This window comes from Hetaerina americana, unplaced genomic scaffold (assembly GCF_022747635.1).
Source record: "Hetaerina americana unplaced genomic scaffold, ioHetAmer1.1.p SCAF_1, whole genome shotgun sequence".
In the NCBI taxonomy this organism is placed as follows: Eukaryota; Metazoa; Arthropoda; class Insecta; order Odonata; family Calopterygidae; genus Hetaerina; species Hetaerina americana.
Genome location: NW_027286069.1, coordinates 73,162,844 through 73,234,932, shown reverse-complemented (window position 1 = coordinate 73,234,932; position 72,089 = coordinate 73,162,844). Strand labels below are relative to the sequence as shown.

The 72,089-nt window shown below is 39.2% G+C and overlaps 1 protein-coding gene across 1 annotated transcript; it reads right to left on the bottom strand.

Annotated features, from left to right (window-relative positions):
- Positions 1-41,588: 41,588 nt before the first annotated feature.
- On the bottom strand, positions 41,589-70,177 carry LOC139686065 (innexin shaking-B-like). Its single transcript, XM_071583183.1, has 4 exons — positions 70,127-70,177; positions 63,859-64,182; positions 44,266-44,485; positions 41,589-43,033 (listed from the first exon to the last, which is right to left on the bottom strand). The coding sequence occupies exons 1-4, from the start codon at positions 70,163-70,165 to the stop codon at positions 42,525-42,527; spliced, it is 1,092 nt and encodes a 363-aa protein (XP_071439284.1). The 5' UTR covers positions 70,166-70,177; the 3' UTR covers positions 41,589-42,524.
- Positions 70,178-72,089: the final 1,912 nt, after the last annotated feature.

The window sequence follows — 72,089 nt, the reverse complement described above, 5'->3', positions numbered from 1 at the left end:
GAAGTACGGAAATGGGCTTACAGTGAATGCAGGTAGAAATTGGACATTTTTAAAACCTCACCTTACCATTTGCTTACTAATTATATTTCCAATGCTATGCCGGGCGTGAGTAAACCCTTTCTCAAAAAGTGTATGCATTGCATTATAGATATTTGCTAATTACCTCGTGTGACCTGTAGATGGATTGAGGCAGGAATAAGTAAAGTTTAACGTCTCTTTTTTTCAACTCATGGCATATCATTGTACTCTACATGAAAATGGAATGTATGGAATTGGCAAATAGTGGCACAGGTATGATCATCATCTGAGATTTCATCTATTTTGTTGTTAAACATTGGATAATTTTTGCTAAAGGGATGAGGGAGTTTGAAAATAAACTTTGTATTAGTTAACGAAAGTTTAATAATTGACTTTTACCGACGGGGTCAAAGAAGTTCACCGAATCATATCATAGGTAATTTTGTGCACTTTTTTACTTTTTATCCACTGACCTAATTGATTTGGTACTTAAAGAAGAGTGTTTAATTCTTAAGGTACCCCAAGAGTTCTTAAGATACCCAAACAAGGGCCGGGATAGCTCTTGAAAATCTACATTATCGGAGAATAGGATCCAAGCCATCATGCAAATGACTCTATGTGAAATAAGACTCGTCAGCTCACGGCTCCGATGCCCTAATAAGAATGAACTGTGAAGTGATTATATAATCTCATGTAATTTTAATAAATCAGATACCCTGGAGGGAAATTGAGAGGAAATTTTAAAGTGGTCTCTGCCATACCCATAAATGGTCCTTACTGATTCCTTTGGAGAGTGCCCCTTTAATCTGTGTAAATCATTATTTAACGGGAAATGATTTTCTTAAATCAATTATTCTTTGCTTTCTTTTACTTTAATCCGGCTACAGTTCTGTTCCATTAATTTTTGTTTTAAATTCGGATACCCGCCGCCCACTTTTGTTTTACATCACCTCCAACTTAAAAGACTACAGAGGTTATTTTACTAAGGAAGGGCTATTCCTTGCATACCCCCAGTTTTATCTATGCGTGAAAAAAATTCAGTCTCACAATTCATTGCTGGTTTTTACAAATTTGCCACCAGATGGTCTAGAACTCGATACTTGGATATTCACCAGTACAGTCCTTTACAGTCCAGTACAGTACATTTTACAGTCCTTTATTTGGTGATTATAATTCATGTGATGAGATGTGATTCCGACGTGCGTATTGCTGGTCGGCCTTCGTTTTCGCTGGGAGCTCGATTGAAATGACGAAAATATATTTTGCTACCGATATCGAAGAGACCACTCTCTGTAACGGGTAAGATGATTCCCATCGTATAAATTAATGTAGAGGCATCAGAATAGCCGGTAGTTAGCTGCCGCGTCTCATTATCGTCGTAGGAATGTGTCGCGCCCTATTTCCCACATCTGAAATGAAGGGATACGATGACCTCTTTGAGTCCCCAGCTGTCACCCTTGCTGTTAGTCGCCTATGTGAATCGACGTGTTATTGGCATTGGCTTGTGATGACCCGCGAAGGCCTTTTTCCCAAACGAAAGGCCAGATTTTCAAAAGTTATTGATTCGGTCACTATCCCTTTGAGCGATATAATTTCATGAATTTTGAGCCAACAATTGAACCGAGGAGATCTTGGTAAAATGAATGTATAAATTCAAGTGGGCAAAGTTGCCTTCTCACACCTAGTCCACTTGAAATATCTCTCCTCTGAAATATAAGTTGATGTGCGTATTAATACGACTTTCCTGCCCTCGACACGCTGAAATAATTTGCCTCCTCTGAACTTTTATTCTCGAATTACGTATGAGAACGCAGACAAAACATCCATCCAAATCCATAATTTGATTGGAATTGGTTTCAACCCTATGCTTCGGCTTATTTAAATTTGTTTCAATCTGTATGCTTTCATGTAGTTTTTCACGTTCAATGCATATAGAATACTGTGAGTTTTTCAAATAATTAATACACATAGGGCAAACGAATGTAAATTTAGACTTTTCACCGCATCTGTGTTGCCGGCTCATCGGAGGAAAAAAGCTCTCCTCCTCTTCAAAAATGGTAGTGGTGTGTTATTCACTCTATGGAGATTAGTTTTGTGAAAATTCAATATGGTTAATGCATGTAAGTAAAGATCGTAAGAAAAACCTATGCAAGCAATTATTCCAGGATGAAAATTTCATTTTGAACTGGATTAATAGTGCGCCTCTCGCATTAACATATTTTTTTTTACTATCGTTTGCAACTCATCAACTGGCATAGATGTGAAATATTATCATATTATTCAATTCTACTCTAGGGTGAAGGCTCAATATATCGTAGATATTACTGGTTTGTAATTTCGTTTTTCATAAGCGACCATGGTTTCGATTGAACGTTTTAATTGTCAATTGATTTAACTACTGGGTTATTGCTATTCTGAAACCCATCCTCCGTAAAGGGAAGTTATAAATCACCCCGTTGTTTGTTTTTTCCTGCTCAAATCTGAGCCACAGCGGGTTGAAAAGGGGCCCGTCACAACGAAATAGAGTTCCTAATTGGTTAAGCAGTGGAAATGGGTCTCCTGAACTAGTTTTCAAGCAGGTGAATCCCACAACTAGAGCGATGATGCAAGGAGGAAAAAGTGACATGGAAATGCCATTATTAATCAAATTTTGATGTACCTGCAAAGATACCTTATGGCGTTTTCATATTTTTTTATTCTTAGATAATTTCGTAGACGGGTATTCGCGCCGCATTTGATGTTAGCGCTGTGGCAATAATCGAACGATGCTCGCATCCACGAAAACCCAACATCTCCAAAACCAACGTGTCTAGGTTGGCCTCCTTCCCCGGAAGCTGTTTATAAACCCTTGATATTCAGGAAACAGGTCAGAACGCGTATAGGTTAAGGTATTGTTTTCATCGTTGTCTTCACTTCATTCATCTGTTTTGGCACAATTCCCGCTGTTTCCATCACAGCCGTCCTATACAACAGCTCATGAAAAGGGACTGCTTTCATTTTCTCGTTCAGTTTGGTGATCTGCTGTTTGGAGATTGTCGGGTTATTCTCGACGCCACCAACAATGAACACATAATGAGTTATCTGTAAGGATAGCCGTTATTCTCTTCACTGAACGTTTTTCATTTCCATTGGGCGAATTTTAGAAGTTGATTTGTGAGATAACAGGTGCTGCGTTCTTTCACGGCGATGGCTACACTTCGTTCCCGAGGTGGACTTACAGTAAAATTGGTTGCATCCAAGGGCGAACTAATAACGGAAGGCGTTCCGTCCCAAAACGGAAGGAGGAGGTAATGACGAAACTCGCGAGGTAACTTCGATCATAATTCCTCGAAAGCAACTTCTCCCCTGCATCCGGATTTCGCACTGCTTCTCGGCCAGCCAATAGATTACGCTCAGCTTCCTAAAAACCCCACGGGATGGATCCATCGTTCAAACTCCTCTCATAAGCATTGCTTTTACACTTTTCTTGGAACCTTCGCCGCGCACGTTTCAAGCCAACCTCCACGTGTTCCCCACTCTCATTTTTCACGCCTCGCTGTATTTGGTCCACCCCACAGCATCCACAAGTCTCGCTCCGTCTCCGTCCCCTCACCCCTTCTCGAGAACCCCGTACGCCCCCGTCCCTCAACCTCACCCAGCCGTCGTCGGACTTTCTTCTCGTGCTCCCTCCTCCAGCCTCCCTCTCGTCCCTCCGCCCCCTCTCCCACTACTCCCCCTTTCCTCCTCCGTTACCCTACATTCTCATTCTCTCTCCCTTCCTTCCCTCGCTCCCTTACCTAACGCACGCCCTCTCCCCTTTCCTCCACAAAAATCCACTCGCCCTCCCCCATCACCCCGAGCACTCCCTCCGTCTTCACGGGGTCCTCCGGCCCCCTCGCCCCTTTACGACCCCTCCGACTCCCACCCCTCCCCCCATAGTTCACCTTCCCAAGACTCCCAGTCCTCCCCCTCCCCACCTTCGTTTCCACCACCCTTCCACCCTGCCTCCCCCACACTTTCCCTCCTCAGCATTGCCCCAGCCCCCTCCTCGTCGACGCCCGCGCGCCGCACACACTATTCTGCTCCCGCGACTATTTATAGAAGCGCGAGCTGCTCACGTTTACCATCGTCGGCTCCCCTCTCCCTCCCTTGACCCCCTCCCCAACCCGACCCCCTCCCCAACCCGACCCCCTCTCGCCCCTAAGTTTCCTCCCTCCACCCTTCTCTTCACCCCCCCTCTCGGAAAACAAAACACCTCAGGACGGAGCCGTCGCCGCTCCCCCACCCCCCACTACTTGACTCGGATCCTTTCGCATCCTCCCGTGCGCCTCCTTTACCGAACCCCCGCCCGAAAGGCTTCTCCGCGTGCCTTCCAGGAGGGAGACAAGAAGAAAGGAGAGATGAAAAAAATTGCCCGACGGGGAATCTGCGGGGGAGGGACGGAACAAGTGCCGCAATGGAGGCGGAAAAATGAAAGGGTATTTGGGTCATCCGCCTTTTATCCTCCCCCAACGGCCATGAATGTCCCTTTCCCCCAGCCGATTCTTGGGGGAGTTGCGCGCAAGGAGCGAACTATTTTGTGCCTCGCTTTTATGCTCTCGGAACGAACTTGAAAAAATAACAACACCGTCGACAGTGTGGAGGACTGGCGGAAATGCGTGTACACTTAACTCCCTTCAAACCTAAAATTTAGCGGGGGTAAACCTGCAACTGTGCATCCATGTCAAAGCATTGTTGTTACATTTACAACTTATTGTTACAATTTATATTTTATAGTTAAATTTACATTTTACGGTTACACGCAATGTTATAGACGTAATAATAATTTCGTTTCTTTTTCTCATTTCTCCAATTTCTCCAATAGTCCAATTAGTTTTTTACTTACGAACTGCTTTGCTTTCGTATTAAATTTAGCCTCGTCTAGAAATAATTAGTCGCCAAAGGAAGGTAGATTTTATAGGTTGCAATTAAGATAAAAAGTCAATTTTTGTGTAAACCATGCTAATTATTCGATTCTTAGTGGTTCTATTTTCTTTTTAATAATCTTTAAACCATTTCGTCGCGGCGTTATGCATTTCATTGTTATAATTCAAGTGTATCAAATTGTACGAAATGTTATCCCATTCATCCACATGCCTATTATCGAGTAAATTTTTCGTTTTATCGTCGTTTGCAGCTGAATCACGAGAGCGCAAAATAAATCGCCGCCATAAAAATTCATTGAATTGTCCACCCTCTCTGGGATCCTGATTATCCCGATCGGCTTACGAGTGGACATTCGAGATAAGTGGGATGCACCGCCGTCCGCTAACGAGCTATTAATCGGCAGCACGGTTCCGTAACGAACCCATTCCCCGCACAGAGATCGATCCGTGCCCCTATCCCGGGTTCAGGTGAAGCGGAAGGGCTTGGACAGAGGCATGCGCCAGTGGGGCTGGGATGAGGATCACAAGTTGACGGGAGTTGCTCGAAAAAACAGAAGAATGCCAAGTTCGTCATCGGAAGAATTGGAGCACCTAATAGACCCGTGACGCCCACCAAAGTTGGAGACGGAATCCATCCATCCCGTCGTCGCCAGCAAGCGCCGCCGTCACCGCACCCTCCTCCCTTTTGTCTCCATCCCCACCCTCCCGCGGCACCCTTTCTCATATCCTTGGCCTTCCGCGACCCCTTTCCACGGGAGCTGCGTCTGCCCTGCCTCCCACCGCCCCACACTCGCACCTTCTCTCTCCTGGTCCTCCCCCGCACCTCCCACGCCAAACACGCAAGCGCTCGCCCGTCTCTCTCCCTCCCTCTCTCTCTCTCTCCTTTTCCCACTCCCATCTTCCCAAATCCATCCGCATCATTCTTCTTTCTCACCGTCCCAAATCTAATCTCCCTGCCATTCCCTCTCCCCCAGTTGCTCATCTCTGCAGTAATTTTCGGTATCACGCAGCAGGTAGCCACACGTTTTCATTGCCAAAAATCTAATTTTCCGAGGTGTCGCGCACGAATCGCAGGTTTTTGGGACTGCCCAAAAGCTTACTTCACAGTCGTGGAGGGCATTGTTCACTTGCCGTTCGGTCGCGTTTTACAATAGAACTCGTCAGTGTATCTCATTGCTGGCGGTCATTGTGCATCCAACTCATGAGATTAGTTTTCTTGTGATATATATCGTGGATCCGCGTAACCAATGTAATAAGTCGACATTTAGGTACGTGTGCGTGTGTATTTCAGGATAATTCTTTAGTCAGCTATACCCCCACATTCTGTACGAATAGTTATTTTTCCGTCGTATTAAGGATTTATGATTCTGTATATATATTTTTCAAATACAATTTGCTTCGCTTTTAGTGATAATTTTAAGCAGAGCTACAAAATTATCGAGACTGATTCCGACGTTAAATTAGTGGTGGAATCAACGAAATGAAGTAATTTAACATCGTCACCTAATGAATGTTTGGCTTATTGAGAGATTTGGGTATTTACTGATCGAGAGGTAATACATTGAACGTATATTATCGATTATGTGTAATATTTTTTTCCATGAGATAGGTCCTGTGATCAGTTAATCATGGACCGTCAAAGCTCATTCTAATTTTTTCCATCCGTTTGTAATGAAGAGGGTATAAAAGCGTCAGATGATAAATAAGTATCGTTTATTTTTCAAAAAATTAAAATTTGTTGACTACATCCCCTTATCAATTCATTGAGAAGAGTATGTCATCCCGTTATCTTTTATTTTTTGGTATATCTACTTATCTTAAACAGTACTATGTGATTTGCTAGAAACTTATCGAACATTTTTATGAATTCAATTAATACTATTATTTAAGTACATTTAAACGCAAGGCATGTCCTTGTTATTGCTGCTTATGTATCCAATTTAATTCAACGTGGCAATTTGAACTCAATGGCCTGATGTTTACTTTATTTCAGCACTTCCGCATCGGAAGGTTTTTTTAAACCTCTTCCGACAGCGTTCCTATTTTAGGAATTTTATGACTTTTAAAAATATTGGCAGGGAGATATATTGCTTGGCATCAACAAAACCAAAAACGATCTGGGGAAAAGTTCGATCGGTCGGTCGTAAAAGTTTACCAGGGATAACAAAGAGAAATTGCCCCGTAACAGGGCTGCTAATTGAGGGTTCGTTGAGATTGGAACTATTTCAAGGGTGTAATATAAAAATTTTTCACCGGCAGAAAAAGTAGAAAGTTGAAAGCCTTGCCCATAACATTTCTTGCCTCCTTTTGGACGTACTGGTCTGAACACGACCTATTATCTAGGTGGAAATAAATTTCGTGCATTTCTGAAGAAATCGCCATATTAAAAAAGTTAACAGTGTAAGTCAATAATATTAATGCAAATTTGCTTTTCTTTATTTTTTTAGATGTCTCCATTGGCGATGAGATTGTTTTATCAAGTAACGAAGCCCTATCAACCCTGCCATGTGATGCCAGAAAAAAGAACCAGTTAAAGTACAACGGAAGCAAGTAAGATTTTTATTTATCTTGTTGCTATTTGCCTTCATTAATGATTTTCTCAATGTTCGTCCTAACACACAGTAATAAGCTAACGGTGCTTACATGCATTATGTAAATAACCTATTTCTTTTCTGCCAAATGGATTATTATATCCAAAGCATCCAAAATTTTGAATTAAAGAGATAGGATGCGTTTCAAATGTTTTCATGAAAATTATGAAGTCGGATTGTATCCCACCGTTATAAAACCCGTAAACTCAACCGTGAATGGGGTGCCGAAACTTAAAATACGGTCTTTCGTTTTCAGTAAAGCCATAGGATAACACAAAGGCCTTAAAACAATGCAAGCGCACCAGTGGCGGTGCTTCGCGCCCAGCGACTAACTGGTCTGATGGAACGATATCCCCAGACAATAGCTTAACGTCCCCGCACACATACATGCCTGGAGAGAATGAGTATTTCATGCCGTTCCTCCGAGCGTGTTAGATTTCAAGATAGGCCACGAAATTTCTCTGATTTCGGAGAAGAAGAAACGTTGGCTTTCGAAAATATTGTTAGACTCATTCTAATATTCGTAGCATTAAAGGATAGTGATGAAATTTAGTTAAATGAGATATATTTGTTTATCTAACACTACTGTATTCAATGGCTAAAACGAACGTAAATGGAAAGGGAAGAGAAAATGTTCATAACCAGCGAATAAAATGTTGAACGCTAATCACAACCACCTTCCTTTTTCCATAAACTGCAGTATTTCCAGATTACACTAAGAAATCATTCAAGTTCGACGCTGACTCACAAAGAATAATTTTATGTTTCATTATACTGTATATGTAGGTAGGTGAGATCACGGCAAGAAGTTAGGTGAAAGAGACGGTCAAATCGATCGATATAGGAATTCTTTTCTATTATGTTTGTGTGTGTATATATATATATATATATATATATAGATATATATATATATATATATATATATATATATTTCACATGTGTGTGTGTATAATTATATATTATTTTCCATTTTTATTGGTCATTACCTCGACATTATTATGTCTTCTTTCGTTAAATACGAGAATTTTTCTTAATTATTAATATTCAATATTAATAATACCTTCTTATATTAGTTCTTCCCTTATAGACGAAACCTGATATGAATGTGTTCAGGGGGATCGAGATGGTGCGGGGGCTAACGTACTGGCTTCCCACCCTGAGGGCGCGGGTTCAAATCCCGGCGGTGTTGAATATTTTTCAGAGGTATCTCGATCCCTACTTGAGGTGCTTTGTGGAGGGCACTTTGAGTGAGTACGGCGTCCGTCGGATGGGACGTTAAGATGCGGACCCCTTGGTGCCTTTCGTAAAGAGTAGGCTAATGCCGACGCCGGGTTTCTCTCCACCCTTCATCCTTTCCTGTCCATCCCCTATGGCGCAAATGACCTTAGCTGTCGGTCGCCTCCCCTCAAAACTACTACCATGAATGTGTTCATATAACTTCAATGAGGCTTATCCGCTTCAGAATTGTTTATTATCAATTCTTTCTATTGCTATTTATATTATAAAACGTATACCTACTTATTCAAGTTTTTAATTGCAACATCTTTAAGGCTCATAGGATTAATTTGTTCTGCTAAATTATTATTTCAGTAATGTTTATTCATATTTTTTGAATGGTTTTTCGTGATTTTCAGTTTTTTCATTATTTTATCATGCTATGCGAATACTATGAACCTGGAGAGTAGTTTGGGACTGCTCTTTACGTCGTTTTCTTATTAGCTAGTTTCTTATTTTTCCTTAACTACCTACCTACACATTCCTCAATTACCGCGTAACAAATTTCATTTTTGATTACGTCTGTACTCTTCGTAATTTATATTTCTTACACCTTCTTATCGTTTCTCTGAGTTTTTAAGTCCTAAAACACAGTGGACATTTTCTTATTATATGAAAGCACTGCTGGAGAGCTGATTTCTTCGCTTACTCTTGGTTTGGTAATCATTCGTGATTTGCGCGGCTCACTTATTCTTCACCATTCCTTTGCAGCACCACATTTCCGACGTTACTTATTCATTAATGCACAACTTGTTCCGCTACTGTGACTAAAAAGCACTACTTCAGAGGGCTGTTACTTGTGGTGTTACATTTGTAGTTTCTGAAAAAAAGATTTTAGCTAGCCATACGAGTCACTGATAAATTTGCATCCGCTTCATTAGTGCTCCGCATGCATTACTTTCATCTCGCAACGCAAATTTGGAATTCAACACGTCTTTCTAAATTTTTGGTGCCTTCACCGGTGTGGGGAAATAAGAAAAACAAGATTATATCTTTCAGAAGTTCGCTTCCGAGGAATTTCTTTTTGTAAGGCAGAATTCCGTCTTTGATTGCTCCGAGATTCCGCCGTATCTGAATCCGAGGAGAGTGCTTCATGCTGCAGTCAAAATATAAATTGGCACCTCTCCAAGTACATATAAGCTCAACGATAGGACGAGGAAGCCTTCCTATGCAGTTTGAAATGGAGTGCACGGGTGACTTTGTGCGGTAAGCACTGATCTTCCTGCTCTTCTCCTTGCTAGATTCGTTTAGTTTTCCCTCGGACTGTAGAAATGACCCAATGGCATTCAACCCGGAAGAGTGCGCGTACATTCCATCCGCCTCTGCGGCCTGTTCCGTTGGACTGTTTATTACCATCATGCGGTCGTAATTGTGGGAGCTGTTCTATCGCTTAGAGTGAGATTTTCCAAATATACGTGACCTTAAGCGGGAATATGCTCGCCATTTCTATCTAAATTTTACATTTTTGTTTCTTTTTGGATGAAATTTCTATGGTTAATTTCGGGAAAAATACCATGATTTTATTTCAGAATTGGGTATTTCTTCTCGAGCTCTCGGGATTGTGTCGTGATGCCACCGTTAAAGAGTGGTATTATTTTGATCGGTGTTGCCTTAAACGTTTCACAAGATGCATGACTAAATACCGAAGTATATGGTGACAAAATTGATAATAATTCCTCACGAGACCGATATCATTAGTTCCAAATGCATTTCCAAAGGATTGCTCGATTAGCCAATCCGGGTTAAAAACTTTCTCAACTATCACGTTTTTTCCCAATAAAAGTTTTCTAATTTGAACGTTAATCACGGGTTTATTTTTCGAGTAAATCGAGATCTATCAAGCCAGTGTCCATAAGGAGGAATGGCTGCGTAGGTTTTCGCGGCGGTGGTTTTAAGGATTCTGCATTCTCGGGTTTCACCGCGTCGTTGTTTGATGCTGACAACAGTTTAGCCAGAGTGACAACTTTGGCGAAACTGTTGTCAGCATTAAAAAACGACGCGGGGTAACCCGAGAATGCAGAATCCTACGAGGAGGTATGTTTTCCAAAATATTATATCTTTCATTTGAGTGCATTCATATATATATGTCCACTGAAAATAGGAAGGGATTGCTCGAAAACAGTAAGTAATAGAGATCCAAATCTTAATAGCAGTAAGTGCTCAAAGGTGAAAACAAGATATACTAAGAATTCCTGAATTACACTCACAGTATTGGACATAACACAGGACTACAGGTATGACTGGGATGCGGCTGTTTCTCTAAGGAGTTCCCCTTGGGGGAGGGAGTTGGCGAATGAAAGGAGGTGGTGGAAGTGAAAATTGATGGCTACCACTGCTTCAAAAGGTGAAGAGGACTAGGATGGGAGAGTAGCTCTCAAAATCGAGGCAGTTTAGAAATTCTAAACAACGCTACCTGCTTTTGGCGATATCCCACTGTGCCAACCCTTGGAGGTGGCGTTCCTCAGTCTCGAATTGGATAATATTCGCGCTGCTCTGATGTTTTTCCAAGACAATTGATGATAAATGTATTCATCAAAAACTTCTTAAAGTGTAATAAGCTAAAAAATAATAACATTACCACAAAAAATAATCCTCATACTCCCTTCCTACCTTCCCAATCATAGTAGTATTTAGGGGAGGCGACCGACAGCTGAGGTCATTTGCGCCATAGGGGATGGACAGGAAAGGATGAAGGGTGGAGAGAAACCCGGCGTCGGCATTAGCCTACTCTTTACGAAAGGCGCCAAGGGGTCCACAGCTTAGCGTCCCATCCGACGGACGGAGTACTCACTCAAAGTGCCCTCCACAAAGCACCTCAATTAGGGATCGAGATACCTCTGAAAAATATTCAACACCGGCGGGATTTGAACCCGGGCCCTCTGGATGGGAAGCCAGTACGTTAGCCCCCGCACCATCTCGATCCCCCCTTCCCAATCATATGTATAATGCTTGGGTTTTCTATTATTTTAAGAGGAGGGAAGGTTATATTTACGAAAAATGTGAACAGTTAATATTAGTGGTTACTTATCAAATATTTTAACCAGATTAATTCGCTGAAGAGTGGAAAAAAACGCAAGAATTCCCAGGCAAACATTTTGAATTAATCTTTCTTTGGTGGCTATTATTTCCTGGCTGACACCAAATTAGTTGTTCCTCCCCAGAGAGTTTTTATATGTAATACTATGATGGAAAAGACTTGATATCATTTTATTGCATTCGTCGATTTGAAGGATATATTTTTTTAAATGAAATGTTGACTATCCAAAAATAATTTCGCAAATTTTTTCTGATAAACAGAAGTTACTTTCAACAGCAAAATAAAAATTTTCAAATTCTTTGATGAAATGATTGTATATGAAACAGTTTGAGTCGTTTCTTTGGGGAATTATCCGCCGCACAGACTATTTAAAGCACCGCAAATCCAAAAATTTATGTTTATTTTCCACTTCCACGACTATGATTTCACCACAGCGTAGCTTCACCAAGTAATGTCACACAATGGTGATCACCTGTTCTTACCGCCCTATGGTAAAACAATTAATTAGTCTTTGAAGTGAAATATTAAAATTAATTAGTGGCATTGCAGCGTTTTCATTTGTATGTACGATGAAGTGATGGTAGGTAATAAATGCACTCGCAGAAAGGAAGAAGAAAGAATAATAAAGGCGAACGGCAAGGGTGTAATATACGTCCATGATACTCTAAATTATATTTAGAAGGCTAGAATTAAATGGAATAAATATTAAATGTATAGTCAAATTCCAAAGAAACTGCGGGAGATGCCGCAACAGTAACTTTTAACGGAGTCATCCGCTAATGTGCATTTCAATGCAACTATTTCAGAGCGTAAAAATCATTCGCATTGACTGGGACTCGAACCAGATCCCTCAATATCCGGTTGAGTGCTTTAGCCACTTAAGCTACCGAGGCGTCACCGAGGTCGAGGCGTAACATCTAGTTCCTTTAAAAGCCCCAAAATTTCTGAGTTTAAGAGGACGCCTCGGTAGCTTAAGTGGCTAAAGCACTCGACCGGATATTGAGGGATCTGGGTTCGAGTCCCAGTCAAGGCGAATGATTTTTACGCTCTGAAATAGTTGCATTTAAATGTATAGATTCTTAAACACTAACATTCAGAGTACTACGTTTTACTGAAGACATAATATGAGGAAATAAATAAGAGATGATATGACGAGGATTTGATCTGAATGGATACCTGTTGAAATAACAATAATTTATTAGCATTTGTGTATTTTTACACTTTTATTGAAGCGTGGCACTATGTCTTCCGCTCCACTGTGCCATATTTATGCGCGCAATATTTTTAAAAATTAATCATTTATTGTAAAACTTTTTCTTAAATCAATACTTTGGTGTCAACATTCTGAAAAAAATTTAAACAAATGAAATATTTGGCTTCTTAGCGAGCAAAGGCATCAGAAATGGAGAATATACCAAAAAAAGATACTAATAGTCAACTCAGTCTTGGAAGTAAGATAGAACTTTATCAAGAGATAAAACTGGAACAACATTTTTTACAGTAGTGCGGTATGGAAATTAACAGTAGTGGAAATAATAATATTTAACTCATTGCTAATGCTGTTAACTAGAAATTGCCACGATTACGTGACCAGAGTGAATCGCTAATGATGAGGTTCTTCGAATGGCTAGGGGGAAACTACTTCCTAATTATTATTATTATGGGTAATCTATTTATGGGTAAACAGCCTGTAAAAGAAGGAGATCTTAAATCGAAAAATTTAAAGAAATTTTACAATGTAAAATGTATTGACGGAACCGTCTTACAGTAACATAAAAATCCACACCATTTTCATCCATCTTTCTTGCCTTTAGAGATGTATCTATCGCTTCGTTTGCGCATTTTTGTTCAAATCCAACTTTATGTTAATTCTAAGAAAAATAGACTGGTTTCCTTGGGTTTCATATTCATTTGGGTGGGAAAATAACTGCTACTCCAAAATGTCCTTTGCATTAGAAACAAAAAGTAAATTAGAATAACAGCAGCAGTGCAGATTCTTAACTATACTTTCACAGTAAGGTATATTTTTTGTACGGCATTCCACGAGTCATTCAGAACAGTTAGTTCAACGCTGATGTGTTTAACTCACGAAGGCGGGCAAGTGAAACCGACGCCGATCTTCCATCGTGCTGGCCCAAAATGTTAGACCACTAAATCATACCCCTTCCGAAGGACGGTGAACTTCCCAGGAAGAGTCCGCTCAAGTTCAAGTTGGACCATTTGGAATTCAACCCCATCGAACGCCACTAAGTCTCCTATAACCAATTAGAAACACATTCGGAAAGAGGAGGGGGAAAATCTGCTTATTCCAGCCTACTTTTCCCACGCTATCACTTTGTTCAGCACTTTAAGTCTCCATTTAAAATAAAAGTTATACCTTAACAGTTCTGTAAGATAGTTTATGAAATTGATGCCATTTCTTTCCTTTTATACACTTCCCAATGTTATGAGTTGAATGGAAGATGGGACCATTAGGTCTCAATTTCGCCCAAATAAAGACCTCTATCAATGTATTTGATTTGATTGATGGCTTGAAATTAAGAACATTGTCTCTTATCCTTAAACTACTAGAAGACAAATAGGATTAGCGTAATCATTTTTTTCCATTTTTTTCATGCACTATTTTGAAAAATGGCAATACTAATGCTATTAAAATACAATTTATGGAATGATTTTAAATGGTTCCATTAGATCTAGCATTGTATTTTAAGATAAACTTATGTTTTTACAAAATATTCCTGGTCTTCTGCAATATAATCGGACAAAACATGAGATTTTTTTCAGAAATTTGAAAATGATACTTTTGTCCAACCTATAATACACAAATGTGCCCCTTTTCATTAAACGCTCGATAAAATGTGACGAGTTCGTTTCCTTTGCTACTGATCAGATGGAATCGGTGATATAGCACTGGTATCGTATGGCCTATACAAGCCTTGTATTAGGTGTTTAGCTCCTCATTCGAACAGGGTGTATTTATGAAAAATGGCTTTATTCAAATAATTACTCGCAATCTGAAACAGGTTTCCAATTTTTTTTGTAATTGGGACAAATATTAATTAATTCAAGAAGGAAATCCCTTTTTTTTTAACTCCATATACATTTATATATGCTAATTTTTATTGGGTCACCAATGTAATAACTTAGTAGGAAGATAGTTTCACTCTCTTGAAATTAAACGTATTTTATGCCGAGGAAACACCAAGGGGATAAAATTAGCACATATGATTAATTACATTCCTGTAGCATAAAGCATGAGTGTGAGGAATAATTCTCAGTCCTGGATACGCTTGCGATTACTCGTGTGGTACTGCTTTAGGATTCAAGCAAATTCGACCATCACAACGGTAAGCAAAATTCCGTTCCCCTCGAAGTGAAGAATCCCAATTTTCCACGTGGTCATCTAAACTCTGGAAATTGTCGACGACTTTTGTAGCCTAAAGAGAAATTGTACCATATATATTGAAGGATTAATTGAAAGCTGACAATAATTACGAGTGAGTAATTACCAATTAGGGGCGTGGCATTCTAGTGGGTAGAGCGCGGGGCTACTGATCGGAGGATCCTGGATCTATTCTGGTCGAAGTCTCTGAGCACCCTCAGTTTCACTCAATCCGTGTGATTTTTTGGGTATTGGATCTTCCCAGGAAACCGCAGGAAGCACGGTGAAAGGAAATGCCTCCTTAATGTGTGATATTTCACATGCCTTAGGGCTTGTTATTCGGTAATCTTTTCCTTCACTACCAAGCTAAACTTCGGGTTGCGTTCTGTATTTTTTTTAAAACAGCTGATGATAATTTTACTCACCTACGTTATTTTATTCCCTTGATAGCAAAACATTCACGCAAGGTGACTCCGAAAGGTTACATATAAATAAATAATATATAAATAAATATATATATATATATATATATAATGTATACATAATTACAGCCTTGTGAACATTTCCTCATGCAAAACCAAAGTACATTTCATTTATTTGTATTGCACATTGCTTGCCTGGGCAATGCGCCGCGACCCGGATCGGTAAATGGAGGCCCCGAGATAATGGACGCGCGAAAAAAAAACCGCGCCAACCTCCTCTCTCTCCTGCCATCCTCAACCCGCCTTCCCCCCCTCCCCCGGCCACCCTTGCCTAGCACGGTCAGGATGCGGCTCATGAGTTTACGGCACCTCGTAAAGTAATCCTCCCATCCCTCCGCCACCCACACACACCCGTCCCCACCCGAAAAATGATTCGCTCAGAGCGGAGGCGACTACCTACTCGCACAACCTTGGGACCGGCCACGATCACACAAACGCCAACTCCCCAAACACGCCCCCGAGGATGATCCCGGCTGAGGGGGGAGGCAGCAGAGGCGAGAGGGAGGCAGGTTCAACGGGGTCGTCACGGGGGAGTTGGTGGTTGGATGGAGACAGTGGAGGGGCGTGGTGGAGATGGTTAAGTGCGTGTGTGCGGCGGCGGCGGCGGGGGTGGACGGCTGGGCGAGAATGGGGACGGCGGCGGGTTGTGTGGTGGCAGAAATGGGAGAGGAGAGGGATAAGATTTTTGGGGTAAATTGGGGGAATGGAATGGGAGGGGAAGAGGAGGAGTACGGGAATGGGCGAAAGCCATGAGGGAGGTTGGTGCGGCGGGAGTCAGGTGGTTGATGATGGGGAAGGGGACTTGCGGCGTTGGATGAGGTTTGAAAGGAAAGGGATGGGGGGGGAGAGGAGGTTGCGGGCGATGCTGCTCGGCTCCTCCAATGTTTTAGGGATGGCCACCTCCCGTCCGATGTGGACGGAAGGAGGAGGGAGCAGGCAGGCCGGCTTTCCCGATTAGGGACCCGCAGGAGAGAGTTCCAAATATAGGACGCACACACAGGAGGTGGTGGGAGGGGGAGGAGTTGGGGAGAATGATGGGGGAAAGGGAAGGGCTTCATGCCCCCGACCTCCCCTCCCTCTTTCCTTATGGAATGTTCACTTACGGTGATTTATAGGAACTGGCGCCTTCGAAAAAGAAAACGAAATATGCTTGTGCGTCACGGGGTGGTGCATTCCGGGAGTCGCCCGCCACCCTCCGATATCTCCTCCCCGTCCCGAAGAGCTGCCAATCCGTCAATCGCCAATCTTTGACGAAATCAAACGGGTTAGTTTACTGGGCAGCTTGACTTGGGGGTATCGCAGTGCATCGTAAATGTGAAAATCGAAAAAAGTTCGATAAATCGATATCACCGAGGTAATGGGTATGATCACATTTAATTTAGGTCTATTAGATTATCATTTTTTCCCCAATTCGTTTTCGACCCATTCAGACTCCCGCCTCTCTTCAACCCTCCATACAGAAGATACCGACATGGGATATTTATGGCATCGAAATTTCTCCGAATCCTCCGGTCTGTTGCCTCATAGTTTCCATTTCTAGGGATCGATATTTGTTAATAGAATATATCGCACCGAATATAATGTTTACACCTCAGTGCCATGCAACTCGTGCACTGTATGCAGTGTGTATTGGATGAATCGAAATATCGCGAAACCGTTGGAGGTCGACCGGACTGGATACCCAACTAGTTTACTGGCCTGCCAAGCCGCCTTTGGACCCAATCCCCTGTGGGTTACAGGATTTTGAAGTGGCATGCGGACACGTGCGCCACGGCGGCCTGAATGGCAGAACACTCGCCAGCCATCCGCTGTGGTGTTTGCATGGAGTACACCTCCGGCTGATGTCATGCGACTCACAGAGCTAAACCTAAGCTTAGTGTTCTTTTTGGGGATCGTGCCTGAGGGAAACCACTGGCGATATTGGGAAAGGAACTGGAACGCTTGTAATCAACGCATGGCTAGCGTCCCTTGAACTTCACCAAACGTGAAGCCTACCCTCACCTTTCAAATCAGCCTCTTATCTCTATTTACGCAATCTATAGATTCCATGCCTGCTCTTACTTTGGCGCTGCAAGCGCTGGCCACGTGGCGTGCGCCAGCTAACCCGTCTGTCCGACCAGCGGAGGTTAGCTTTGGGTCCTTTATTTGATGGTAGCTGATGTTAATGCTCCTCTCCTAAAATTAATATTGCGTTCTGCTTCGCGAAAGTTCTGCTGGATTAATTCCTATAATAGGCCCTTGAGTACTTTGAACATTAATTCAGTAATCAACAGTTTAAATGCTTCCTCGTATGACCTAGTATTACTGTGCTTCAATTTCGTGAGATGAGTTAACGCAAATGTGTACTCAGCAGAAATAACTGAATAATAGTGTGTCCACATTGGAGAGGAAAATTTCACGAGATTGATACACGCTCTGAATATAGAGCAGCCAGCAAGAATTATATGCGGCGAAACTAGGGAAGAGACTAAATAAAGAAATGAGTAAGGCAGGGTTGCCCATTAAATTCATTGATATTGAATACGTTAATTCATCCGACAATTAACGATATCAAGGAAAAAATAAGAGTTACATAAGAATTCAAGGGAGAAAGGATAATAATGCTGCGATTTGCGGACGACATAGCTATACTTTTAGAGAAGGAATACCTACAAAGGATACTAACCAATATAGAGAAGGTATTTAAAAAGAACAACATCAAGTTAAACAAGGTTTAAACTAAGGTAATGATCTGCAATCGAAGTAGTGAAAATAATCTACGAGTAAGACAAAGAAAAGACACTGGAACAAGTGCTTGATTTTTATATTTAGAGAGAGGGATATATAGTAAGCAGAATAGTAATGGTCAAGAAGGCTTTCTTTTAGAAGAAGTAACGACTAACGGCAAATATTAGAAGGATAGGCATGAGGAGATGATTCATTGAAAGTCATAAGTTAGATGCGGGAATGTTTAATAAAATTTCCATATAAGTGGAAAATGAACGATAAAAAGAAGAGTGGAGACGATGTAAATACATGTATGGTGCTACAGAATAATGTTAAAAATAAAGTGGATTGACCAAAGTAACAAATGAAAAAAATACTATAAAGAGTGGGTGAAGAGAAAAGTCCACATGGGATACTTTCAAGACGAGGAGGGACGTTGATTGGACATATGCCGAGGCACGATAGTTTAAAGTAGATCGTAGCTAAAGGAAATATGGAGGGAAAAAATTACAGAGGAAGGCCTAGGATGAACTATGGGTAATGATAATGTCGATGGAATGAGTTATGAGGGAATGAAGGGATTGGCAAGGAACAGGACGGTTTGGAGAGCTGCTCCAAACCAATCCTCGGATTGATAACCCATGAATACGATTCAAGAGGAAACATCATGTGGCATGAGTGGAAAAATATTTCATTTAATCGAGAATTCTTGTTTTTATATTGTTAAAAAGAAGTAATAAAAATTTTAATATTCTCAAATGTGTAGAGATTTTACGACTAAATTTCCTGAATTCGATGTAAATCTGTATGGTATACGGATTTTTTTACAAGTTCGTTCGTAAAATTTCTCAAATATTGGTAGCAATATGCTATTTTTCTTAAAAATACATTAAATTTAACCAGTTACATAATAATTTTTAAAAATTAATCCATTATGTGTTCTCTAAAAAAATAATATTTCAATCCTGAGATTGGTTTAGAGCAGCAATCCATTTTTCTCTATTTAGTCTCTATTCGCCAAACCCCTGATAGCATCTCTGTTTTATTTCCTTCTTAATTGATTTTATTTGGGGATCGAGATGGTGCGGGGGCTAACGTACTGGCTTCCCACCCTGAGGGCGCGGGTTCAAATCCCGGCGGTGTTGAATATTTTTCAGAGGTATCTCGATCCCTACTTGAGGTGCTTTGTGGAGGGCACTTTGAGTGAGTACGGCGTCCGTCGGATGGGACGTTAAGCTGCGGACCCCTTGGCGCCTTTCGTAAAGAGTAGGCTAATGCCGACGCCGGGTTTCTCTCCACCCTTCATCCTTTCCTGTCCATCCCCTATGGCGCAAATGACCTTAGCTGTCGGTCGCCTCCCCTAAAAACTACTACTTGATTCTATTTACTTGTCTCTTGGTATCATCTATTCAATTATGTTTCTTAGATTTGTGCCTTGGGGTGTGTCCAATCTATCTAGTTCCTCTTTGCCGCAGAGTTCTCCATATGGGTATTTTCTCCTCTGCCCTTCTAAATAATCCTTTTTCTGCCCATTAAATCCTCAGCATCCTCCTCCAGCACCATGTTTCAAAGACTTCTATTCTTCGCCGCTCCTCTTTTCAATGTCCCATGTCTCTGATTCGTAGAGTGCCATGCTCCATGTTGGGCATGGTGGGCGAAGAGAGAGGATTGTTCAGAGAAATCCAAAGGATGCAGGAAAGATAGATGCAGAACATTTTGATCGACAATGAGATGTTGAACACTGTGATGGGGGAGAACAGGGGGACAGGCGAGGAAGGGGAAGGAATAGGTTAGGTATGTCGGATGCAATGGAGTGGAGTATAAGGAATTCAAAAGGGACTTACTGTAATGCCGGATGTCAAATTGTGTGTATTTGTTAGGAAAGGAATCCTCATCTTCTTATCACATCAATTTCAACTGCGACCAAACCTGCACGCGTTCGTCCTGTTTTTCGGGTATGAGCAGTCTCGGAATCCGCCGTGCGCAAACACGTCTCATGTGCAATTTCTGTTACCAGCGAGTGTCACCCAATGATAATTTCAGCAATATTGATAGCTCTCGTAACGTTATTTGATGTCCTTCTCTCAAAGGCAGACACGTTGATGATGATTGGTGACTGGTGCTTCGGTTCCACTTTACTTTGCAATTGATTGCTCACCTCTTTCGACATTTTAAAACACCTTCTGTACTATAGGGAAGAAAAGACTCTCCGTAATATAACCGCCCTAACTTCCGTTAATGCATGGTGCTCAAAATAGGATTTAGGTATCAACCTTTCAATATCGTCTTTGATGACCTTTTCTTTTGAAACGCGAAATTCGCTTAACGCATTCGTACTAATTCTCATAAAACTCTATTACCTCTGGGAGATCCCTCGGCGATATAGCTGTGATTTTTAATGAGAAACTCAATTTCCACCTTCTGATAGACTAAATTATTTTTGAGGCGATGGCCGTGATTGGCCTACTTTACCGTCGCACAGACACTCAGGATCCTTTTGTTTTCCAAACGGTGTTTTTCGGTTTTGTCCTCCCCACTTCAGAATACTGTGCACCAATATGTTCGACTGCCTGCCTCTCCAACTATAGCGTTACTCGATCGTGCTGTTAATTTCTTCATCGCCGTTGCCCGCCGTCGCATCCCCTCTCTCGGAAATTCAACCCGTGGGTTTATTTTATACTCCATCGGAATTTCCCACCTCTCCTAGCTCCGTATACACTGATATGTAGTTGTTATGGGAACATAATGAACGGATCTCTCTGTTCCAACGACCATCTTACTCTCTTTTCAATCCGTGTTCATCCTCGGTCCAAATGTAACAATAGTATTCTGCACTTGCGAGAATCTCATCTTTCCTTAACCCAGCGTTCCCTTCCAAACATATCCCTGCCATATTAAACTCCCTGTCCACACTGTTGCCTTCCCTTGATCTCCTCTCTTCACCTGCAGGCTTCATCTCTCTTCTTACACGCTATTTAGGCATTGAAGCACCGAAGTAATCTACTTGTTATCATTTACCATCTTTAATTCATATTTCATAATGTAATTTACTTTCATTTGCTATTCGGTAATGTTATTTTGATTACATATTTGTTGTTTGCTGTATCGTCCGATTTAAAAAGCCTTGTACCGTTTTTGGTGCCATTTGAATACATAAACCTCCTGTAACATCACGTAGACCTAACCTAGACTGACGATTACGGCCAAGTAATGATTTCAATGCAGCGTGTTTCTCATCGTGTTTTACCTCCATCGTAGGAGTAGGGGAAATATTTTAAATTTTAATGGCTACTGCTGACGTATTACTGAAGCAAAATCAATGCAACCGTTAGCTAACATACACAAGCTAAAAGTATAGCATGGAATTCAGTTTTAAAACTATAGATTATGCAGAGGGCCACATTTATCATCGCTATTAATTGAGAAGATCTCGTATGTAGACACTTCGGAACCACGATATTTGGAGCACAGTTTTTCCCTCTAAAACATACAAAACAATAAAATGACAAGTATTAAAAATTAGAACCCATAAATCTAATCCCTGGAGAACGGCAATATTACGTAGGTTATTTGCTCACGAGAAGATAGCATTCATTTATACATAATGATTCCGGCTGGCGAACAAACGAAAAAGAAACTTTGCATTACAAATGAAATGGGAAGTCTTGATCGAGATAAGTCATGAACTAAGTTAACCAATCCTTTTGTGAAGTAAATTCATGAATATGTAATCAATGAACATACTTCCTTCAAAGAGGTTGTAAAATAATGCCATAAAAAGTCATCAACGAGAGGTATTATTTCACATAAGTTGTGCATAATTTGGAATTGAAGCAAGTTTTTGGGTGGAACGAGCAAGTAAAAATTAAAGAGGTCGATAAAATCCTTGTGAAACCATGAGAAGTACAGGGAAAGGAACTGGTCAAATTACCATGATGAGTGAATGCCACACGCCGTTGGGCTTAGTACTCGGTGAGCCCTGCCCTCGCCTATTAAACCGACCTTCGGGTTGATAACTTTGGTTTGGCATTTCATTAAATTGAAATAATATTAGATATGTCAACATTGCTGTGGTAGGAAAATGAATGTAGGCATTGAAACATGGGCACGAACAGCCCTCAAGTACAGGCTAGGGAACGAACGGCCCTCCAGTCAGAAGTAGCTCACCCGAAATTATTGCTTTAGAAATGGCACATTAAACGAATAAAGCTTGGACGGAAGAACAACTGTTTTTTAATGTCCGAAAAAAACTTATCGGAAAAATTTCCGTTTAAAATAAAAAGAATCACTTTTCTTATATTTTAAACGCAAGTGCGAACCAAATGTGCTTATAATCAAATTGCGGGACTAGTCATAAATTATAAGATATTTTGGCCTCATGCCTGCACGCATATAATTAGCTATTTGAGGCTTCGTGGCGTTCGACCGGGTCAAATTCTGATGATGATAAATGGTCTCACTTGAGCCTGTGCGAAATATTCCTGGGAAGTGCACCATCATTAGGAGGAGGTATGATTTAGTTATTTTACATGTTAGCTTTATAACAACCTAGTAGAAGCATCGCGCAGGTTTCGCTCTCCCACATTGGTGAGTGAACCACGTCAGCGAATGGGTAAATTGTGCTCAAACTAGATAATGGAACACACACAGATGTAGCTCACTTTGACGCCATAAGTAAGAAGCTAACTTGGTTGTGTTCTTCAAAATTATTTCCCCTTTTTGTGCACGAAAATTTAGAGCTGCACATCTCGAAATTCTTTACGCTTAAATGAATAAGGAATTCTCGTAATTCAAATGCCTCGGTGTTTAGGAATATAATTATCTATTATTTGCATAAATGTTACCAGAAATAATATGTATATATATATATATATATATATATATATATATATATATATATATATATATATATATATATATAATATACTTTTTCTTCTTTTATATATATATGTTCCCTTTTACGATGTTTAAATGGTTATGATAACTTCTACACTCTCGAAATTCAGTGGATTTCATTTAAACTTCTAAAATATTCTTTTAAGAAAGTTATGAGTACGTTTCGAATATCCCGTGAGGGAAATAAATGCGATGATATACGATAGCATTTTCTGCAATGATTTTTTTTTATATTTAGGCTAAATATTTGTATTAAAGCAGCGAAAAACTGAAATTATTTGACGATTATATATATTTAACATGAATGAAGGACGTACTGATCGGCAGTGGGATGTTGAAGACTATAATAGAGGGGAGAATGTTAGGAAAATGAGGAAAGGGCAGGAACAGGATAGGGATGTTGGACGGGATGAAGGAAGCTCTCAGAGATGAAGAGGGACCTGATGTAGACTAGGTTACTGGATTGTGTTTTGTTAGGAGTCACAAAATATTTATTTGGTAGTTGTGTCCATCCAAAAACCCACCTTAACCGGTAGATTTAGTAATAATATTTAACGTACTTACAAGTATTTAATACTAGTTCGGGTTTTAATTTGACTCTACATGAGCAGTAAAACTAAGCCTTTGGCTAAGCTAATGCAGAACTAGTGAATCAGTGAAGTAGCATTTTACCCCACCATATCCCTAATAGTTGAGAGTAGATGTAATGCGGAACTCAAAATCTTCTAAAAACTAACAAAATCAGTGCTGTTTCCGAGTGAATTTTATTTCTTTTCAGTGCTATCGGCTTCCTAAGGTATAGAATGCCATATTATTCCATAAAAGCACAAATATCACTGAGTGTGTTTTTTGCCTATGAAATGGGAAATTATTCTTTATAAATAGAGCTACCTTTGTAAATTAGGGGTTGCATTTCTTCGTGTCTTATGTAGTTTTCACGTTTTTTTTCTTTCGATTTTCTTTCAAGGTTGATAGCAAACAGAATCGTATTGCGTGTACGCCCGGAAATGAGAGAGAATTCTGCTTGTGCGGTAAAACCAATGGCTTTCTTTCGCCTAATTCAGCGAGGCATGGCTCCTTTGCCATAATCCCCATTGCCCTTGAGGTCTATTCACTAGCCACACGTGCGAGATTACCAACACATCCATTGCGGCGTAGGGTTAGGGATTTATGGCCTTAGTATTCGAGAACTACTTATGGACCCATCGAAGTATCTCACAGATCAGGTTGTGCTTCATTTTCAAGGGATGAATTCTCTGAACGTCATCGTTTAATCCTCTTGAAGGTTATCTCAATACTGGTTTGTAATATTGATTTGTTACTTCATCTTATTTTATTGTAATATGGAGTAGAAGTTTAATTATTTACAACAATCGTACGTAAATGCATCTATATAATAAACTGCAGCCTACAAGTTTGCTTATTTGTTTTTTTTTGTTTGGGAACACATTCCGCCCAGACGGTACTGAGTAAGGGTTTGTAATTGTATGCATAAATAGGGTAAAAATTTCGAAAATATCATAGGCTAGGTCCGATTTGGATACACTTCTTGAAATGTTTGAGATTGAAAGAAAAACATTTTTTTTATTTTTCTTTGTTCGTCCACAGATGGCATATTAGTAGAACAAATTAATTTATTGTATTTATAGACGACTTACTAGGATAATTAACTTTCATCTTAAAAAAATTTAAGTAAAATGCTAAATGAATACTTAAGTCGTATATTTGTTAAAAAGAGATAAAAGAGAGTGCGCCGATGCAGCTGATGGCCATTCCGAAAAAGGACTTTGCTGATTGTTTTGAAATGTTGAAGAGACACTAAGATAAGTTAGTGAGGTCACAAGGGTAGTACTTCGAAGGAGACTAAGGCCTCATTGTTCGATATTTTGATTAAAATTCAATGTTAAACCCGACAATAATTTCGATGAGCCGCAAGGCGAATATAATGAGAATGTTAGAACCAATTTTAATACACTCAATAATGCAAACAAATGTTTTCCTTTGTTTTTGTATATTAAAGCTAGTTTTGCAGTTAAAGATACTGGAAAGACATTTTCAAATTTTCATTAAACGAGCCAAAAGGGTCGTTGTGCACCAGGCTATAAAAGCCAAAGGTATTTTCCCTAGCCCTTGATTAATTTATGCGCCCTGATGAATGCGCCTCTAGTTTCTTTACATGGATAAACCGCAAGGTAGGTGCACTCATGCGTGCATCCATTTCATCCGCATGGTCATAAACTCCTGTTACCACAGGGAAGTTAAGAGGCTCTCCGTTTGCTGAGCTTTCTATTCAGTAATACAACGCATAAAAATTTCAAATAATCTATATTAAACAATAAGTTTTGTACATCACTTAGTTTCCAACCCTTCTGCTGAAAAAGTGTGAAATTGGATAAGATTCGAATTCTCACAAATATTTTTATGCATCATCAATGCGAGATTGATTCTCAAAGAACATGGTGAAAATAAAAGATGGTAATTTTTCAAACCTGCTGAATGCGGCCTACTTTGCTACAGACCGTTAATTATACTTATGCGGTCATTGGTCATAGTACTTGATTGCATGTAACAAGTAAAGTATTTCATTCGAAAAAAATAATATTAAGTGTTAAGTGTAACTCTTATGGTCTTAAGTAAGTTTTTACTGAATAAATTCACAAATCACCGAAGTTTTTATTAATATTTTACCATTCCAAGAGCATTATGAAAGGGATTGGTGAATAAAAATCTCATCAACAAAAAATACGAGTGTAGTAAATTTGAAGCTCGTGTTCATGATGATTAATTATTTCATTTATAAAGGAATGCTAATCCTATGGCCGTGGCTAATTAATGGAGAGTATTATATCAGCTGTGTTTCTCCTGCTTGATTTATCGAATGAAGTAACTGACAGTGAATCGCAGTCCTATTTCCTAATTCTCTACGCAAACGGAGTGTGAATCTATTTTTTCCGGCTCCTAAGCGAATCGTGACGCAGACCGATGAAGGCTTGCGTAATTTATCCTTATACCTCGAGAGACCTCAGATCAGGAAAGTAGGTTTGGATCACTCTGAGATCCCGAAAAGATCTCGTCCAGCCAAAGCGAAAATATGAAAAGGAGCAGAAAAGAGACTTGGGTTTTGTTTTGTTTATTGAAAGAACACTGAAAAGTCAATTAAGAATGAAGAAAGTCGAAATTTCAAAACTAGTCTTAGTATTTTTAAAGCGTTTATCTCCAAGAATTTCAAAAGCTGGTGCGATGGTGTCGATTATTTTTGTCTTAATTTGTATGAGCTGATTGGAAGCGGTTTGGTGCAGTGGCTGGTGACCTGGTTTCTCGAGACGAGATGCCGGGTTTGTATTTCTGTGGCAGAGTAGTTCTTCATGCTATCATTTGTACTAATTCGCTGAGTAGAAAATATCTCAGGTGTTACATTATCTACCGAGAAAGTGCCATGGAAAATGTTTTGGTAGTTAAATTCCACGGTTCAGATTGTAAAATTCTCTGAGCGGAAATAGATTTCACTTCTAAAATCACAGTGTTGCAGCACATTATACAGTTTATTTTTAAAATATATACATTTTTTTATTATTTTGTGTGTTTTATGTATGTATATTTATATCTTACGGTTATATTTTTATTCTCAATCAGATGGCATTATAATTTGGTACTTAAAAACTGCCCGGCGACGCTGAATCACCTTGCAGTCGAGATGTGTAAATGATTTCCTACATATTGACGGAGACAATTTTTAATTAATGTAATTTTATTGCACAGTATCACCGTACTTTAACGTACATGCTGTAATGACTCTAGTGCTGTTTAGGGCTTAACACTCTAGGAATATTGTTTTTTTGGTTGATACTTAAACTTTTTGATTACATTTTCTCTCTTATGTTTTCTCGTGGCAGTGAACTCATTCTATTTCGATGTTACTTAATTGCGTCCACAGCTCACATTCTCGTTGGGCATATTTCGTTCTTTAAGGTTGCGACAGCGAAACTGTTTCCCCTTTAATCATCACTATGTTTGAAATATATCATTTATCAGTGGGAGTCGAATCAGAGAAGGAAACTCATCTATGAATAATCGGACAAATAATCAAATTATAATCTGATTTTACCAATACACACGTTTCAACCCTAAGCTAGCTCAACTTGTTTTTTTACCCCAAACCCAAGTTCTTAGTTGTCGTAAGTTGTTTCGCAGGGTTCGCAATGTCATAATTAGAAGCAGCAGCCTACAGTAAGTGACGTTATACCAATGGGTATAAAGATTTTTAGAAAAATACTTTAATTATTTTGTTGGTTTTACATGATAATAGTGATATTCTTTATGGAATATTAACTGGTCCGTCAGCTGATACGTTTTCCTACCGTAAAGCGTAAATTCTCTACCAACGTCGCTTTATTGTCCAAGACCGATTGTGTGTTTGACACGCATCGAGATAATCTGTTAGGTCACAGAATTCGCGTGTTACAATCACGAATTTTTATGATAAACTTAGTAGCGTATCCAAAATATTAGAGCAGCTAGGGGGGAACTCACTCACGGATCGAAGGTTAAACTACAGATTATATCTCTTACATGAATTTGAAGGAGGCCTTTTTAGGAGTGATTTTGAAAATGTATTATTACCCCCATTGTACTGCAGTAGGAGATTTCATATCAATAGAATTAGAGAGAATAAGGGTAGAACAGATAAATTTTATATGTCATTTTTCCCATGAACGATAAGGGATCAGAATAAAATTGTTTAACCGTGGTAGGGTCGTATTCGGGTCAAAATTAGTCTGTTGTATATTCACCCCCTGACACACACCCTCGCAGTGGCTTACAGGGTTCTAAAATAACTAGATTTTAGATCTTTGTGGGTTCCAGTCGTTCGTAATGTGATGTAGTCTTCTATATTTAACTTTTCTCATTGACTTTGATTTGTCAATGACCTTAATCGTTAAAATTATTACCACCCACCAGAGGGTTTACGATTTGTTAGGTTTAAATAGATCTGTCTCGATATACATTCGACCTTCTGGCGTCATGTATTCGGAGTAGACAAGTTAACTGACGTTGTATGAGGAGAAGGGACAATTATATGCATAATATAGTATACGCTTTCATATACATATTGTCGGATTGCGTAGATGTCATGAATACTTGGAAAGCATTTAAAAATATGAACAATTCGAAACACACACTAGGATCTTATTTGTGAGTCCGTTCTTCCATTTCTTAAATCCTTTAACGAAACCAAATAAGGACATCTTTTTACTTCTTCGAATAAAAATGATGTTGATTGTCGTAAATAATCGTATTCCAAGGAGATTTAACGGTACCCTGGGGGAGACGGATGAATTCCGAGTGTCCTGGGGATCTTCCAGACTCCCCACCTCAAAAATGTTCGTTTGTATCAGTGTCAACAATTGTGTTCTTTTGTTTATTTTGGACGACTGAGATCAATTAGCGTCGTTTGCGGATTGAAAAGAATGTACTTTCTGAAAAAAAACTTTCCCTCGCCCGTTCACATCGTTTGCGATAACGTACGCAGAACTGTTAGTACAGATATGCAGTTTGTTTTAAAATTTTATAACCATACGCGTACGCCATCAACGTTTTCGCGCATATATGCAGTCAACTAAAAACGAATGCGTTTTCGGAGCTTCGACAGGAAGATAGCCGTTACAAATTGTCATTGTTTTGGTAAACATACGTTTATATTGTTAGTATTTAGAGGTAATTTAAGAATGCAGTTGATGGCTCCAGCCTTGTGACTGGCATTTACTCCTTAATGTCGCATCCTTTTCCAATCCCCTTGGCACCGAAATAATTAAGTCTAGGCTCGTTTTATAGAATGGGAACATGAATCTATATATATGTAACACTAAATGTCACCCTTCAGTAATGGCTCTAGGTTCTTCGGTACCCCGTCGTAATCCCTAGCGTAGATGGGGAATCCGTGGCGGTTCTCGTTGTTTTAATTGGCTGCAATATCACTTCCATCCCTCTCCTCCTCCCACCCGTACGTCCTTTCACACCCCCTCTCTTTCCTCTTTCTCAATGAGCGCTGGCTCGGGATTGATCCGCTTTGGTGTTTTTACGACTCGTGGAAGCCGCCTCCATCGTATATATGAGTGTGTTCGTCCTTTTCTCAGCCGACGTCCCGGAGAGGAGGGATGTTTAGCCGCCGCCGGCTTTGCCCTCGTGGCTCATTTCCACGAAAGTAGGCTGATCCCTGCTCTGAGTTCTTCTCGCCTCCCCTCCCCCATTCCCCCCCTCCTCCCCTACACGTTCGGATCCCCTTGATGACGACATTCCGACCCCCGCGAGTTGTTTCAATTTTTCTCAGGTCCACGGACTTCAGGTTTTTGGTTCTCTCTTACGTCACAGCGAGGGAAGGATCCCTCCGCGGAGGAGCGCATTCGTGAGTTCTCGCAAGGTCCCCCAGAAATATTTAGATTCTTCCCTGACTATGATAAATAGAGCATCCTCTACCTTCTTCATGATTAATCCTTCGCAATGTTTTGATATCTGTGCACCGCCTGTTCAATCACGGACTAGATTTCAGCTTCTAAGCTTTCACAAGCCCTATACATTGTTGTTCGTGGGTGCACTAAATTTTAATTAGTCCTCCTTTCACCGGGGAATCCACGAACGACAACGTTGTCTACTCTTGCTTCTCATTTCCCCAGCATCCTAAACAAAGGACCAATTCATATGCATGGCTGAGGTAGGGAAGGGTAAGGGATGCCATTGCTGTGGTTTAATTTGTTTGCCCAATCATTTCAACCTACCATGAATATAGTATGTACCGGAATAAAATAACATCCCCGTGAAAGTAAGAGGGACGTAAACGGAAGGTATTGATTAGTGAAGATGCTGAGTTCGCCTTTGGCACTAAATTTCTACCAGCAGGCTCTCCTTTGCACACCTCCTTAAGTTATCATCTTTTCGCATATTATATTTGTAATAATTTTTTCGAGCTGATTTTTATGTTCAAATATTTTTTCTTCTTTTAGTCTGCGAATAATGTTTATGAATGCAGATATTATTGCTTTCAAAGATACTAACTTTATACGTTTTCACTCAATGCAATTGAAATGTTTGGAACTTCCCCGGAAACGCAAGAATTTTACTAAGATGAAAATGATTAATTTTTGTTATCATGTTTATCTATTAACGAGAAAGTTTACAGTTACCAGTTCTCCCACTTTAGATTCTATAATGTTGTTTGAGTTGAGAATGTATCGCATAATTTGTTGAAATGAAGCATTAAGCTAAGTCGTGAAATTCTCGCAGAAATATTCTCTAAATAGATTGAATTTATACAGCTTTCCACGGAATTATCCTATCGTATCTGCTAATACCTCTTCATTATGGGCATTCCTTCTAATTGAAGTCTTCCACTTTTATCATGTATGTATATTCAAGAGGATTGTTCAATAAATATTGATCATATTTTTTTATTGCTGCTTCTGAAGATGACGATTTCCACGAAGGTATTTATTCTCTTAGGAGAACGGAAAAGGGTCGCATGGGGCTAGGTCTAGACGATAGGGAGGATGATGAGGCCATTATGCATTGATTTTTGCGAGATGATCGCATTTTAGAGGTGTGCTTCGCGGTACGCACCGCGCAAATTTGTACAAGCACTTATCGTTTGCATTTTTTCTGCTGCCATCGTGTGGTTGACACCCAATGAAATTTTCAAAATGACAGCAGTATTGTTAATATTTATTCCCTTAAGTGCGGTGACTGAAGTTCCAGGTTCACATTCCCCTGAAATCGATTTTCTCCCCTCTCCAAACATTTTAAATAATTTTCTATTCTATGCTGTATAGAGACTTATTTGTTCTTCGACCTTCAGAACCTCTTCGTTTGTAATTCTATCCTTCAATTTGATCCATTTCATTCCTCTTTAGCACCACATTTCAAATTCTTTAAAAATCGCCTTTTTTTATTCTTGCTGCTCTGGTCATTGCATCACCATCGTTATGAATGATTCTATAGATATATGAGCTATTATGTTTTTCCCTTATTCGTAGGCTCGAAGAGATCTTATTATACTTTTCTTTGTACATATATTATCTACTAATAACTTTCATCTTGATTTTTTCCATAGTTGCCGAATTTTCTCCCCTAAGAGTAAAACTCTAAAACTCTCTGCACGAAACTTATATACGTTTGATTCTCCTGTTTGATATTTGCGTGACCTTCTGTACTTATCCCCCGGCCATAGTATATTTTTTTGTCTTCAGGTTGTACCTTTTCATCTATTCCTGTAAATTAAACGGCGCCTTTTTCAGATCGTCTTTACTGTGATCTGAAAATCAAACATGAATTCTTACACGCCATGACCTTCGTCGTGAATAGGTTTAAATGAATCAATTAATTATATTTATCCACTTTCATCACTAACATCCAATATTTTAAAATGATATGTGAATATGACTTAGTCTTTGTGAAATTTACCTTCATTTTATTCTTTTTACAGAAAGAAACACATATTTCTCACTAAATTGGCTGCAGTCGATTGTCCTCTGTATGGTCTGTTTATAATGGCACGATAAATATTATTTTCGAGAGTTAGACGCAATACCCTTTAACCGGGAATAAATAACATTCATCGAAAATTACTCATCGTACTGCGTGGTGAGTAATCTTTTGTAGGGTTTGCTATAATCTCTTTTAACGTATAAAAGAACTTAAGCAACTTCGTAAAATTATGCAGCATTAATTGCTATTGGTAATTTTAAACTTTAAAATATTGCGATAATGCATCGTTTTGAATATGCAATCGAGTTCTGGTATTTTAACAGCTCGGCTACGTGATCGACCAATTTGTCGGGTAAACAGGTTATGAATTATATAGAAATTAGGATATCCTCCCGCTCTTAAATAAGTGAGAGGTGCATCTGCTTCACGCAGGGTAGCCATCTTTGGATCCTTGAAAACCGGGGGAATCTTAGGATACCTCCTGTAAAAAATTGTATTTGTGCCGTAAAACCTGTAATATTAGAGAATAAAGTTATTTTAGCGAAAGAAAGGGAGTGAACAGTGGAAGGAAAATTTACTTATTAGAATTAAAACGAGTGGTTAATCTAACGATTTTTTTTAATTACCAGCTTTTTTTAACTACTAGGTTTCAATGTATTTTATATTCCTCAAGAATTATGCGTCACATCTGTATACATTGAAAGAGCGTTCGTGCAGCCATGGGATCAACTGAGTGTCTCGCAATGAAAAACTGCCTAACTACACGAAGCACTGTAAATACAGTTGAATAGTCAATGTTCTGTACTTACGTCTCTGAGTGAGAATACCGCGATAGATAAATACTTCATAATAGGAATGGTTTTTTCAGGAACAACCTCTGCTTACTGCTCTTCTATTGCTCTATACTGCTCTGCTGCTATTCTACTGTGATACTAATTATTTACGAAACTGTATTCCCTGAATGCACGCAGGAAAGTATCATTGTGCAGTTAACATTCATCTAGATGCTTCAAAAGTTCAAAAACTTCCGATGTAGAACTCCAACGCTACAATAGGTGTAATCTTTTTACCTTAAGCGGTGTTTTGATTTTGGTGAGCCATCAAATTGTTAAAACTCAACTCAAATTAACTATCAACCCATGAATGTCTATACTACGGTAGAAAATTCTGGACTCTTTGCGCAAGCGTATTTGGGCGTGCCCGCCGGATTACATCAGAGAAACAAGGTAATTAAAATTTTTGCACAAAACTTAGAAAAATATAAGTTGAAAACTTGAAATAATAGAGTATCTAGTTGCTACCCACCCTATCTCAGTTTTGATCAAATAGTTAACTCTTCTCATTTATTTGAGTTTACTAGAATTTTTGAGAGTCAAAAACAATGTTATTCGTTTGTCTTTAAAAAATTGAGTGATTTAATTAGGGTATGATTTTGTTTGTTCTGGATGGCATATATTTGGAGCAGTGCTACACTGCATACCAGTGGGTCAACTTTTATCGTTGTTTTATATCCGCAATCATTATTAATTTTCACATCAAAGAAGTTTAACGTATTACATTTTAGTTAACCATTAAAAATACATAATTAATGCAGAACTTTGGTGGAGAGATAGGTTTCTTCAATTTGATGCATCAAAATTAATTATCAACCTTAATTACTGGTCTTACCTTCTGTTTGTTTTATGCTGATTACGGCTTTTCTTTCAGTTCACCGCAAATAAATAATTCATCAACGTTATTTTTTCGGACACCTGTTGTAGCCAAACCTTTTAAATATCCAAGTTTGACCTCTGGATTTAGAATGTATTTTCTCGTCTCCCCTACGATTTAATACGCATTCATCCGTTTTCGTGTCATTTTATTCATTTAAGATTATTTTAGGAATACCTCACCTTCTCACTTGCGAGTGTACCTCTCCGAGAATATTTACAGCTAATGTTGGAGTGAAATTGGGTCTGGAAAGCATAAACTCCCCGGCGTGCTGGGGAAATTTGACTCATGGGTATGCCTAGTTTAAATTTCCAGGGATAATATCCGGTCCGTTTTATTTCAATCTCCACCGTGATTTCACACCCACAACCAGATTTCTTTTTTTTTTAATTCTTGATTCTCGGAAATTGGGGTGAAGCGCAGTTTCTTTTTTTCCCGATGGTTCATTGTCTTAGGAGGGGGATGGGGACTCTCTTGCTGCTCCGTTGGGAGATCGCGTGGGAGTGAGACTTGAGAGCCACCCGCGCCTTTCACACATCCGCTTCCCCGGACAACCTGAGTAAGAAAGGTTTCCGAATTGATCCAAGTAAATTCGGGGTAATACCCATTCCTGTGGCTATTTTGGGCGTTGGAAAATGAAGTCACTCTTTGAGTCCATTCCTGCCGGCACGCGGACGAACATCCTGGACGGCAATAATGATGCTGTGGTCGCCTTCGTTGCCAGAATTTATTCCGCTGCTAGTAAGTAAAGCACGCCACTCTCATTCATTAGTATGCTATAATATATCTGGCTTCTACTTGGTTATATTTCATTAATTTTACATTTAGATTATGCATGCGCGTGATAGCTATTTTTACCTGCTATCATTGAACAGATCATTTCGCCTAGACCTTCTGAAAGGTTCCGTACGTTTGCTTTATATATATACTTTGATAATTTTTTCATTCCAAATTTTGGTTTCCTGTTTATCCTGAGCTTTCCCATTCCACCTTTTTCTATGTCATTCTCTTCCACTCTGCCTTTTGTGAAAATTATTTTTAGCAATTTTCTCGTCCCTTTTTTATTTGGCCAAATTCTATTATTAATTCGCAGAGGTGGAGAAATATTTTCTTTCCGGTTCTCATATGCATCCAGAAACACATTTTGTCTGGCGTATTATAATATTTTCTATCCTTCTCAAACGCTGTAAAATAATAGTATATTTTTCCCCGTTGTCTTTCTTTTTAGCTTCTCACGATTGTTGCATGCATGATTGTAATGTGTTGTACAGTGTATACTAGTGATTTCAGGCGCCAGATTGATAATATGATGGAATTCCCGGAAAATCCTCGGACCCGAATACGTACTTAGCAGCAGGTCTAATTGGCTATAATGAATTTGATTATTTTTAACGTAATCCTTTTTGTTGCCGTAGTTCTTGGGTCATTTTTACGATTCTTTTTTAAATTTCATTTATTTGATCCCACTCCCAGTTCAACCCGCCTTCAATAAAATGCTCCCGTATAATGTGAACGCTTTTAATAATTAGGTTTTCATACATAATGGGAGCCAAAGAATTCTACATCTGGTGCTGTCAAAAATAAATGGGGAACTTCTTAAAGCAGACGAAATGGTAATGGCAATGCTTAATACATGTGTACATTTGTGTCAGCAAAAAGTCGCAGAATATTCAGGAGTATAATAAAAATATGGAAAGTATTCAGTGTTTTTTTAACCCAGATTAAACAAGGATTTGAATATCACAATAACTCGGGAATACGCAGAGCTATGCACAATCTCTACTTCCCTTAATTACATCCGAATTATCTCTCCATTTCCTCTCCCTCTACCTTGATTTCTCAACATCCTTCCCTCTATTACAGCCATCCGCATCGCATTGCCTCACATTCCTGCGTCCACTTGTTCTGCCTTCTTTGAATTTCTTCCAGCAACCGTTTCTCTTCCCTTAATTCTTCATTTGCTTCTCCTTCTGTACGTTTTATTATATCCATTATTTTTGCCAAAAACATCTCGAAAGCCGCTAAAGAGGCATTTACATTTGATTTAAAATGGTTTGAGACACATTAGTATTGGAATACAGTGCTAACTTAATTGCGTGTTTTCTTACCCCTTTCTCATCCCTCCGCTCTTAAATCTATACTTATCCTCAAGTTTTCGAACCATACGAAATTATGCTGCATATTAAAGTTCTCACTGATTCCTTCATTACACCTTTATTTATTTAATGAACCTCTCACCAACTGTCTCCTGCATGCAAAAGCTTCCATGCGTGAAGCAATTATTCTTTAAATGCCCTAACTGCTTTTACAACCTTCTAAAACCTGTACTAGATTGGATCAGATTCACCCTAGCTGCGTGATTTTTCAGATGGCAGATCTCCTTGGAAAACCTTAGGCGGCACTGGAAAAGGGACTACCATCACCTATGAAGCCGTCCTTCGGGTTTATAGCTGTGGTTTTTGGTTATTCCATACCCACGAAATTTATTCTGTAATGCGGTAAGTAATTGCTGCATTACATGAGCTGACTATCTAAAGCTTCATCGTCATTAAATTTAACCGATTTGATGAGTTTCCTAATTACTTTTACTATTGCCCCCAGCCCTCCTAAATCCGGTCAATTAATGTTTTTCCTGTCGCAATGGATTTTCCTTTTTTATTTCCTGACAGCTCCTTCTGTATATCGTACCCATATCTCTCAAACTCTTAGCATCCTCACTTCCTCTCTTCACTACGTTTATTGGGCAGTATTAATTTCGCTTCTTGGCAGTATTAGAAGTTTAAGGGAAGGCGACCGACAGCTAAGGTCATTTGCGTCTTTAAGGATGGATGGAAAAGGAAGGGTGGAGAGAAACTCGGCATCGGAATTAGCTTACTCCTGTCGAAAGGCACCAAGTTGTCCGTTGTTTAACGTCCCATCCGACGGACGTCGTACTCACTCGAAGTGCTCTCCATAAAGCACTTCAAGTAAGGATCGGGATACCACTGAAAAATACCTGCCGCCTCCGAGATTCGAACCCGGGCTCTCTCGGTGGGAAGCCTGTACGTTAGCCACCATTCCGATCTCCCTCGCTTCTTGGTGTATAATTTATCTCTCCGATAGTATTCTGCGGATACATTATCTCTTTTTCTTCTCTCCTCTATCTGCCTAACCTTTTCTCAGCAATCGATGGTATTCCAATACGTATCCTGTTTACCTACCTTATTGCGTCGTTTGCAGCTTTCTTTGCAGTTTGCTTATCCTTATCTCTTTTTCCTACACTACCCGTCTCCTGGTCCTTATTCAGAATTTATCAACTGCCTTCTGGTTTATTCCTTCCTTTTCGCTCTTGTCAATCCTTTGGGGAGCTTGTGGCATTAGCGGTGTGAAATACAACTTATAGAAATCATGGTAATGGCAATTTTCATATCTTAGGGGTTGCCTATTTCATTGCTTTTTAATAATTACTTGTCATTGGAAAACAAGTGAAGATGAATCAAGCGGAAATCATAAATTACTGGTTTTATTTTTGCCAAACCATAAATTGCACCATTCTCAAGACCAAAGGTCTCCGAACGCCCAAATCCGGCCTGCAACAGTTTTTTGGTGGCACACGGAGACATTTGGTATCATATACAATATATCTTGTACGTGTATACAGGTATGTCGGTGTCCCTCAGTGATGAACTTGTTCGAGATACAAATTTGCATATTAGAGGTGTACAACTTATTACGGCCATATTCCAAATTAATATATGATATAATATGTATAATATATATAATATATATTATATATAATACATATTTATATATATAGACCGAGATCCATATTATATATATAGATGATTTCGTCGAAGTAACACGGAAGTGTTGAATAACAAACTTGGACAGCAACAAACAATATAAGAACACATAAAAAGATCACTCACACGTTGAGTGATATATATATATATATATATATATATATATATATATATATATATATATATATATCATATGTGTCGCGGTAGTCCAGGGGTAGAGCGTTGAACTACTGACCGGAGGGCCTGGGTTCGAGTCCCTAGCAAGCCTCTCCGGGCACCTGCAGCTCCACACTAGCTATGTGATTTTTCGGGTAACAGATCTTCCTGGGAAACCATAATGGGCACAGGGAAAGGTACTGCCACCCCTACCCTGATGTGTGAATTTCACTCACCGTCGGGTTTACAGGTAGTACTGCGTTAACTCTCCCATCACCTACCTAACCGATCTTCGGGTTGATTACTGTGTTTATGGTTTTTATATATATCATATATGTAATATATATTATTGTACATGTATTACATATGTAAGTACCCACGAAAAAGGTTCACGAAAGGGAGTACTATGAGGTCAGTCACAAGTGGGGTGATGGCATGTTACAGCTTAGAAGCACAAAATATAGAGGCATTCACAGTTTTGGTTTTCGAGTAATTATATATGTACATATATATGTATGTTTCTATTGAGATATATGTATATATTTATTTATATGCAATGCGTTTATTTTGCATTCATGTTCTGTTGCTAAAAGACGACTTATTTTACATTGATATTGCGTGGAAAGAGGCAAATCACACTATCAGTCGACAAAAATATTCGCGCATATGAACTTTGTGAACATTCCTCACGATAGTGTGAATTTTGAGCCTTCCGACCAAAAGTTATTTTTCCTCTTGGTTTCCAAAGTAAACTGCAAAAATGTTTCCACTGATCAAAGAGGAAGGATATTTATCCTATCTATGCTTGCGAATCATCTTTCGATTCGTTTAAAATTGTGGTGGTTTATTTTTACTTGACGGCCTTTGGAACCATACATGAAATTTTGAAAAATTTCAAAAGAAAAGTCATCCTTTAAAAATAGAATACTCATCGAAACAGATTCAAACTAGAGGCCTCCCAACTCCAGGTAAAATGCATATTGAATGAGGATAGGGCCACCGGTTGACATTAAGACGATCCTATAGCGATCGGGTCCTAGTTTTAAATTTTCTATGAGGTATTTTACCCGCAGTTATCGAAAATTCGCTGCAGAAGAAATTAGAGGAGAATCGATGGGCAAAACTCTCCGGTTATACCCCTGGGTTTCTTGTAGCGAGTTCAATTCAAGTAAGTTGATGAGTCTGAAGCTTAAATTACCGATATAACCGATATTTTAATATTTTTTGCAAAATATTGGTTCTCCATAAGTTATAGAATTCTTAAATTAGTGACTATCGAATACGATATTCACAAGATAGCTTTGCGAGAAGTTCACGTGACCGAGGAATACCTTAAAAGTGCTTGAAATACTTAACCTTTTCCGATTGCTACAAGTATCCTACACATACGGAAATGATTGAATAGCGTACTTTGAACGGACTCCGAAGTTGTGAAAGCATAATCGGAGCATATTTGTGATGTTAACTTCGCCCAATTCTGTGATTATGCGGATTAATGTTTTTTAAATAAAAGTTTTCGACTAAATATATGAACTAAGGAAAGATTAATACTATAGTGAAATCAAGAAATCTTTTCCAAAAACTTAAATACGACAAAATATTAAGTTTTGATCAATATTTAGAAATTAAATCATCTGTTACCACTCTTTAAAACTTCTTTATATTTTTTCGGGAATCGCTTTTTCGAGGTCATGTCTTTTTAATGACAATAATTTCAAAATGTAGATTTATTAAACTTCCTCCCATCCCTTTATCCACCCAAGTTTCTAGAATTGGTTTCTTCATGGTCTGTGTGAATAAATACCGACGAGCGCCTCATCTGATTCTTCCGTTTCTATATCACGCTCCAATAGACTTTGCAGGTGTTGATGGGTTACGACTAAATCTACCTTTTAAATATCAATTCAAATTTATGTGAGTCCCTATTTACGGATAATATCCCCAAATTCTTTCATTCACTGGAGTGTTTAGCAATTTGACCACTGTTTTGATTTTTATCTGTAACTTTCTGATTCCTTCCGGATAATCTCTCAGAAAAGTACTCTTTTTCCAACAATTTTGAATAATACCGTCTGAAATTCCTTCCCATTACCCATGTGGCATGCTACTTAAGATCAAAGAGCTGTAGGGTTTCAGGAATGTTACGATCTGTGGAGAGCAAACAAAATTGTTCGCGTCTGTCATTTGGCTTGAAATTTAGAAATGATTCATTTATCAAGGATTTGAATTATTACTTTCATACACTTTGGTAAACGTATGGTCTTCATATTTCCATCTCAGGATGTTAAACTGTCAGCAGGTGGATGTGCAGCACTGTAAACTAAAACAGGAGTGATTTCAGTACAGCATGGTACTTTTCTTAAATATCCTTACACCGGATACGTGTCGTGGAGCCTGGTCAAAAAGAAAGGTTCTCCCACTCATTCTTTTCAACTGTCCTTGTACTCAATTCGGAGGTGTTTTCGATTGAAAGCATCGCGGATTCCAACCTTTATCAATTGTCGCAGGAGACAGATTTTAGGTTCCTGTGTAATGCGAGCAGAACAAATGAAGTGACGCAAGCCTTACTTAAATTCAATCCTGCTTCGGTCGGATCTGATTTCAGGTACACAGGAACCATTTTTAGCATTGGCTTAAAGACAGTGCGGAATTTTATCACTCTATAGTGGTTCATCACAAAAGCCTTAACACGTAAATTTTAAGTGATTAAGATACTTCTGTTCCCTCAGTATAAGATGAGTTTGTTCACCGCTAATTGTTATTTCACCATTCTCGCGGCGCTTCTGCCGTTGTATTGTAGATCCGTTGACAAGTGGCAGAGAAATCACCATGCAATTTTTAAATCTTGTAAAAATTTCTTTTCATATTCACAATGGTATCAGCAAATGTGTTTCTGAAAGAACCATTCATATAAACAACCATCCTCTACTTCATTTTATTATTTTTATTTCTTTGCTGATATTCCTAAAGATTTTCCAACATATCGAAGGAGAGACGTAGGCCTGCAATCCATCCGAGAATTTTTCACATCTAAATGCCCTATTCCCGCTTTATTTTGGCTTTCAAGACACCTTTCTTTTTACTTGCTCTAGTGCACTCAGTTCTCTCTTGGTGTCGTGAGACATTCGTTCATTAACGTTCCCATGGTTCATGGATTATTTTCTTATTTAATATGAACGACAGCTCCACCCGTACGAAACGACAAGATTTTCCTGTTAACCCGGCGGGAGTGAACATTTCTGAGTATTTGCGCTCTCCTGCAATGGGCAGAACCTCCCGGAGCCATTTTGCCTGAAGTCATAAGAAATATTTTTCCAAAAGTTACCTATGGTGATATTGTTATACAATTAAAAATTCACAACGTATCCGAATCGTCTGTTTGAACGACGATGTTTTAACCGGGCGGTGGTTTATGGGGTGACTCTACTTATTTCTTCAGAAATTCGGGAAGAATTGAGGAAAGATAGGACATTTTTTTAACTCGGAAAAGTGATAAGGAATCCAGGAATATGATATGATAATGGGAAATTTCCGAAGATGCCGATATTTCTGTTAGCTAAGACATCAGTTCGTGCTAGCCGTAAACCATCCAAGCCATGACATGTGACAAACCATAGCGTAGTATAATGCAACATTTTCAAAAGACCGGGCACACACTGTATACAGTGCACTCACTCGTTCTTTAGATTTTTGACGAAATTTTGCTGAATGAAACAGAAATGTACATAAGCTTTCCTTCCTCACTGCTCACACTCCGCCTACAGCCCGAAATGAATTGTTTTTTCAGCGTCGTAAGGGAATAATGAAATGCCTCTGGTTTGTTACGCGATCGCATGAGCACGCCTCGCGTCCTATCGCGTGGTGACGGATATTTCAGGACTTCTTCGATAGTCAGTATTGACCAATGTTTGCATTTCTCACGAACCATTTTTTAGTTAATTTGGAATAATTAAAGAGATCCAATTTTAAATTTTAAACTTAGGCTTATTTATCCACATTAGAAATGTTCATCAATCACGAAAGGATCTAAACGCTATGCATTTTTATATCATCTTTGTTTTTTTATGCGTACATCTGTAGGGGCTGACCAAATGAATTGCACAAACTATTTAAGATTCTTGAAATATTTATTGAACATTAAATATTGGAGCAGGAATGAAATTCATGCCTGTATTCTCTCATGGAAAATTAGAAAGTTTAACTCCAGCTGACCACCACAAAGTAATTCTTAAATAAAATATGACATCATTGGTCCATCAGCACCAAACACGCCTAAAGACACTCGTTGAAATGTTAAAATACCAATAAGGTTTGAAGGTCTTTTGTATCATTACAGTCGGTGAGAATCCACTTGTAATTACAAGAAAAAATTTCATTTTGGAAAATTATCAGACAGTATTACGGTCATTATCCTTTAGCATTAAAACATTCGGCAGTGTTTAAAATATTTCCGAAATGAGACCGTTTTCAATGTGGAAATTTTGTTTTCTCTAATTAAATAGCTTACTTCACTGTGTTCGTGCATCGTTCATGCTATTTCAATAAAGTAAAACATTTCATTCACCACCACAGTATGTATAAAAATGCACATGTAGCTCATGACTTTGTGTCTTTGTCTTTTGTCACTGTTAATTTTTTTTAAGTTATTATCACACTGGTGGCTGTAGATGATTTGTCAACGAATTTTCAGCATGAAAATTGCTCCAGGAAGCCGTTGGTTTTAAGTATGTGGCCCTTCTCCATCAAAGTGAATATCCTTACCTGAAATTACTTACATCATCGGTATAATCATTGATATATTGTCAAAAGTCCTACCCTGAGATTTTACCGATGCATCGTTGTCCTTTCGTTCACTTTTGTATGGCATCTCTCTTACTCACACACAAACACACACAAATTGGCGTAGTGTTTTACATATTGCAGAGAATATTCCAACGGAATTCCTAGGCGAAGCCATAATAATGACATGCTTTTAGCCCATTTAGGGAGCAAAAGACACTCATACGTTATCATCAGCCTGTGCATCACAGAACAAATAAATATTGTCTCTTGTGCCAGAGAAGCAGAAGAATGCTATTTCTTACACTTTGCGTAAGAAATAAACCCTTTGCTACGCACCCATATCGTGATCGTGCTTCAGCTTGGTGGCGAGATCCGTGAGAACGTCTCTAAACACTAGTGAGTCCAAGTTCTCTCCCAACGTGACCAGCAAGAACCAGTCGCCGAGTCTCGTGTTCCTCACGATGGCCTCACAGGTCTCCCTACGGAGAAGCCTGAATCGATGGTTTAGGAGGTGGACGCGTGTCCTGGGAGAAGCGATGGCCAGAAGGCGCCAGAGAAGAGTGAGCGTCGTTAGGAATCCAAGGAGAAGAAACCAGAACCACAGGAAAATGTATATCTTCTCGTTGACGACGTTGAGAGGGAGGATGCAGACGGCGTCGTGTCGTTCCACCTCCCCCGAAGACCCGAACTTGTGGAACGTGCACTTGGTCATCCTGGGGAAGATGGTGATCATTGGATCGATCCGATCCTCTTGATCGCTGTCGATCCATTCGATGACGTCGACGCCGTATGTCAAGAAAGCCCCGTCAAAGAACCGGTCCATGAGGAACATCTGGCCTGTTATAAATACAATAAGGTTAATTTTGTTTGGTATATTTCTCTCATAAATTCGAGGTGGTTACCTTTTTAAACGGGAAATATTTCAATCTTTCGTGAAATTAGTGTCAAATTGCAAGGATCAGAGTTTTTGAACACTGGTTTTACAGCACACCAAAGCGAAATATCACGCCTTTCAACTTCTGGGCGTAATCTTCTGGTGTATAAATATTTAAATGCATTTCAATTCTCATTAACTTGAAGATGGTTTTTTTAAATAAAAAAATATTATAGCCTATTTTTGAATGTGTTCAATCGTGTCTTGCTTTGCATAGATGTAAGTAAATTTATAAAATATTTGATTCCAGGTAAATAAATATTTTAAAATTAATGCTGAAGGCTTTTTCGGCGTTTTGCTGCTCCCTAGAGCAAGGGCGTGTGTGTTATTTATTCGTGGCGTTGGCCAATTGATTGTGGTGACGTCGTTTCGTCGCTGTAATGCATTATTAACGCTCTCTTGCTAATATACCACCACAAGATTCCTGCAAACCTTTTTTTATTAGGTATAGAATCATGACTGTATTTTGTTTGTATATCTTTAAGGCTCTGATTCATGTGAAAGTTAATCTAGAAACTTACCAATTAAGATCCAACCTCCATAACTATTCCACAAGAGGTAAATCGAATCTAAATACTACTTATTGTAGATTGTCATCAACTTACAACACATTTCACAATATGAACATACGACTGTATAACTATCTGCCTACTCATTTGAAATCAGATGGTATCCAGAGTTTCAAGAATAGGGTATATACCTGGTTACTTGCTCACCCACTATACTCATTGGATGAATTCTTTTGTGACAATCTTCATCACATTTAAGAACTTATGTTTATATATTAAGTAATATTACGATTGACGACATTTAATATGGTTGTACCATTTTTAAAATGAATAAAGTATTATTATTATTATTATGCCTGATTCAAAAACATTTTCAGTTATTATTTTTCCCATTCTTTGAAGATATATCCTGCAACGAAACCACAAAGATGTAGCCAACATATCGAAGACTAAAAAAAATTAAATCCTCAAATCTTCAATTGATACTTTTAAATGTTAATTCATTTAAACCATAAGCAGGCACAATTGCAGGGGCGCTGACCACATCACTTACCATTTACCACAGTAAAATACCAGAAAAAATTTGAAAGGTTGTAGCCGATGAGTTAAACAACCAGCATACTTACCCACAAGATTCAAGAGAGCGAGCAATTCGCAGAGGTAATACTTGTACGCCCACCAGTTGTGGTTGTTTCTGTTCTCCCAAAGATAGTCTAAGAGCAGTCTCTTCTTCTGCTTTCTCTCCACTTCAGAACAAATTCCGACGTCCAGGTCCATCATCAGAGTGATGATCTTTCCACCCTCCCACGATTTCCACAGCCAGCGTGGGGCGTAGAACAGGATAGCCTGAAACAAGGCATTATTAAAACGGAGGTCATCAAGTCTTGGCATGTCAACACTGATACATTCCAGCTACTTCAAAATCGACAAACTAGGGTGGTAATAAGACAGTTTGTTAGGTCGTGTGTGTTTAAGGCGACACTTCATATAGTTTCTCATAAGTTTATCACAAAGATAGTTTCTTTCATTCACCGTCCTTTTTTGCGACGAGAAAATCCAATTCCATAAATCCAACCTTGGTTAGGTGGGATGAGTACCTAAATTTCCTAGACTTAACCCTACGATTAGAAAATTGCTCATGGTTAAACAAAATTGTCACTCTGGTTTAACTAAAATAGATGGTGCGTTTCCAGGCCTTCCTTTTTCTCAACCATAAGAAGCAACGAAAATCAATTTCCAAAATCAATTCGAGTTCCTTTATAATAACTACCACGTTGATAATATGTGTATTGGCAAAAAAATATTTTGCGCGGATCGTCATTGGGTTCCGTCGATGTTTATCTTTTATTGCTCACTCGACTACATCACAATAAGCACAAAAAATGATTCTCAAGGGCCGATTTGCCGCTGGAAAAACCGTTTGAAAAATATAATTTTTGTCCAAGAAACTTTTGCCGATACCTTGAAAGAATATGTTCCGAGAATATTTAGCCATGGTGTTTATGAACTTTGATATTCTTCTTTTTGCTTAAGACTGCAAAACAGAAATGTTGATTAAAAGAAACCAGTTATGATATTTTTCAAAGGAATGACATACCTTATGGATGATTTTTAGCGTTTTAGTAATATCTTAAATTGATTACTTTGATATTTGTTTTAACATTGATTACATTTTACGATGTAAAAGGAAGTATTAAATTGGCTCTTCTGTACCAAATCAATCGCCGTATAGACGATATTTTTCTTCTTCCTTTGGCGCTACAACAACCCTCCATGAGTTTTGGCCTCTTCTCAACAGTTAACACCTATAATCTTTTGTTAGCTCATTCCAGTTAATGGTACGCATTTTCCGTTAATCCTCTTCTCTCCATGATTTACTGGATCCCTCTATAAGCCTCTTTCCACCTGTTATCCATTAATAAATTTTCTTTGCCGACCTACTCTCTGCCACGCGTGTTATGTGACCTAATCATAGGGCTTTTTTACCCTATGAAGCTAGTCTTAGCGGGTTGAAGGCTTGTTCCTTAATCAGCTTAGTTAATTATACATGCCTCTCAATTCTCCATTCGTTACCTTTCTTCTCTATTCGTCCGGAAACTCTTCTTAATATTTTTCTTTTAAAAACTTCAAGGCTTTCTTTGTGTTTCTGTGTTAACGTCCAGATCTCGCAGACGTATGACCGAACTGGCTTCGCTTTTATTTTGTAAATTTTAAGTTTAGATTTCTTGTGTGGACATTTTCCGTGTTGTTATTTCATTCTTAATTCAATTATTTGCGCTTGACGTTGACCCTAGGTATTTAAGGGCACTCACATTTTTAAATCCCGTATTGTCTAGTTTTGGTGCGTCTATATTCTTTTCTTGATAAAATCATGTGTTTGGTCTTTTAATCATTTACAGTTAATTATTTATTGATTCAAATCATATTTCTGGCTGTAATTTCTAGTGAAAGATTAAACAACTGTATTAACGATGCGTCAACCTGTATTACACCTAATCGCCTTTGAAAGGTTCTGTGAACTCATGTATTTTCACCTTAGCTTTTGATTCTTACATCGTAACTGAAGCAATCTACCCCAATTGCTTTCGTGTACTTAATTTTCTAATTTTGTTCAGCATCATTTGCCTGTTAATTTTATCAAACGCCATTTTAACATCCCTTAACATTATAGGTTAATATTATACTCATAACTTTTCTCAAAGAGCTCTCTTATCTTAAAAATGTAATTTTTTATCTATCACTCCTAAAACCATACTTACATTTACCAATAATCTTCTCAGGATATTCATCGATTCTATTACGTTTTAAGGATGTTTGCGAATATCATATTAGGTGAATTTATTTGTGCTTTTTCCCTGTAAACGTTGCAGACTCGTTTGCCACCTATTTTATGTGTTAGAATTTTAAACCTTTTTTTCCAATCATCAGCTGACCTTTTATATTCCAACATCATACTGATCAGCCCATATAGTTTCGCTCATAAACGATGTCCTCCATTTTTTAGTGATTCTGCTGTAATATACTAGTTGCCTGGTATTTACTATTCTTTATTTTCTGAATTATTTTAGTTACTTCATTTTTAGTTAGCTTCGGTATTTCCATTCCATTTCTTCCGTCATCACCACATTTCCCTCCGGAACTCATTGTGTTAGTTCTTTAGCTCAATTTGTCTATAGTTCTGTATAATAATATTGACTTCTGTTTAGTATTTCTTTTCTGTCAGTGAGCACATTTTCAAACTGATCCGAACAAACCTCAGCTCTAGGCGCGTATTTTGGCATTCACATAAAGACGATCATAGCTTGAAAAGTATCTGACGTTAACGAAATAATTGAACTGACCTTAACGAAAACTTCAAAAGGCATCTTCTTTTTCGCTATTTTTAAGATAAAATAAAAGTAACATGAATGATTCGGAATTCTAAACAAACTTCCCTTTCGTAACTAACCATATTTATACTAGCGTTAGATTAACACAGTTATAAAATTCGATATTGATTTCTTCTTAAACTTTTTGAGGAGCTGTCCTGTAACTTTATTTCATAATTAATATGGGGGTTTATTTTTTATTTCGCGCTGAAAATGCTGTCAGATTCGCAAGCAACAACCTTTTTCCCATCTAAATGTGTTATTTACAGTTAAAATTTCGTCCACGTAAGCTGTCATCTGAAAGTCGTTCGAATAAATCTCAATTTTTAACTTTCGTTTCCCTCGATGTCTTGTCCTGGTTCCCGATCGGTAAATTTTCCCGAGAATTTGGGAGCGGGTTCGTCCGCGGTTAACCCCTTCATAAGGGGATGGCTAGAGGGGAGAAAGTTTTTATAAGGCGAGCTCTGGCTCCGTGCCAGTTTCTCTTCCTGGGGACACGTCTCTATTTAAATATACAGTTACCCAAGTTATCCGTTTTCAAAGGGGAAACTCAGGTTCCCTGGGGAGGGAAACCCTTATTCTCGCCGTGCAGTGATGTCTAGGCCAGAGCGACACTCAAGCTACAGCAACGGCAGGAGAAATGAAATTTAACTTAGCATCTACGTAAGATAGGAAACTGACAAATGTTTGCAGTTTTTACATGATTGGAATGTATATTTGGGAATGGAACACGCTATCATGTGTGCGAGCAAAATGAGTGCAGAATAAAATGTATGTATTTGTGAGATATTGGCGTATTTTTTAAATTAATTACTATATTGATTTGTTGGTATTAATTAATATTTTTGGTAAATATATGCCGTTGAACGTTTGCTTGAAACTTTCAAAATCTATGAACATGTCAAATATTAAATTGGAATGCAGTGCGAAAGGTAACTTACCAATTTAAGCCAGCACGTCATTCGATGCATGGGTTAATTTGCAAATACATCTCCAATTAGACCACGTTTCACTCAAGGCTACTTAGTGGTGTTTATCGTTCAGTGGGATTACCCTTTCCCCTTTGCAGATCAAATGAAATTCCTTCACATTTCCGGCGCATAGAAATTTGCAACTGGTGCATTGCAGATTTTCCTCATTACGAACTTTCAGGAATCTAATTTTTGCAGTGCACGCCCAAAGCTTCCCTTTCGAGTTTGTACGTTACCGTCCTGGAATTCTCCGACCTAAATTACACCAGAAAAAGGTAAGATTGATGAGAGAAATCAAGCGGAGATACCCCTTTTTTTCTCCTCCGCTGATATTAAACTCGCAAAAAATCAAACGCTCATCTGCCCCAAGAGCACGTTTTCCTGGAGAAGTGCGTCAAGGTCTGGTGAGCTCTTCTTCCTTGGAACTCGAGATCATTCTTTCTTTGTTCCCAGTGCGTTTTATTCTCCTCTTTTTTCCCGAAGGTCGTTAGACCACTTCGTGCATACGATCAAATTAGGAGTAACCTCTCCTAACAGTTACCGTTTGATGAGGCCCAAGTGATTTAAGGATCGTAAAACGCCCGGGGCATTAACGAGAGTTCAGTTTTCCCATTCGCCTCGTCAAATCCGTCCTGCTCGCCGCATGAAGTCCACGGAATGATTACGCAACCTTTCCAATTTTAAATCACCCGAAACGAAGGATACAAATGCTTAATGGGCGACAATGTTTCACAGTTGCAGGTTGTAATTTTTTGAGGTCTTTACTGGGCTATGCTAACTGTTGCAGAATTTCCCGTAACGATGGTCGTTTTAATTGGAAAAATATGTAATTTTAATGATACTTTATAACTATCGAGTAAAATTTCATCTTGATAAACAGTACTTTTTCAGTCAATTGTTCCCTTTTAATTGGCGCTCGCCTCTCCACATTTTTGTTGCACCATATATCCCTATTTTTTTATATACTTTCAAAGCATAACGTTTATTTTTAATGCCCTTTTGTGCAATGATACCGTCAGAATGCGAAATATAAACGACTTCATTAATATTTTATTAACTTCTCTTAGAACGTAATCGATTGGAAATCAATTTGGAAGTAAAAATGTACGAAAACAGTAAATAAAAAAATTGAGCGAGGGATCGCCCACACTGTGTGGCTAATTTTTCCGAGATTGAAGCGTCACTTAAATGTTTTAGAAACAGTTATTCTGCGTGTGGTTTTTCCTTAAAAAAATCTCATAATTAATTTACTTCATTCGTACTCATTATAAATAAGTGCACAAGAAGGAAGCAAACAAGAAAATTGAGTAATGAAAACTGATACTGCATCGGTTTTTGTTGACAGAATGAGAGGTGATGCAAACGGAACAAATTTTCTTTCGCGGATCATTATAGCTAACTTAAGATGCGTGAAGATTTTTCAATTATTTTTATCACAGTATTTCATTCCAACGCCTTGGTCGACAAAATTCTTTCTTGCCCTGGAAGATTGGTAGTCGTTCACTGCGTCGTACAAATTTGATTAGGAGAAATATTTTCTTTTTGTCAAACTGAAATGAATGATATACGAGGGTCATCCGGAAAGTAGTACCCGTTCGTGCCGCATGAAGTGCTGACGACGCGAGTAGCCGCTGGACGAGGTCAGATAGCTTCAGTGGCTTGTCTGCCTTCTCTGAGCCAAGTTGCGTGACGCTAGCATTGCCTGTGTTGTTTCTGTGATTGTTTACAATGTTTAAAAAAATTGAGAACGCCGCCAGTTGTGAAGTGAGGGCAGTGATTAAATTCCTCAATGCAAGAAACGTTCGCCCATGTGATATTCATCGCCAATTAAAGGAGGTGTATGGAGACAATGTAATGGACGAGTCGTCTGTTCGGCGGTGGTGTCGCAACTTCAACATGGGGAGGGGGAACACACACGACGATGAGCGTTCGGGGAGACCGTCTGTCATTACAGACCAACTGGTGAGCTCAGTTGACGAATTCGTGAGGAACGATCGGCGCGTCACAATTGATGACATCTGTGAGCATTTTCCCAATGTTTCTCGAACAATTGTTCATGAAATTGTTAAACACCATCTGCATTATGCAAAAATTTGTGCAAGATGGGTCCCTCGCGTATCTCAATGAGCTGGCGGCGAAGGACTATGCAGCAGGAATACAGAAACTTGTCACACGTTATGACAAATGCCTTAATTTGCTTGGAGATTATGTTGAGAAGTAGTTTAAAGTATCCTCTTTCAAATAAAATTTTTTATGTTTGTTAATATTTACTTTTGTGTCTTTATTTCACGAACGGGTACTACTTTCCGGATGACCCTCGTATATCTGTCTGGCTAAATTAAGCCCCACGTACAGTTTTATGATCTGCCTTTACCGTAAATGCACGATTAAAAAGCATTACTTGATTGTCTCGCATTAAAGAGATTCGACGCGCTCCCGGGATAGCTGAAAAAACAATTTTTATCACAGCATTTCACTAGTGGCATTAATTCTATGGAAGTGAGGCCTGGAGAAATTAACGACTTAATGTCGTCTGTTCCATCGTTGAATGTGTTTGAGCATTGTTTCTGCGCGGTGATCACCTCTTTTCGTTGCATTGTAAACATTTACACCCCGTCATGCGTTCAGCCCTGTTTCATGAGGGCTACTTGGTTAGTGTTAAAACTTAGGCTTGGTTTTTCAGCTGCAGATCCACATCCACTGTGCAAGTAAACAACACTACTATGCCGGTAATTTTCGTGTGATTAACAGTGGGAATAATTGGATATCTTTATTTATGTTTCCACGATAAATCCTGTTGTTCCAATGGCTAAGAGGTTGAGAGATTGTGTGCGGTCAATTTTCAATGCGATTGTAATTTTCATCAAGTGAAATTTAAATTATCGAGTGTCTTAGAAACAATGTCCAACCATACTCAAAGTTGGCTCAAATTCCCATTTTTGCTTGTGTGTCAAAATCTGGTCTATCACCCTTGCTGGTGGCGAAAAAAATCTCGCGTGTCGCCTTCTTAAATAATAAGTTTAAAGTGACCAAAACAGTTTCAAGCAACAAAAAAGACACTATTGTATAAAATTTTAAATTACTATATATACAGGTTTGCCTCAGTCGTTTTGAATCAATGGTATTTCTCTAAAAAGCTCAATATATTTGAGAAAAATATTATAACTTAACTACAAATGGTTTATTTTCTTTTCATTTCTTTCGATGCCGGAAATCTCGTATCAGGCGTTCAACTGCCGAACTTCATGTTGCCTGTTTGACACAGCTGGAAGAAGCCGATTCCGGTTCCGAGCCCTTCTCGTTCCCATCATAACAATCTCCTTCTCCCCCTCTCTTCCTGGATTGCCAAGCTGCCTGTTGAGCGCGTCTCGATTGACCTTCTCGATACCGAAAATTTTTATCTCAGGGATCGCGTGATTTTCTGCTACCGCTGTCTGAGTGAATAGAATCATCTTTCATAGAATAGAATGAGTGAATAGAAATATCCTTGAAAAGAATTACGATGAAAAGAGGGAACCAATAGAAAATTCTATTGGCTCGATATCAAAAATGAAGTTCCTTCTTTTGAAATTTCGATTGGCAATCTTGCTTGGTTTTTTTAGATTTCAATGATTTCACGCGTGCGCCGTCTCGTTGTGGCGCTGTTGTTTATTTTTCTTGCGGTATGTAATACTTCTTTTTAATATTGGGGTTGCGATTTGGCATTATATTAGCTTTACATATGGTTTAATGACATCTTCATGACACTTTTATTTTGCTATTTTTATAAATATGAGGGTTCTTCTAATCAGTAAACATGTATAACTGCATTGCTTGTTGGCATTATTAAGTGACGTTTTTGGATCACCGGGATTGCTAGCAATTTTACTACAGGTTTAAATACTTTAGTCTCATATTGTCCAAATCTTCATTTGACTAGGAAAGGTTTCAAGAATCAACCTACGTGAGGACTGTTTAGTTTCACTTAATTTGATGAAGATAATACGCTCAATAGCCTAGGATTTTCTCTGTCAGTGGATCGCTCGCTAAGCTAAGTTAATGACTAATTAAAAATAGCAATTTTCCACAAAAATTTTTGTGGAAAATTGCTATTTTTAATTAATCATGATATTCCACCATATCACGCCTGAGACGTCTCTTTTTATAAGTTAATGACCTCCTTAGGCACCTAGTGAACATGGGTGATCAGTTTTGATGCAAAGTATGTCCACGAGTTTATAAATGGTTGAAAAATGAATGTATTAGTAAGGTCACCCTGCTATCACTTAAAATTTAATTTTCCCGAAATTCTTTCGTGAGAAGTGTTACAGATCAATCTTCCTGCTGGTCAAATGTACTCCATAACAGCACTCTTTCACGTAGCGAAGTCTCGTTGAGAATTTCGAAGAATTCCTTTGCCCCATAGTTTTACGAAATTTCGGTACCACGTATACAGAATAGAGCAGTCCGATTTGAATTATGAGCATTCAACTCCCCCCCTCCCGGCATTCTGTTTTCTTGGCCTTTTTCACAAATGGGGAAGGTTTGGCCGTTCAGGAGCCGTTTTCTCGCATCGTGACAATCCGATTCCCTCCCACTGTCCGTCTCAAGTCATAACATCCCTTTCCACGTCTCTCTCTCACTTCCTTTGAGCTTTCCGAAGTTCTTAAACTTGTGGTAAATTATAGCCATCGAAAATCGATTCAGTATTTTATTAAATCATCGGATGCTACTTCTTCTTGCATTCCCCTGTCGGGGCATTCTTTTCCAAGCCTCGCCCGGTCAATAGGAATCTGGTCCCGCGGGATAAAACACGGTAAGTTTCTAGGGGCCCGCAAAAAAAAAACAAAACCGTCAAGGATCATCGAGAAGGATAAAGAAAAAGGCGCCCATGCGGAAGAAAGTAGAGCTATAAAGGAGAGAACACTGTAAAGAGTCTATCCACGCGCGCCACCGACTCCTTTCTCTCGCCATTTCCCTGCCCGCGTTCCCTTCGCCCCATTCCTCCCTCCCTTCACCGTCTTTTGCGATCGCATACACACATATGCACGCACTATGACTCTATACTCCTATTTTTGGACTCCTCCCTCCGTTCCCTCTCGCCTCCCCCTCCTCTCCAATCCCCCTCGCCTCATGTATATCCCAGAGTATCCTCGTGGCTCCCTCTGTCTTCTCCAAAACTCCTCCGCTTCCTCACGAACCACCTTCCACCGCTGCCACCACCCTCTCCCCACGTCTCCCCTCGCTCTCACCCTCTCTCTCTCTCCACGCTTCCCGACTACCATTACTTCCACCGCTCCCCTTCCTCCACCCCCTCACACAACGTCCCGGTTTTTTTTCTCCTCCCACACACGCCAAACGTTATGCACGCCCCTACCCCTTCTAAATATATACTTCACTCCATACTCTCTTCATTTGCAATATTCCCGTCACTCTATACCCCCATAACTCATTCCTCTTTCGCCTCTTCCCCCGCTCTGGCCCTCACCTCTCATCCCCCACCGTCTCCTCCCTCACTCTTTTCCTCCCCTCAAGTCGTGTCTCAACTTCCGTCTTCCTTTCCTTTCCTTCGACCCGTCTTACAGCACTCGCTCATTGCACCGCCTTCCTTTTCGTGATGAATGGCATCCGCGAAAGGCATTTGTTTAAGTCTCCTCCGACGATGGAGCCCATACTCTTCGCCCTCTTTCTCTTCCGCCCCTCTCGTTGATGAGGTGGGTAGCGCTTGGCCAATACTCCTTGTAAGCACCGCAAGTCCGCAGGGACATTTGAGCGACCCCATTTAGCGACCGAATTTGTTCTATCAGGCAAACGGGGCATCGTAATCGCAAGAGTCTCCTCTTTTCAGTCACTTCCCCCAACTTAATCTGGTGTCCCCTTGGATGGAGAGTTTTTCGTGGCAATTCCTCGCTGCCCCAAGCAGCCCCACCTCGCTTTTGATTTATGTTTTTCTCCTTCACCAGTTGCTCTATTTGTAATCTTTGACTGTTTCGTTTTTAGAAGCTTGTAGGTGCCGTCGCGGCACACTCCAGCGGCATCGATTTACTTAAGAGAGTTTCGTATTTTGTTTGCTTATGTTTTAAGCTTCGTGATGACTTGCCAGATAAGGTTTTGGCTCGCTCTCTGTGAAAAATGCAGCATCCTGAAAATTCTTCGAATGAGGTGTGGATTGTTGAATGAAAATGTTGACGGATGTTTGTCTAATATTTACTCGATATATCAAAGCTCTTAAATTCTATGATTTCACTTCAATAATCACTTCTCTCGGGAGTTTATGAATTATCATGACAGCACAATTTTCTCGAGTACCTATTGTTTTCCTCTTCCGTAAATCATTCCTCCCACGCGGCTGGACTCGTGACGGAATCGAAGTATGGGTTTTCAAAAGTAAATCACCATTCAAATGACAGGCTCAAAATTCTCTGGAAGATAGATGAGTTAAACAGAAACTTAGAGAACGCTTGTATTTGTATTTCTAAATAAACACCAGCGCTTTCATCTTTCAGTGGACTATTAATCGTGGGACTTAATTTTTTAAAAAAGCACATTGAAGTTGTGTACACCTCTTCGGCTCCCATTCTGCCCGGAAGTAAACGTTTTCCCTTCGCGCAGCCTCGGTTTGTCCAGACGCCCGAGAAGTGTTTCCGGAACGCTAGTTTTTCGGAATTCTCGAATGCACGTTTTCATTTCCCACCGCTCACTTGCCTTCAGGAGATTCCGAACCGAGGCGTCGTTGACTTTCCGTCGCCACGAGATGGAAAACTTTAGTCGAGTCCTTTGCCATGTATAGCTAAGGCTTCTTGCTGCGAAATGGTTTATTTTCGAGTTTCCGATTTCGAAACCCCCTTTTCATTATTGCGGAGAAGCCCTGTATGCTTTGGAAATTGATAACGTGCAAATTAATATGAATAATTCCGTCACATTAATCAGCCATTTTTTTTACTCTAACATTTCCTTTGGAATTAATTTTCATGGCGACGATTGTAAACAGTTTTATTATCCAGGTGTTTTCTTCCAATTGAATTTACAGGCAAGTTTAAGAGGGTGACATGTGGCTGTTTAGTGACAGACTTTGCAGCACTATCGAAATAAATTTAGAGGCAAGCTCCAGTCAAAGAGTAAAGAGTTAACTCTTTAAGCATAATGCAGCGCGTGCTGGTACGCCTTGTACGCAGACATCCACATCGAAGTAAGCTGTTTAAAAATTGTTGGCTATGTTCAATTAAAAAGTCTTAATCGTATACTAAATCTTCTAAATAAAATCCAGTTTCACATCCCAGTCAAGTAAAATTACTCTTCATTGAGATATCACCACAAATTTCTTTATTTTGCCCAGGAGTGCCTTTCGTAGAGTTTTCTGTAGCGCAATCAAACTCGTACAACACGTAAAGGAGGCATTTTATTGATGCTTTCCTATTAATCATTCGAACTTGGCAGTTTTCGCAGCCGAAAAATAGCATACTACCTTGATCAAAAAGTTCCCGGAATAACCAACGTGTGGCGCTCCCATCGTTCCGATTTGAGTTCTGTTTTTTTTGTTAAATTGGTACATCTGTTGTTGATATTCCCTTTAAATCTTAGTGTCATAACTTGACATTTGCAAAAGTTACGTAGCCAAGAGTACATCTATCTCTGTGTGTGTTGGCGATTTTTTACAATTTCAGAAATGGATTTAAATTTGCAACAACGAACTTGTATTAAATTTTGCGTAAAAAACGGATTTAGTGGCGCATGGACGTTGGAAATGTTGGAAAAGTGTTTCGGCAACGATTCTCTAAAAAAAACGGTCGTTTACCAGTGGCACGAGCGGTTCAGAAGTGGTCGTGAGTCAATCGAAGATGATGAACGCAGTGGCAGACCATCGACATCGAAAGTCGGTGAAAAAATTGATAAAGTAAAAGAAATGTTGGTCAATAACCGCAAATTAACCATCAGAGAAATAGCGGAGGACTTGAACATTGCCTATGGATCCGCCCAAGACATTGTGGTTAATGATTTGGGTTTCCGTCGTGTAGCATGCCAAAAGACCTCAATTTCATGCAAAAAAGAGACCGTGTTGACGTCGCAAAAGACATGATTTGCGAGGCTGAATCCGATCCCACATTCATCAAAAGGATCATTACTGGAGACGAGACGTGGGTTTATGAGTACGACACGCAATCCAGACATCAGGCAAGTGAATGGCGTTCACCAAATGAGCCGAGACCAAAAAAACCACGTCGTTTTCAGTCAAAAAAGAAGGCAATGCTGACGGTTTTCATGGATTACAACGGTGTAGTGCATCATGAATTTTTGCCAGAAGGCCAGACAGTAAACAAAGAGTATTATTTGGGCGTTATGAGACGTTTGCGTGAAGCAATTCGCCGAAAGAGACCAGAAATGTGGGCAGAAAACTCGTGGATTTTGCACCATGATAACGCACCGTCGCACAGTGCTATCATTATTCGTAATTTTTTGACGAAAAATGCAACAAATACCATCCAACAGCCACCGAATTCACCTGATTTGGCTCCCTGTGACTTCTTTCTGTTCAATCGAGTTAAAAAACCATTACGGGGAACGCGTTTTAGCAGCCGAGAGGAAGTAATGGAAAAATCGCAGGAAGCACTGATGGACATACCGAAAACCGAATATAAAAAATGTTTCGAGGATTGGATCAAGCGCTGGCATAAGTGTGTTGCAGTCGATGGGGATTACTTTGAAGGGGACAATATAGATTTAGATGAATAAACTTGTATTTTTAATTTTCTGAATAAATTCCGGGAAATTTTTGATCAAGGTAGTACACGTTGCTGTGCTGTCACTTAGGATTGCATTGCAATGAGTGGATTAATCTCTTTGCGAGAAATTAAGTACCATTGGAGAGAATCCAAAAAATATGACATCCGCCTTCCGACTCAACCTTAAACTTGGGGGTTAGTCTAGACAGGAGCTAGTTATTTAACGTCCTCGTATCCCACCACCGATCACCGGCGTCCCTGGTTTTCCTTGTGCTTAAAGATTTAGATTAAAATCCACCTCTTCATTCAAAATCGGAAGCGTTATTTCAGGTTAGACGCGGTAAATCTTCCGCAGGTTTTCTCACGGAAAGGGATTCCAATGATCTTTGGGGAAACCCCTCCCTGTCTTCCGTCTCTCTATCTTCCTTTACTCTCTTTCCCTTCCCTCCTCTCTGTTCCAGCTCCTCCACTCCCGATCCCCTCCCGTATCTCTTCCCCCCATCTCTCACACCCTCTCTCTGTTCCTCCTCTCGCCTCCTCGTCCCGCCGCCCCGACCTCCTCGTCTCCTCCTCTTCCTCCCTTTCTACATCTGCTATTTCCTCCCGTCCACCTTGTCTTCCCCAACATTGCCCTCTCCACCCTCTTTCCCTCCTGGATCTTATCTCTTTGTATGCTATTTCAGTCCCACTACGGTTTTATTCTGGACACACGCCTATATGTTTTCTTGCTCTCTCAGACGCCTCTGCCTTCGGGGTCGAAACGGCTAGATTCCGAGATTTATCCGGCTATATGGTATTGAGGGTGATAATTTTCCGGTCGTGTTACGGAAAATACTATTTATTTTTCAACTCCTTCACACACACCCTCTCCCCCGTACGTCTCCCAGTTGTGAAGTATGAAGTCCTAAATTTGTCATGACTCCTAGAATTATATCACCAATTATCGGAAAGTTTCCAATTTCAATGCATCCCTCGCGTCACATCCGAAAGAGACCGCCTCGATTATATTTAGCATGTAGTTTCTAATTTTACGCTGATGTATGACTTCACTTGGTGCGTAAACAGTGATACTATACCTTATAGTAATAATATTATAAATTATCAAGCGTGGCTTGGCCGTGAATGTGAAGTTATGATCTCATAACTTCGCCTTGCTGCTTTCTGGAAGTACAGTCCCATTTAGTCAAGTACGTAGTTATGGTGGTATTCCTTCACTATAACTTTTAGTAAGCTTTGCATTAATTTAGAATGGTTCCCGAAGAAGATGTGTGACTATCGCGTGCTTGAAATTTAAGAATTTAAAATGTTGCACTTGAAAAATGAAGTTTCCTTTGGTGCATCAATCAGCCATCACAACCGTCAACCTGAAAACAATTCTTGGCGGTTGGAATTTATTCTTCCTCTCATTCGAAAATTGTCACTATTTTGATGTATCCCGTATTTCTTTCGAAGAAAAGCGCGGCTGAGTACTCTCAATATTCTGGACGTTGATGATAAAATACTTTTAAATTTTGTCGAAATATGTGCCATGATTTAAGAGAAGGCATAGGTTCTAAAACAATTATAGTATTTTAAAGGTGACTTGATTCCTTTCGTCTCGGGGTGTTTCGGCTCCTTGCTTCAAAGCCTTATAAAGAATTTGACTCATTCCGTTGGTATCTCATCCCTTTCTTATCTGTTGGCCCAGAACAGCCATGTGCCCTGAGCACTCGGCCAATCCGAATTCCCGCTGAAAAAAGATATTGACAAACATCAAGGTTCTTCACGTGCTTCTTTTTTATAAACGGTTAATTGAGTCAGCATTTTGACCCGGATGTAAGCACATTATCAAAGTTGGTAGAAGTCCGAAGCCATTATTGACTCTCTAATGTGAGAGCCAATGTCAGATTTGGAAATTTCCAGAAACCCCAAATTAGTAGTGCATACATGTATGCAGTATAGAGTAGACGTATAGAATTTGGTAGACTCTTGAAAGAGCTAGGCAAGAGACTTGTATTGATGTAAAATCCATCCCCCCCGTCACACTCATTTTATTTCCGTTATTAAAGTTAGGAAATGAAGGGAGAATAAATGAAATGGGCCGCATCATGGCTCTTCGTCATATTATCATCAACTTCTCGATCTACTTCACTCTTGTCATTATCGGACTCACGGTGACACATTCAATGCTTTTCCAAACTCGCATTTGAAGGTCTGAATCATCTAATACTCAGAGAGCAAAAAATAGTGGAGAAGATCATTTTCTCATCTCAATATTCGATGGTGATTAGTCGATTTTTCGGTCTTCAATGATCTCTCTGCTTCAATCGTGCACTTTTCCTGATGTTTACCTATCGAGACAGTCACCGAAATTTCATCTGGATTGAAAAATCAGTACTGATGAGAAATTATTAGTGATCAGAAAAGGTGCGGCAGCAAAATAAATTGTATATTTCGAGAGACATCATAAAAAAGCTTAAGCTGCCTAACTCGTATTGCTTATACTTCTAAGATATAGTTTAGGTGCCTATGTATCATGGGAACATAAAATAAGTCATGTGATAATTACCAGGTTTTCTTTCATTTTCATCTTGGGATTTTTTGTATCTAATTTTGACGGAATTTGAATATTAAAGGAAAATAAGCATTGCTTACCGACTTTTATCCTATCCTTGTTACTCGTTATTTTAGTCTTGATTTGGTCTTAGTTCAAGTTTCTTCATTTGGCCTCTCACACTCCCATTAGTATAGGAAAATATGGCAGCATATCGAAAAATTGACGATAGTAATTATACATGTATGTATCAAAACCTTAAAACATGTGCTGTATTTTTTTCTTTTTTGTCTGACTCATACCTGACGTGATCTTTAACCCTTATTATGTAATAGCTCACAATATTTTTACGGCATGGAAGCATCCTTTGCAAACTGAGCCAAAGTGACGTCATAATGTCAGGAGTGGTAAAAATTCAACCCTGAGGATTTCTGTCGTTTTTTCCCTCGTTGACTGGTTCGCATTAGTAATAGCACATATTTATGAATCGTAGACATCATAAAACTAACGTGCGTCTGAGTCCTCGGATCTAAGTTTTTATTTTTGCAATGGGAACATATTTCCACTCCGAGAAGGAGACGTGAAAATTCCTGCAGTAAAAACTTAATGTGAGCATTTTTATCTCAAAACTACATTGAAAATTATGTCCTTGAGGAAGTGGCCGCTTCTCGATATTTGATGTTATTGTATTAAAAATAATTTTATGCCCAAAATTTACTAATGAGGACCTGCTCGTCCAAATCTATTCAGCCCCAAAAAGGCTGATGTGATCGCTCGAAGAAGGGAATGGCTATCCGGAGGGTATATTTTTGCCTTGATTGGAGAGGAACTCCTTTATTTAGGTGGTCTGTGGAATTTTTAATATTTATTACCGGAAAACGTGGTCATTTTTAGTACCAATAATAAAATTAACTTGGAACTCATATTTTCTAGAACTGCGATTTACATCTATATCGGCGTAAATATTTCAACTTTGATAATTTTACTCCCCAAAAGGTTGAAATAACCATGATCAAAGCGGAAGTTGACTTCATCAGAAGAACAGTGGGGAATAGAAATTAAAGCCGTCCGTTTCGTGAAAAATCTTCATAAACGTAAATTAATCGTCCAATTACTAATATAAAGTCAGGGCTGTGAACCGCAGGAAGCAAGAAGTTTGCATGCACGATTCAAGCGACTAAATAAATGCATGTCGTATGAATTTTAGGGTGTCGATGTGGGAATAAAACTAGCCTGGCATTGCAATGCTTCCGATAGCTCAAGTTCAGTGAAACTCATGAATGATTGACAAACTAGCATGAGGATACCCTTTTGCCTCGCACAAATCGTGATCATAACAGTAATACCAAATGTGCCCGCGAATTACTGCCAGAAATCACCAATTGCCATAATGAATGGTGGCCTTAACACACCCCGCTATATACCCTCGTGGTAACCTACAGAGTAATATGTAAGTGATTCCGGTAACGTGGAGTGGTTCACATTTTGCCAAAGCAGCTGTGATATTGGCCTGGTTCTCGGGTATCTTTATGATGGCAACTGCGCTCTTCTTCTTTAGTGACCAAAGCACGCAATTTCAGCTGTCGGCATCGGCTTCATCTTTAATGCATTCTATGGCAATCTTATCTCTCGGGGACCCTAAAAATTCGATGTACCCTTTCCATCTTGCGTTCCGCTTTGATCTTAATCTTTTATCACCCTATTTTGCTTTCCTCTTCATGGTGTCTTTGGGAGCCCTTGATGGGATATGCCTTGAGCAATTTTTCGGTGGCTATTCGTGGAACTAGTAAAATCATCTTCTTATGTGATGTATTATCATATCAACTCTTAATGACCAGCATAAATTATGACCGTAAATACTTTTGCAGTTGCACCAATAATCAAATTATTGTTTCAAATAATTATCAAATACTTTTCTCATAGACACTTGAGTGAAACTGAGTACACTTGAGTGAAAATGATTTTCTCCCAAGAAGAGGTACAGGGTCTTTCTGCTGCCAATTTTGCAGGTTTAAGTTGAATAAAATATCCTACCAGAGTGTTCTACATCACTACCATTTAGTTCAGGGAAATTTGGGAAGTAAATGAAAATGAAACGGCATTTCCTGCTCTACGGTCTCACGGATCACCGGGAACTTGTAGTTTGCTCCAAGGGAGGATATCTTCATTACAGCTCTATCTTCTGAATAGTTTCAGCAACCTCGTAGTTAATTTTTAATAATACCTCGAGTGCCGGGATCTTGAAACAAATAATTTATATGAACACGTATACGCGATCGAGCATTTGGATTCCTTAGATAATCATCGTGTTCCGAAGGGGAGTCGGAAAGCGAAAACTAGTTTCCCGGAAAAGTGTGTCATCTGCGTTCTAATCCATCCGCGGCGCACCTGTTTCCAATCATTCTGCTTAAATCCTCGGTCCATCGGAAGACGCTTCTGTGAAATGCAAGAGGGGTGGCAGTCTGGAAAAGTGCCCCGTTTGATGGATCAAACAGATGCAGTTGAAAGCGAAGCGCCTTTTTATAGAATAGGGTAGCTTTGGAAAGATTATTTGAAAATGAATCTTTCTTTAAAAATAGGTTAGTAAAAAAAATTCTTGTTGGAACTTATCTTAGGATAATCAAACGACTTTCGTTTCACAAGAGGTCACCGGTTACTTTGAAGTAAATATTTGCGGCAACGCGAATATGATATATAATTAACGTACAATGTCAATGAAGTTGGATTGGTTGCCGGAGAATTATTATCACATGCTGTGTTTTGGTTATCCTTTTTATTGATGGATTTTATTCTCAGCCTCGATCTTAATTGGCATCTACCAAGTTTTAACTAAAAGGATGTTCGTAAAATAGCAGCAGAGACGGAGGCTTTTATTTGACCCTATTGTGAGCTACGAGTATTGTGGTGTAGTTAGTATGTCTAACTCATATCCTAGGGAATTGAAATAATACTTTTTGGTAATGAAATGTAATTTAATCTTTTGGGCCATAGCCAACGAAGTTTCAATTGCGTGTATTCAACATTTGCGGAGTACCCTACCACGAGAGCGTATTTTTCGAGTGCCTGTCACTTGGTATTTTTACAAACTGAATAGCAGTTTTGGTTAACATTTTATTTTCGCGACAAAGGAAAAGCTATTATGTTACAATTAGAATAGGTGCAATTGTAACCACATCATCAGGAATTATAAGTGTCAATAAGCCGTAATAATGCTACTAATTGTAGATTGATAGAGTCAAGTTTCACCGCCTGGCCAGATTGTTTGCTCCATAACGCAACGCCAACTTATTTTCGTTTCACTGTTGCTTAAAAACGATCGCCAAAAATGGTAAATGGCTCGAATGGAAACGTTAGATTGGAATCCGACAAATAAGAGAATTCTTCGATCCCAAATTGCAATTAGACTGTTTTTTCGTGTTGTCTTGTCGCATTAAACTTTACTCCCTACCTCAATAATGCGTTCATAGAATGTTCAATGTGTGTAAATGGAATTCGAGGTAGGGATGGATTACACTGATGCCTCCTACCTCGTCCACTGCATTCGCATCAATAGTTCATGAGGGAAATGCCCGAAGAAAATTAAAGAGCAGAGAAACATACAGGGGAAGAATTTATTTTTATTGCTCTGTGAACCACAATTCCTCACGAATCAGTAAGTCCATCTCTATGTTTTTCGAGCTCACCTGTCATCTGTACTCAAATACATTCCAAATATCGGAATGGTTAGGCTAAACATCATTTTTGACGCTCAGGGAGCGAAAGATGGCCAAGAGATATGGATTAGCTTTGCAGTAGCCTGGTTATGATTGGTACATATAGAGTATAAATACATGTGTATTGTTTATAATGATTACTACTATGCGATTAACCGATTTAAATGTGATATCGTTTACATCTATGGGTTCATTCGGTACCTTTTACCTTTAATATTGAATACCCCTACAGTTTATCTCATGAAAAGCCCCTTAAACACTTTTTAGCCCACTTCGGAGACGATGCTACATTTATCTAATCAATTGAAACGACAACCAGATAAATTCACTGGTTAAATTTCTCATAATACATAATTAAATTCATCAAATCCTCACCTCATGCTATTGAAAGCCTTGACTAACCTTTTTCTATACTCTTCTTCGAAATGAAGGGTTCATATCACCGGATACCCAAGATCCCCTCGGTTGACGCACATGAAGTGCTAATTTTGGAAACCGCAATTTAATCCGTTTTCAACGAGGCATATGAGTAATCGGCAAGATTTTGTTTGTAGCGGCAGCGATTCCCTTCTCGGTGATTTCCAGGAGTCTAAGACTGCTTGCAAAAAATACCCAGTCATAAGTAATCGATGAATCATTTGCGGTTTTAACATAAGAGTCCAAATTGCATTTGGTCAGAGTAGATGAATTTTTAGGGCGCTATAATTTAGGGTCGTTAATCTTTCCCTTTGCATTACGACTGCTAAACGCATCACTGGGAAAGCTGATTATCATTGATTTGGATGGTTTGAATTTTGGGAGTGATGAGGTTCTTATTCCTAGGGCACCGAAAATCACCGTGCCGCCCCTGGCTCGATCGATTTCTTCCTGCGTGACCTCTCTGGACAGATTGCTCGCCCGTCCATTATTAAGCTTAGAAATATGTGAGGACTTACCTGGAAGAAGAGGCAGAAACACACCCACTGGTAGTATTTGGCGTACTTTCTCTCGGAGTTGCCGGAGTTCCGGGAGTTGTCAACACCCGGATATGGTACCTCGTCGCCCACGATCTTGCCGAACGAACTAGGGATGGTGTACGTGGAGTGTATCCAGCAGAATGTGTTCAGCACGTCCTCCGGCACGTCCTTGGTGTGGATGCAGTCGATGGGGTTTCCTACGTACTGCCTCGTGGTCACGATGAGGGAGAAGGCTAGCAGGAGCATCACCGTGATGCTGTAGTGGAGTCGGAACACTGGCGAGTCTATGTGAACCCTTCTTACCTGCGGTCACGTAGGATTGCAATGAGAAAAGGAAAAAGAAAAGGGATGATTGCCCTTCAGATTTCAAAGATGTCGCTGGAGAAACGAGTGGAACATTTCTGACGGTTTGGGCGCAAAGGTTTCTGAATACAAGAGAAGACCAGGCTACTTAGAGTTTCAAGCGGAAATCAAGTATCGATGGTTGAATTTTCATGAATGATTGAATTTTTTATATTATTGAACGTACAGAATGTAAGAATCAATCCCAAGTTTCCCGTTTCATATATAAATCCTGTTTCATATATATTTTACAAATCCCGTTTCATCTCATATCTTCAAATTCCCGGTTCATATATATTTTACGCGTCAAAAATATTATATTTCAATAATTTCATTGTCGGTCTTCATAATCGGTTATGCCCACAAAGCTCCCTTCGAATATAAAACGTGAAGTCCCCGAGTGACGGATCTGAATTTATTATTGGACGTAGGGATGAAATGGTTCGTCATTCAAATTTTATGCGGCATGAATGCAATGCATAAAATAAATGAAAGCTTTGTTAAAGTGAAAAGCAATTACGTGAGACACATTTTAAACACTCCAATTTGGAATGGATCAAATGATCAGCTTTTCAAAGCATTCAAAGTTATTTTAATATTGTCATAAAATTTATTTCACATTGTTATAATGTCCATCACTGAGAAATGTTCCACGCGTTTCATCCACGTAGTATATGACCACGTATGTATAACCTCAAGCCATGTATGAGAACGATTGAGTATTTAACAATTCTAATGCTAGAATACACAGGAGAGTAGAATGAGCACAAAAATGTGTACATCGACAAATTACATCTTTACATAAAAATGGTGATGGCAGAATAGGAATTATTTCCAGAAGCTTTAATGTAATATCCAGTCCAAATGACAGGAAATAGGCAAAAAATGGGATAGAAATGTAAATTTTTGGATGAGGATCGCACTGTAAATAGATCTTAAAGAGTGTGACATTGTTTATGCTGCTTAACATCAAGAATCTTGAAAATTTTTAGAATCAAGTGATATTTTTCTATTGGAGGTTGTTGAAACTATTAGAATTTTAGGTCAAGGTTTCTTTTTTTATATGTGAATAAAGCACAGAAAACGTAAAACCCTAACTGATGCGATACGAGCAGGTATCTCGTTCAAATCGTAATAATTTTCAAGTTTTCATTAAGGCAACGTGCTTTAATCAATTACGCATTGAAACGCTTTATTGTAACTATATTCAGTATCTTGAACTAGATATTATTCCATCAAAAATGAAACTGCTAATTTTTTTTAATCCAAAAAAATATATTTTAAATTAAATTCTCTAGTCATGCAACCCTTGTCATTGATTTTGGTTGAGCAGTTCTTGTCTCAGCGTACTTTTTAAGCCTTCTGTTAAGTCTTGATCTTAAAAGAAGTTTTTTCTTCACTTACGGGAAATTAAATTTTATACTTTCAAATTTGTGGGGCAGGGTAACCATTTGGCACAAATAGATATTCGGTAATACGTTCTCCTACTTCTGCCAGAGAATTGGGTTTGGAAAGAATTGGCGTGTGAGCTATTCTTTCGTTATTAGTAACCGTATTGAGCTTCAAATTTGTTTGTAACAATATTTCTATTTTATTAATGAGGCTTCCAGGTAATTTCAGGGGTATCAATCTGTCACCTACAATGATTAACGAGTAGCTTTGTGAAATTAAACAGTCTTGTTTGTTTCTCATAAAATTTGATTATTAATTCACCTTTTTAAAGATGTGCTTGGTTATAATTTATTTCAAGAGCAGCTTCGCAGAATGTCAAATGAATATAAGAGATTATCAGTCCATATGAGCTTAAACAATTCGTTTGTCATCCTACTTGTCTATTCGATTCATTTTAGGCAACCAGGATTGCACGAAGTGGGAACTTGCTAGTGGAATTTGAAAAGGCATGTGATGCCATTTAATTCATAAACACCTACGCACCGAGCAATCTCTGGGACAGCTTCCAGGATGCTGACGTCAAGTCAGCACTCAGTAGAAGCTTAATGAGGAGAACATAAATATGGAGAGAATGATTGGAATAATTCCCGTTATATTTTCTTAATTCATCAGGTATGATTGATTATTTATCGCTGACTTCAGTGGTCGAGGAGGATAACAGTTTACACTTAGTTTCTTTTAAAGTAACATCAGTAGTTCGACACAAAAACATAAATATATATTGCTGATACAATCACACATTACATAGATCTAAACTATATCCAATTGAAGTTAGCCATTGAGGGCAAACATGGAATGTTCCAAGCATTATTTTCTTAACTGACTACTTGTTTTATGCCTTACAATTTTCTTAAAACTCATTAAAAACTAATTTAAATAAAATAAACATTTTACAAAATACTTTTGTATAAGCCGAGGCATAAAGATCAGCAGACTTTTCATGAAAGGAGAAGATTAAGAGAGAGAAAGAGAGATGAGAAGGATATTACATTGACTCCTATCAGTTTTTTTTTTATTTTAAGCAGATCTAACTACACAGAATTGGAATTTCGGTTGTTACAGACGTCGGTAAGTCTAATAGTGTATAATTGTATGAGAAAGAAGAGAATGAAATGAATTAGTGCTACAACCACACTTTAGTGAACGTGTACGGAAGCAGATCATTTCGTCTTCGTTATTTTTTTTATTCGGGGAATGATGCACGATACAATGAAGGTTAGTCTGGATCCTTTTTAAGTAGCAGCAGTGCGATTGTTGGGAAGAGGGGGGATACATCATGTGATAAGTGGCGAGGAAGAAGGGAAGAAATGATTCGACAGAGCACACATGTCCGAAGCATCTCCCACGCTAAGATACTTCGAAGGGTCAGGAAACTCGAGGCAATAAAGTCCACGTAAAGAGCGTTTCCATTTTGCGAGGGTGAGAGGGGATAATTCAATGGCTAATTCATCCCCACTCCTTCAGCAAAAAAATAAAAAATAGAGACGACTCCGTGGTTTTCCGCGCTTCCCCTCTCCCCTCCAAAGCGCGTGTCGAAAAGTTTATTCCAGGATATCGTTTCTTTTCTGTCCGACGAGGCCCTGAGTACGTCGTTTCTAACCGTGTTTGCAGAATTTTGTCTCGTGAAAGTTTCTTTATAACGTTCGGAATTGCTTTCGAGTGGACTCCTTTTCATATATATATATTTTTTTTCAAAAAAATATGAAAAGAAATTTGGGTTCTGCCGAATGTAATGCCGCCGCTCCAAGCCTTTCACTTCTGACAAACTGGAAATAAATCAGTGAACTCTCGAGAAACTTCATTGACTCTCAAAGAGGGTTGAAAAGAAGTCAGAAAAATAAAATCAATATGGTTTAGAACTTTTCCCACAAATCTTACTCGACGTGATCAAATATCGCGGACCACAAAGAAATAATTCTTGTCCACTTTAGTAACTGATGTAATGTCTGTATCAATCTTTTTCGACCTCAGATCTAGAATGTTCTCCATGCCTCCTTTTCATATCTCCGAGGATATAAGAGCACAGCGCTCTGCAGCACGCACGATGTTCTTCCCACTCCGAATCTCTGTAATCTTTAATTGCGCAACTTAAAGCAATTATATGGTCATTTTTTATGGTATTATATGGTAGTTTTTTTAATCGGTAATAATACTAAAACAGGATTATTTTTGCCCTTTAGACTGGATTTTTAATAAGAATGTAACATCAAAGACAATAACAAACATCCAAGGTCAAGGTGGAGGAAAACCCACCCATGTGGTAATCTAACCCGCGACCCTCGGTTGGTACCCACCCGCCGAGGCCGGTGGGGACGGAATCGGCCGGTGGCTCATCCATAGACGACGCTTTCTTGTTTGTAGGAATAATTCCCTCTCCTCCGCTCCTCCTCATGTCACTAAGTTTAGCAAGACCACACACCTCTTGGTGACGTCAATTTCCGCGATAATTGTTCCTATCCAAGATAGGTTTGTTTTTTAAACGCTGTTTTGAATGAGAATTTAGATAAGTGTGGCCATTGTTAAATCGGCTTCATGAAAAAACTCGGTTAAAGTACTTTCTGTCCCCTTCCTATAATTTTCGTTCGCTTTGCTATTTCGGAACGGGAAAGGTGGCGTCCACGAAAGTCTCTTTAAGGTTGAAGGCATGTGGATTTCGTGAAATATTTCGAAACCGGAAAGTCGCAGTTGTTTAGTTCTCCTTTTGGCGGGGTCGAAAAGGGACCTATGAAACAGAGTCACCTGAATGCGTCGTTTGGTTGTACGTGACCACAACAAGGCGCCCTCGCGCTCGCACACCCTCCTCCACCCTCCCTAGTCACCTGGCATCACCTTGATCCAACTCCCTGCCCCATCTCCTCTGGTTTTTTGCATCGTATATGAACAACTCTAAATTTCATTCTAATTAGAAGGGACGTTGCCACAAGGGAGTCAAAACTTGGCTCTTAAGAAGTGACCAGAAAGCTCTTTGAAATTGTGGAAAGAAAGGAACCGAAGAAAGAGGTGTAGTCGGCCACATCTCTGACGATGGCATTCCTCGGGGATTTTTTGATGGCGTTATGAGCTTTGTTCATTCGTCTGTGCCAATTGGCCGCGTGCAGTAACCTCGATATCACAGCGGGGACTCATTCTCTCCCACCCTCTCACTAAGGTAGCAGTCCATCTTCTCGTCCCTCCTTTTGTAATGCTGGGGACATATGAGTCATCGCTGATTCGGGAGGCGTTAATTTAGCTCTTTCTCTCGCATGTGGAGTGGCTTACATCTCTGAAGTCATGGATTTCGCAACTCGCGATATAGAATTTCGATTTACCATTTCTGAGGGCATTGTATCCAATAAAAATATTCTAGAGTTCAAATTTCCAATCTCGATAAGTAAAATATCAAACATCATTGGGAACGTTTAACATTTCCATGCCTATATCGTCTAAGAATGTATCGTGTATGCTATTTTATTGGGAAACATTCCTACCCGCTAATGGCCCTAAGTCTATCAATTCACCCAGATCGCACTTCGTCAGAAACTCTCTCTACTCTGCCGGCGATTCATTGTTTCGACCCTCGACTCAAGAGTGAGTAAGAACTGGCTCATTCGCTCTCATTGCTAATGTATTGTATACTCAACCGAAATGAATCACGGGCGTATCCTTTCCGTGGACATTAATTGTGACTAATTAGCGAAATACTATTTATCGCGCGATGGCTGCGGTAAACCATTTTTGTTTTTGTTTCGGTCACACGTCGCCCTCATCTCATATTCGTCATCCATCTTTGCCGCAAGATGTGTTGTTCAGTTATATCTTTTTCCAAGGAACGTACTTTGCCGGAAGTGAATGGAAGGATATGAAAAATAATATAAGCAGGCACTTGACGAACCACCGAAAGTCAAATTATTGACAAACATTTTTCAAAGCTGTTCAAAGACCATATTTTCGAATGTCATTGCATTTATCATCCTCCGAATACCCTTCGGATTGATTTTACTACTGAGGTAATTCTTGTGTAATTCAGTTTCATTAATGTATAGGGTTGTACACAAACAAATATCACACACACACAGATAGAGGAGCGATACTGGTAACGTACGAATGGCTCTAAATGCATAACAATACTTACTCGACTCCGTGAATTAAAATGAATTCATTGCTCACGTTTCCTTCTGAATCTTAATCAACCTTATTGCTACGAGTTCAAAAAAATCCTGACCAATATAATTTTCCTACGACATACAACATATATAGAGAGAGTTACAAACATGAAACGTATAAAGGCACAAGCAGAAACATGATATAATGCTCTATCCGAATGTCAAACACATTTCGATTGACATATTTTCAACAGATTATTGTCTTTTCCAACACAAACGTGTCACACAAACGTACTTCCACAAATAAACATGCCAAGCAGGGCATTCAAAACTTTATTATCACTTGAAAAAAATACACAAACAGATCTCACCTTCACCAGCGATTTCAGTCCCAAGAAGAGTTCCAGCATGGTAAGCACCCGCTCTAAAGACCGCCAGCCCTCGCTTCGACGCCTCTCGACAGCTGTGCCCCGAGAAAGCAAAATATGTGTCTACACCCGAGAAACCACGGGGTCCCGAACTCAAAAATCTTATTTGGCGGGCCAAAATGGAATATTTCAAAAGGTACCGCCAGGATAGTGGATAAGCGCCAATTGCGAGGTCACCCGTTAAGAAAAGCCCAATTTTTTTCTCATGAGTACCAACCTCGGCTACTGTCACTTTCATGCTAAAATCATTCTTCAATGGTAAGCAATGCTTTCCCACCGTTTGATTTAGAAATTATTTTTTCCTCGACTTACAAGCCATAAGGATCTTTTAATATGATCATTACTGAGGTGCAGCTTCTGCTATTTAAAAATTTAGCGTTTACACGACAGAAGTTTCTTCCAAAAAATCGCAGTAATTTGTCGACTCGAAGAAACAATAAAATTTTTTTAAAACGACTCAAATACTGTGCGTTGATCTTCTGAGAGCATGCCGATCGGATTTTCGTGCCAACAGTGAAAAGAAATGGAAATCCCTGTGACAAGAGGAAGAGAGAAAATCAGGAGATAGGGCCAATGCATCAATGAAATATAGGCAAACAGCAGGCCAGGTAATAGGTAAAGTCAATTCAGACAACGCTTTTTGCCAAATAGTACTAAAACGAGTAAAAGAACAACAACTGGACGGTTATTTTTATTGATCAACCGAAATCTAATTCATCAGGATCATCCATGAATCATTCGTTATTAATTTGTCCCTTTTTCGTTTGATAGTTTATTATAAATAAACTGTTTGCTTAAGTTTTAATTCAACGGAATTATGATTATCCCATAAGCTGTAGTGCCATGTTACCTGAGTTAAGTGCATGATTCCTGAAAGTGACAGGCGAGGTTTCCCCACAAAATTTCTAAATTTCTCGAGCATAATTATCGATTGTCTGCGTCATAAAAGTAGAAATTGCTGGTAAAACGACACGAATTCACCGATCAGCGACGAAATTGATGTTGGACAGTTAAAGAGCTGGATAATGTAATAACGCAATAGTTTTATTTAATATTTCATCATCTCATCCTTTGCAAGTCTTTTATTACGCAAATTTTAGCATGAAAAACAATTACTCATCAGCCGAGATTAGCATTATGAGCTTATCCACCACGCGCGGTGACCTATTATCGATACTCTTTGGCATATGATCGCATGCCTGTGGATAAAATTGGTGCAGGTAATATGTAAGCTTGTATGCGCTACCTTCCCACCCCGAGGATCTGAGATCAAACCGGAGGTAACAATCATTCGAGTGTCATGCATAGCCCCCCATTTTGTCTTGGAGAGGGTATTTAAAATAAATTCCTTTCGATGGATGTATAGTGAACTCTAAAGCCGTAGATGAATTGCACCTCGGTTGAGGTGAATTTCTTTTCTATTTCATCTTAAGTAACCCATCTGTGATAAATGACGAATATGAAATAGCTTTCGTACGCGTCGTAAAACCGTTACTGGTTCTCAATGTTCCATACTTTGTTAGTTATACTTTAAAAATTATGAATACAATCAGATTTTGCTATTATAACTGCATGTACCTTATCTTAACTTAATTTCAATCTAACTTGAAGAGACTTCGGCCTATAATGGGTGTCTGACTTTCAATATCAGTGGGCATTGCCACTTGTGAAATAGAGACGCATAGCTTTCAATAAATAACCTTTGAATGGTATGTATTAGGCGGTGGACAAATCTCAGCCGTAATTCATTCAATCACAACAACAGTTCTACCAATCACTGCAATCGTCACTAATTTGTTTATATTCTAATCCTAGAATGTAATCAGGGACCCATTGACGCGATGGATAACGAAATTTTTATTCCAGTTCATGCTATGAGCACAGAATGGCATTTTTTTACCGGGTT

Coding starts and splice junctions, on each gene's coding strand:
- LOC139686065 (XM_071583183.1), bottom strand. CDS start 70,165: ATGCTGGAACTCTTCTTGGGACTGAAATCGCTGGTGAAG. Junction 44,486..63,858: donor GTTTCTGCCTCTTCTTCCAG/GTAAGTCCTCAC, acceptor GCCTTGTTTCAG/GCTATCCTGTTCTACGCCCC. Junction 43,034..44,265: donor CGCTCTCTTGAATCTTGTGG/GTAAGTATGCTG, acceptor TATTTATAACAG/GCCAGATGTTCCTCATGGAC.